Here is a 56,876-nt window from a genome sequence, read left to right as displayed (position 1 = left end):
TTAGTAGTAGTACTAAATATAATAATAATAATAATAATAATAATAATAATATTAGTAGTAGTACTAAATATAATAATAATAATAATAATAATAGTAGTAGTAGTAGTAGTAGTAGTAGTAGTAGTAGTAATAATAATAATAATAATAATAGCGATAGTAACTAGTAAAAATGGTAAAATAGTAACTAGTAATAATAATAATAATAGTAGTAGTAGTAGTAGCGCGGTAATAATAATAATAATAATAATAATAATAATAATAATAATAATAATAATAATAATAATATTAATAATAATAATAATAATAATAATAATAATAATAATAATAATAATAACGAATAGTTCTGTATAATGTTAATTTCATTCCTTTAATGAAGTATCAATCAGTGGCAGAGTCAACCCTTTTCAAGGTGACTAGAAATGTACACTGTGTAGATAGGTAGTAAATTTTATTATGTATGTGTGCTATATGTCCTCTCTCTCCTCTCATCTCTCATTTTCTCTCTCCTCTCATAAGTAACGGTAAGTTACCTCCTCCCCCCCCCAACCCCCACCCCACCCACCCCCCCAACCAGGCCACCCCAACCGGCGACCACCACCACTGTTTTCCGCCGCGTATCTCTCTTTCTCTCTCTCTCCTTCTCTCTTTTCTCTCCTTCTTCCTTTCTTGTTTTTTTTTCTCTCTCTCTCTCTTCTATACCGCGACCGCACCCGCAGGTTTTCGGGTAATTTCGCACCGGTCGGTGAACAAGTGATTCCTGGTCGGTGAACGATTTCCCTACAGAGAACAGTTGTTTTCGGCGGCAAACAGAGATTTCTCGATGGTGAACAGGTTTCACTTACTTGGAGTTGGTACCTCCAATAGCCCATTTCCTGTCATTTAGCCTTATAAATTTTGCCTTATAAATTTTGCCTGCTCTGCCTAATTGAATACCTATTTCTTTGCTTATAGACTATTACTAACTTGTGCTCTATTATTGATCCTTCGTTTGTCTTAGATTAACCTTTCACTAGTGTATATTTGCTTTACTGGCTTTGGTGAGGGATGGTAGACTAGGGTTGTCACACCCCAATTTCCGATAGGGCGTGATGGGCACCCGACCCTTACTTAGGGCCGAGCGAACCCGCTGACTCTCGTTATACTCATAATCATGCTGGGCCCTTAAATCATGACGGAATGCATAAGGAAAGCTTTTCGAAGAACAATATGCTTTTCATCTTTCTCAACTCAAATAAAATCTGTAACATATGAAACTTGTAACACAATGCATAATAATACATCGCTTACATAGCCGCTTACAAACTCGACATCTTATATACACGACATCGTCCGCAAAGTCTCTAACATAACTCCGGATACCATAACAAAAGCACTCGACTCGGCAAAGACTCCGAGAGGAAATGGAGCTCGCCAATCCAACCGGAACATCTTCTACTCATCCGTATATACCGCGTGGCATGAAACAACCTCCGATGAAGGGGGGTCAAGACGGAATATGTACCGAGTATGTAAAGCATGAAATACAAAAGAAATGTAACCATACCGAAGTAAGGAGTACAGAAAATTAGTACCGTAAACGTAAAACCATAAAACTTGTCTTTGAAACATAAATCATGCGTGTCAATGACATTATGAGACTCAATGACATAAGAAAATAGTCATCATGTACATGTACATATAACGTGTCCCGGCCCTCTAATGAGGGACTCGGTAAGTAAAATCATGTCATCATGTCATCATATATATATACATAGCGTGTCCCGGCCCTCTAGTGAGGGACTCGGTGAATAAAATCATCATATGCCATCCCGGCCACCATCCCCATATCATCACATCATCATATACATATATATAGCGTGTCCCGGCCCTCTAGTGAGGGACTCGGTGAATAATGCAGGGGGATGTGCACGAATGCGTGTCCTGGCCCGGGACTCAGTGAAAGACATATTGAGCTTTGCACTAGCAGAGTAGTGAGAAACCATATGCACATAAATCATCATTACAGACTCAATGGATAAGTAAGTAGTCGACGCTCGAGAGTAAAAACGGTAATCATGTTAAGTTCTTTCAAAAGTCGTTAAGACTAAACAAAGGAAAATCTCGGGGACCACGGATGTGCATCAAGCCAATCCAGGCCCGTCCATGAAAGTTAAAGTCATTATACGTTATAGAATCATTTACGAGCATATCAAAGCAATCCGGTTCTGTCTATGAAAGTTAGGGACATTTTCAACATAAAACCCTTTTAGAGCAAAACTCTTTATACCACATTTGAATTCAATCATACAAAAGACATAAAGACCGTAGTTCTACCACATTAAGAATGCCAACATTAAGAGGTGGATATGAATCGTAACCATGCTCGAATCATAAGAGTAGAGTTACCCCGAGAATCGTGTCATAGCTTACTTACACTAAGACATGCCAAAGAAAGAAGGTTGAGCTTTACATACCTCGTCCGCTTCCTAAGCTAATCCAAACTCAAGTATCGGGCTCCCCAAGATCTACAATACATCAATAAATACCAAACATTAGCTATAGGCACTTAGAAATTCAATCCTAAGTTAGCATTTGTCTACAGAAATTTGGGCAGCATTTCCCCTGTTTATATGCCTAGCCCAAATTCTCAATTCAGTAACCAACAACACCAACAACAATACCAATAGTATTAACATCATTTCCAATACCGACGTATGCCATAAAACAGCCCGCACACTGTTTTCTAAATTTCTCAACCAACCAAATTTGCGATATAACTATTTAATAATTTTATTTCCGTAAAGGAGTCGAAATTCATATGAACAACATCAATAACAACAGCCTTCACATTTTACAAGGTAAATACATTTATTTTCATCCAAAATTCTCTTCAAACCTCCTTCCATAATTCACAACACCAACAAACGAATTTATCAGACTATTCCCTCCGTGCTAATCCGTTAAAATTCTAAATAAACTCGTTAACAATGAAAAGGAACAGTATTCATACCTTAATCATGCAGCCCCCACGTTATCACTCTTCTCCTTGGTTGATTTTTAGCTCAAATTGAAAACAACGCAACAGACAACACTTTTCTCTTCATGGGCTTCGAATTCGGGGCTCGATTTTGGTCAAAATTGGTTTTTCTTCTCTCCAAGGCTCTTCTCTCTCTTTCCAGAATTTTCTGGTGTTCTTGGTCTGAAAAATGAGAGGAAAGGGCTGAAATTTCACTTAAATAGGCATGGGTCATGGGCCTAACCCGATTGGGTCTGGTTTGAGCCTAGCCCACTGACCTTTCCACTTTAAAACGTCTGTATCTCCTTATCCTGATGTCACCTGTGGGCCCACGACCTATGGTTTGAAAGCTAATACAATTATCTACAACTTCTATCTTTGGTATATTTCCAAATTCCAAACTTATAATACCGTTTCTGCCCCTCGAAGTCAGATCACCCAAAAACGTTACTTAAAAATATTTGCTTGGAGGATTTCCACTTTGATTTGGCTCAAGGGTTCTTCTTGAGTTATGTTTACCTTCACATATGTGATTCATATAAATTGTCGCATGTCCCAAAAAAAATCTCAATGTGTGGGCCCCACCTCAGCTTGCGAATAACCCGACGTACAAAAAATACGAAATATAATACTATCAACGTGAGTTTAAATTATGAAGCAACAACATGATTGTCAATTTTTAAGCACGTTAATTAGGACCTTCCAATTGGTTGGAACTGCTAGAAAAAAATATTTTTTGAATCAAGATTTGAGGGCTCAAATTCTCGGTTCCATGGCCGAATGGCCTCTCTTTATTTTTCTCCAAGTTTCTTGAATTTTCTAAGGTTTGAAAGTATGAAGAATGTGATTAATAAGTCATCCAATATACTCATATATAGTCATCCATGTGTCCCATGGCCCACACATGGCTTGGATGAATTAAAATTAGCCAAGCCATGGGTGGTGCCCCACTCACACCACACGGCCAACTTGGCCATTATTTCATGAAATGCCAATTTTCCTAAATTAACTATTAACCCCAAATTTTCCTTAATATTCCATGCCAATAAATTCATAAGCAACTTATGCCTTAACACAAAATCGAAGGTCAAAAGTCTCTACCTCATATCCCGGAATAGTCCTGTCCTTAACTTATCATGGTTAGCTTGGATTGTCCCAAGGTACAAAATACGGGATATAACAAGGGTCATGTTCTCGGTTGGGATCGGGGACTAGGGTTGGGGGGGCTAAGGGGGTTGAGGGAGCTTCTAGATTGAGAGTAGGGTCTTGGAATATTGGGACTTTATCAGGAAAGTCCATAGAGTTAGTTAAGAATCTTAAAAAGAGGAGGATTAATATAGCTTGTGTCCAAGAGACTAAATGGGTAAGACCTAAAGCTAAGGATGTGGACGGGTACAAGCTTTGGTTCTCGGGCAAGTCGAGGTATAGGAATGGGGTAGGGATCTTAGTAGATAGTAAGCTTAGAGATCAGGTGGTGGAGGTTAGGAGGATCAACGACAGGATGATGGCGATTAAGTTAGTCGTTGGAGGGTTCACCTTGAACATTAAGTTCCTACGCGCCACAAGTGGGTTTGGACGAGGAGGTAAAAAGGCGCTTTTGGGAGGACTTGGACGAAGTGGTGGTAAGTATACCGCCTACTGAGAAGTTATTCATAGGAGGAGATTTCAATGGGCACATTGGGTCTGTTTCGAGGGGTTATGACGAGGTGCATGGAGGATTTGGCTTCGGAGATAGGAATGTTGGAGGAGTCTCACTCCTGGATTTCGCAAAAGCTTTTGGATTTGTGGTAGCCAACTCGTGTTTTCCGAAGAAGGAGGAGCACTTGGTAACCTTTCGTAGCTCAAATGGTCGCGACGCAAATAGACTTCTTACTTCTTAGAAAAGATGATAAAGGCCTCTGTAAGGACTGCAAGGTCATACCGAGTGAGAATCTTACGACCCAACATAAGCTACTGGTGATGGATTTAGAGGTAAGAAGGAAGAAGAATAAGAAGGTTGTGGATGACCGACCGAGGATTAGGTGGGGGAGTTTGACTCCGTCTAGTGCCCTAGAGATGGGAGAGAAGTTGATGGTTATGGGAGCATGGGATAATAGGGGGATGCGAGCAAGATGTGGGATAGGACGGCCACCGCATTCATTCGGGAAGCAGCTAGAGAGGTATTGGGGGTCTCACGAGGCCGCCGTGGTGGGCGCCGAGGGGATTGGTGGTGGAATGGAGAAGTCCAAGGGAAGGTAGAAGCAAAAGAAATAGGCATATATGAAGCTGGTAGATAGCAAGGATGATGAAGAGAAGCGGACGAATAGGGAAAAGTATAAGATGGCGAGAAAGGAGGCGAAGTTGGCAGTTTCGGCAGCTAAAACGGCAGCCTTTGAACGCCTTTATGTAGAACTAGAGGACAGAGGTGGGGATAAGAAGCTATTTAAGCTAGCCAAGGTGAGAGAGAGGAAGGCACGCGACTTGGATCAAGTGAAGTGCATCAAGGACGAGGATGGCCAAGTGTTGTTGGCACAGAAGCCCGCATTAGACGAGAGATGGCGAACATACTTTCATGAACTCTTGAACGAAGGAGCGGACGAGACATTGTGTCGGGAGAGACTTGGAGCACTCGATAGGCGTCGCGACTTTGGTTATTGTAGGAATATAAAGGTTGAGGAGGTTAAGGGAGCTGTTCGTAGGATGCGCAGGGGAAGAGCGACCGGATCCGACGAGATTCCTGGAGAATTTTGGAAGAATGCAGGCAGGGTAGGCTTGGAGTGGCTGACTATATTGTTTAATGCCATTTTCAAGACAGTGAAGATGCCGGAAGAATGGAGATGGAGTACAATGATTCCCGTGTACAAGAACAAGGGAGACATTCGAAGCTGCAACAACTATAGAGGTATCAAACTGCTAAGTCACACTATGAAAGTGTGGGAAAGGGTGGTGGAAATGAGGGTGAGGAGAGGTATGTCTATTTAAGAGAACCAGTTTGGTTTTATGCCGGGGCGCTCGACTACAGAAGCTTCATATTGTAAGGAGATTGGTGGAGCAAAGATAGGGAGCGGAAGAGGGACTTGCACATGGTATTTATTGACCTAGAAAAGGCCTACGACAAGGTGCCAAGAGAGGTCCTATGGAGATGCTTGGAGGCTAAAGGTGTACCTGTGGTGTACATTAGAGCGATAAAGGACATGTATAATGGAGCTAAGACCAGGGTAAGGACGGTAGGAGAAGATTCAGAGCACTTCCTTGTTCTGATGGGGTTGCATAAGATATCAGCTCTTAGCCCGTTTCTATTCGCCTTGGTGATGGATGAATTGATGCGACAAATACAAGGTGAGGTGCCTTGGTGTATGTTGTTCGCAGATGACATAGTCCTGATTGACGAGACTCGCAACGGAGTTAACGATAAGCTGGAGGGCTGGAGACAGACGTTGGAGTCTAAAGGATTTAAATTGAGTAGGACCAAGACGAATACTTGGAGTGCGGGGTTCGGTGGCGTACCGCGTGAGGGGGATGAGGAAGTGAGGCTTGGTACCCGAGGAGCCATTCAAAAGAAAGGAAGTTTCGAAGTACCTTGGGTCTATTATACGGGAAGATGGGGATATCGACGACGATGTTTCACATCGTATTGGTGCGAGGTGGATGAAATGGAGACTCGCCTTCGAAAGGTCTTTGTGTGTAAGAAAGTGCCTCCAAAACTTAAAGGCAAGTTCTACAAAGTGGTGGTTAGACCGACTTTATTGTACGGAGCGGAGTGTTGGCCGGTCAAGAAATGCCACATTCGGGAAGGAAAGTCGCGAAATGCGAAATCGCGGCGGTGGATGTGTGGACACACTAGGAGAGATAGAATTAGGAATGAAGATATCCGAGACAAGGTGGGAGTGACATCGGTGGAGGACAAGATGCGGGAAAAGGCCGAGATGGTTTGGGCATGTGAAGAGAGAGACGAGAGATCCGCCCCCGGTACGGAGAGGTGTGAGAGGTTAGCGCTATGGATGGTTTTCGGTGCGAGGTAAAGGGAGGCCGAAGAAGTATTGGGAGAGGTGATTAGACGGGATATGGCACGGTTTCGACCACCGAGGACATGATCTTAGATAGGAGGTTGTGGAGGACTCAGATTAGGATAGAAGGCTAGGTGGCTTACCCTTTCACCATAGTAGTTGCAATTTCGCTCATTTGTTTATTACCTTTGGTTTACGCATCTGATTGCTGCTTATATTTGTTGGGCCGTTGGTACTGCGATTATTTTATTTATCTATAGTAGTTAATGCTCATTTATTCATCGTTCTCTACCATGACTTTCTCGCTTTTGGTATTCGTGTTATCATATTGTTTTCGATATGCTTGGCCACTATCGACCTTTTGTCTTGTTTTCTCTCTTCTCCTCTCTTGAGCCGAAGGTCTTTCGGAAAGCCGCCCTACCTTTCAAGGTGGGGGTTAGTCTGCGTACACTCTACCCTCCCCGGACCCCGCATGGTGGGATTATACTGGGCTTGTTGTTGTTGTTGTAATAATAATAATAATAATAATAATAATAATAATAATAATAATAATAATAATAATAATAATAATAATAATAATAATAATAATAATAATAATAATAATAATAATAATAATAATAATAATAATAATAATAATAATAGCGATAATAATAATAGCGATAGTAACTAGTAAAAATGGTAAAAGCTAAGATATTTGATTTATTACCAATTTAGAAGCTCAAAGAAATAAATTGGAAGAAAAGAGGGTCAAAATTGGGTGTCAACAATTATAACCTTAATCACCACATAGCAGATAAATGGACATTTCAATTATAACCGTAATTAACTCAAACAATTGTCAAAAAAATCACTAGTAGCCAATTTTGGAAATAATGGCAAGTATATCCAACTAAATCACAAAATCAAGATGCAATTGATTATCTTATTTAATTAACTAATTTTCTTGATTTACCGGAGTAAAATACTTGTCAATTAGATTTGTAATAATTTAAACAGTTAATTGAATAATTGTTTTGAACTATTTCGGATCAATTTTGACAAATGCCTCTAATATTTATGAAAAATATGCAAATTTATTTTAAATGACTTAGAATATATATTTGAAATTATTTTGCCAAATGAAATGGCAAAATATTATCAAAATAATTTTTGTAAAAATTATTTTGGTTTATAAAAATACATATATTACTCCGTTTGAAGTTCAAGAACTCTGAATAATTAAATAAAATTATTGGAGGGCCAAAATTAGGTGTCAACAATACTTTTGTAGAGCATTGCTCCAAACAGCTACAAAGGCAGCAGCGAATCCTTCTTCCTTCATCGGTGGATTTGAAGAAGGAAAGTGATCGAAAGAAAGGAAGAGGCTTGAGATAGAGAAAAACTAGGGAAGGGCGGCTGAGAGTAGATGAAAACCTGATATTATAGGGTTTGACTATTTTTTATACTCCCTGCAGCACAAGTTAAGTTTCTTATTTTCTTTTTTGGGTTGTCCCAAAAAAAGTGCCTATTTCTACATCTAGTAAGTTAAAAATTCAAACACCATACAAGACAAGTTTAAAACAGTATTTTTAGAGGCGTTTTTGGGACGAGCCTTGAGGAGAGGCACACCAACATTACAAAAAAATGGGTAATTTGTGGAGGTTGAAAGTTACAATTCACGGAGGTCTTAACCTCCACTATTTGCTAAAGCAGGCTAAAACCTCCGCGAATTGCAACTTTCATCCTCCGCAAATTACCTATTTTTTTTGTAAAGGCAAAAATGCCCTGAGGCGATGGTGGGGGGAAAAAATCTCAAAAGTCGTACGCGCCTAGGCGTGAGATGAGTTTTAATTTTTTGTTGGGCCGTAAGCCCATGAAAATAAAATTTGTTGAATAAGTCCTTAATATAACACCCAGATTTTCAAAACTCAATTTGTAATCACTCAAAAGTTTAAAAAAAGAATTCAAGCATTAAAATTATAAACATTAAAATTATAAAAGTCAAGACCTTTTTATTACTAGAAGCCTATTTATGTTCTTTCCCAATAGTTTCTCTTGCCTTCTACCACCTCAAAAAAATAACAATCACTTGCAAATACAAAAATAAAAAATAAATAAATAAATAAATAAATAAAAATAAATCTATTCTCCTCCAGCGCGACAATTTCATAGTTCAAATTACTAGTTATTCATCTTTTTTATTCTTCCATCCAGAATACTTTAAGCAACCTTGTGCTTGTAAGTGACGTATAATGAATTGTTTTTATTAGTTTTTTGTGGGGATGGAACACATCTATATATATTTTCACTTATTTATAGTTTTTAATAATTTTCAATGCAATTTTGCCTATTTAAACAATATTTATTGTAATTATACTAATTTATGAAATACAAAAAAATTAAGTACGCATGGGGCTTATCCGTGCCTCAGGACTTATGCCTCGCCGAGACATATTTAAAACACCTCATCTTAAGCTCCCGCCTTTTAAGACACTGGTTTAAAATCACAAAACTGAAAGGACATTTTAATACATTACGCACATCTTTAATTTAGTCAAACTCTGTGTCCAGTCAAACTACGGCATTAAAATTGGGACGGATGGAGTATTATTTTGTCTTTAAATAATAATCGGATAATATAAAATAAGTTGGGTCTAAATATGGTATTTTTAGACAAATTGACATAAATAGCCGCCCACCAAATAATAGCCAATAAATGTATATTTTTTGTAGTAATGTATAATATGCTTAAAATATACATTTTTGATACATAATAGTGTATATCTTTTGCATATTTGGTGGAAAAATAATTACATTCGCTATCCTTTAGAACGTTTATATACATCTTGGTCCAAAGCAATTCGCGCAATGAAGTTCATCTGCAGATCAGGTACATGATGCATGTCCGCTAAAACCAATATGCATCTGACATTAATCTTAATACAAATATCCCCAATCCCCACCATCTTTGAGTGCTTACTCATTCTTACGGTGCCGAAATCACCTGCTACATATCTACAAAAAAAAAATGTTGATGTGTCAACCATCTATTTCGACTTTGCACCTGCCAAGCGCATGCATTCCCCTTCCTCGTTTATGAAGAGAACAACATTATCATTGTTTTGCTCCTTGACATGGTGTTGTCATTATTCTTCTGGCCACTGCTTTTTACCTTTTTCCTTTTTAAATTTAGACAACCACTTTTGAAATGACCTGGTTGATCACAATTGTATGCAATTTCTGACTCTTGATTTGAATCGATTCTTAGACTTTTCATGAGCTCCAAATCTAGTTGCTCGAAACCCTTTAGAAACTTGTGCCTCTACTTTCTATGATGAGAGTTTGTTCATGATTTTCAAGCTTCTTTCTCATCTTCTCATTGAGTAAAAGAGCTGATGTGACGTCCTTCAGCTCAATGGAGTCGTTACATGCAAGATGATTGTTATCAAATCGTCGTAAGAAGATGTCAACGACTTCAGGATCACAATGGCTTTATCTTCCACCTCGATCTTTACTTCGAGCGTTGCTAGTTGTGTGATTAGTCCATTAAGATATTTAAATGTGACAAAAAATGGTATCATCACCTATATGAAGGGCGTACAATCGCTTCTTTAAGTACAATTTGTTTGTCAGCGTCTTGGACACGCATAGATTTGCTAACTTCTTCCAAATTCCACATGCATTGTCTTCACCAACGATGTTATTGACCACATCATCTGATAAGTGCAATCTGATTGCACAAGCCGCCTTTTAATCCATTTCTACCAAACCTTAAAGTTTTATGAATTCGGGCTTCTTGAATTTGCCGCCTAGTGCCTTGTCTAATAATTGTTGGATGATAATATCCCTCATCCTTATTTGTCATATTAAGAAACCGTTATCACCGTTAAATTTAATACATCGTACATTGCTCCATATATTTTTTCTTTCACCGAGTATAGTATGACCGACCGCAAAAATATTTTTGCGAATGATCAGAACCTATGCACCAATACCAGTTGTTGGGAGAAATATCACACATAAATAATATTCACATTATATCATAGCAATAGAATCGGAACACCGAGATACGATTAATCAACAAGAATAAAAGAGAATATAATGACACCATTACTTTTACATGAAAACCATTTTGAATAAGGAAAAACTCACGGGCCAAGAGGATAATTTTTATCACTATAGAAAGAAATTTTACACTTTATAGTCTTGAATAAAATATATAGCCCAAAAACCAGTAAACACTCAAAAGAAATAACTTTCTTTTGATTCTCCCACTTCACTGCAATATTACTGATCACACTCTCTAAACTTTTATGTGTCTATGATGCCTCACTCTTGTTTCTCTCTTTGTTTGGTGTATATAATTGACGAGAGTTGGCCCTTTTACGGGTGAAATTAAAGAGCCATGAGCTCCAAGTGTACTGCATTACTGCGGGGTCAAATTAATTCTCCTCCACAACTTACCAAACTTTGCCTAAGGAAACGAATACTAGCCAAGTAAAATTGGCCATGGGTATTTTTGCCACATGGGAATGGACCCCATATTCTGCATCAACTCTTTTGGCATAGACTTCCTACAGAAAGTAAGTGGCGCGGACAAAGTTATGCTGAGATTATAGTTCTGTGATTATAATCTTGGGACTAAATAATCTCTGGATTATTTAGTACTTGTTCTTTGTTTGGTTTATTGGATTAAAGGTGGGATATATCATATATAATCCAAAGCATGGTACAAATTTAACCCAAAAATTTAATACCGATATATCCTGCCTTATACCGTCTACCAAACGACCCCTAATTGTATCTGAATTGATTAGACAGGTAAATGAGTCCTAATGTACATGGTTAGTCATTCAAGATATAGAGGTGGAAAAAAAAAAGGCTTAATGCATATGCGGCCCCGTAAACTTGTCTTTTTTTCTATTTTTTTTTCATTTTCACCAGTAACCAAGTGTATTCCCATTGAACCCTGCAATTTGGCACCGAGTGTATGTATCAAACACAATCCGACTTACATAGCATATATAGTGAGTTTGATTTTTTTTTTTTTTAGCCTTGCACATGAATGTCAATCACATCCCACGTGAAAAATTCAACCAATTAAAACATCCCACCTATTTTAATTATACACATCATATAGGAAGAAGTGTGCTACTGTTTTATACAAGTGAAGAACCATCACTTAAACCAATCAAATAACAAAACTGGAAAATAAGAAATCAAAATTGGAAACTAAAACTGGAAATAAAAACTGAAAACTGAAAAATAAGAAATCAAAACTGAAAAGCAAAACTGGAAACTAAAGTTGAAAAATCAAAAGCTGAAAAATAAGAAACCAAAGCTGGAAACCAAACTGAAAACAAAATAACCAAAACTTAATATCTTATGTGTATAATTAAAATGGGTGGAGTGTTTTAGTTGGTTGAATTTTCCACGTAGGATGCGATCGACATTCACACGCAAGCCTAAAAATAATAATTGAAACTCACCATATATATTATGTAGGTCGGATTGTGTTTGATAGACACACTTGAGGCCAAGTTCAGGGGTTCAATAGGAACAACACTTAGTTGAGGTGTCAAAATGAAAAAAAGGGGACAAAGTTTAAGGGCGCATATGCATGTTAGCTAAAAAAAATTAAGATATAGACAATCGGCTTTAATTTCATACTTTTGGATTCTTATAATATAGTTGAGAAATTTAGACTTATTTGTCATACTTAGTCGGGCGATCTAGAATGTCTGGCGATCTAGAATTAACATGATTTGGAACTTTATTCAGATTTTATTTTGTCATCCATGTATGCTCCTATTTTTATTTCTTAACTACCACGTTATTTTTAGCCAACACAGGAAATCTTTGTGTAATTAGCAAGAAAAGAAAAATCTATGATCCTAGCTATTTTAGGCTTAATGCCAAATATTCTATGGGGCAAGTTTAATTTGTTGAATAAAATTGATGATGTTATCTGGAATTCTTGAGCCACATGATCTATGGCCCAATACATATTCTAATATATTAGTTAAATTATCAAATATTTGGCAACCCATACTTTGTTCTTCTCGACTCTTTCAGCACAGGAACTAGAGGGAATGAAAGAGAGCTGGCGTGAATTAGCAATTGCTCTTTAAGTTGGTTTTTATAGACTACTTATATTATATATGGTAGTGCTCGTAGTTTATCTATCATTTGCGATGGTAACTTTTTATTGTCAATGAAAGGGTCCTTCAACAACGGAAAATGAAGTTGGCCAAGGAGTAGGATGAGTCTGAAGACGACAAAGAAATAGTTTGAAGGCATTTACAATTTGTTAGTATTATGTGTATACACAGTGAAATTGTACTATGAAGTATTGAATATTTTATTTGTATTTGACCTTTTAGCAATAAAAAGATCCTTACAATTCTATACGATAATAGTTCGTCTTTTTTTAAGTTGTCCATTGCCTTTTAATGGGTAGATAAAATATCCACGTCTATTGATTTAAGAAATTAGATTAACACATCTATTACTTTGCCTCTGGAAAAAAATAAACTTTAGTAGCAACAGAACTTTGTCACAATAACAATTAGTATTGTGGCGGCCAATGTCGCAACTAATACTCAGGCTTTTGTGGCAACAGAAGTTGCTGGTGAAGGTATAGTAGTTGTTGTGGCGGCTAAAGTTATTCTTCAGTGGCAACCTACCTGAAAAAGTCTCATTGTAGTTATTTATTTACTATTTGTGGCGGCTAAAGTCATTACAAATGCGTAGCTTTTTAAGTGACTCCTGGTAGTTTACCCAAGAAATATTCAGTTTCGATAATGCTTACAACAACTCAGTAGTCGCCACTATAAACTTTTAGTGGCAACTTTCGTGGCTTTTGTAGCGATTTGGGTTGCTATCAAAATTCAAATTTCCCATAGTGGGTCACGTTTTTTCTCTACTTTTGGTGAGCACACTTTGAATCATGGGTGCACATCGAACGTTACATCTTCATTCTTTTATATATGTAGTCGGTTTAAGCTTGCAACTCTGCTCTTATTTATTCTGAAGTGTCATATATGCTCGACAGATAGAGTCGAGTGGTATTCGAGGTTACAGATACTCTTTTTTTATCCCTCCCTAAGAGCTTCCCACTTATTTTCTTATTGGCTCGAACCCGCAACCTTAGTGTTGGAGAAGGAGGGTGCTTACCACTTGAGCAACCCTCTTGTCAGTTACGATTACTCAGTTTATTGAACGACTCATTTGTGGTAGGGGGATGAGTAAGTTGCCATATTGATGAGGTTGCAAAAGTTTAATATGCACATTTTCTACATATGTCAGCTATTCAATACTATCTCTATTCCATTTTACTTGTTCAGTATATTAAAAATAAATTTTCTTTTTATCTAACTACTTTAGCAAATCAAGACAGAATTGATTATCTTTTTCAATTTTAAACTTATCATTAAGTAACTATTTTTCAAAATAATTGAAGTAGTAGTAGTGGTCAAATTTAAATTTTTTAGGTATCATTATAAGGATAATTTAGTTAAATATATACCTAATTAATGTTTTTTTAAGAGAAGTGCAAAATGCAGCGACTGGGGACCCCGTCTTCATTAGCAATTTATGGCTTGAGCTCTTTCATTTACAAGGGACACAATTTCACATGAGTACCGGAGAAGTAAAAGACGATAGAGGGAGTACGTCACCACTTCAATTAAGACGTCTAACTGAAATTTTTAATAAATTTAAAGCCTCATCGATGTATTTCGTCTGGAAAAATATATCTAGTTACGTAATATTCAATGCAAAGACAGGAAGCAACTACCATGCAAGACCTCATTGATAATCACGTTCACCGCAAAGAACATGAGTGAAGTACCATGGCCACTCATTCCAAAACAAACTCTACTATTTGAGTTCATTGATGCAAGACCTCATTGATAATCACGTTCACTGCAAAGAACATGAGTGAAGTACCATGGCCACTCATTCCAAAACAAACTCTACTATTTGACTTTGGAAGAAGTTTTTCATTTTAATTTTCATTTTAAATAATAACAAGTAATAGATCGACACCAGTATGGTATATACTGTAAAAATCAATTTGAGCTAGAAAACAAAAAGTTCCACTGCTTCATATCCGAACCGTTGGAAAAAGCTATTGGGTCGGATATATCCATAAGGAGTGTTAACAGGGGCGGAGCCAAGTAGGCCTAAGGGGGCCGAACCCCCTTCGGCGGAAAATTACACTGTTTATATATGGTTAAAATTATTTTTAAACCCCCTTAGTGAAAATCCTGGCTCCGCCACTGAGTGTTAATTGGCTCATTAGGTTTATCGTTCTCCTAAATCCTGCCTATCTATCTATCTCTCTATTCTATATTTATTTTAAAGCAAGAATATAAATGTTGGTTGACCAAAATATCCTTCAAATATTAAACGACTTTTATATCCTTAATAAACTCTAATCCTATTTCCCTAAAACCTAAAAGAAACGTGAGGAGTATTATCCTATTACCGCTAGGAACTTAACTCAAGTTCTAATCCTATTGCTATGTTATTTCTTTACGTTTTTCAAAATTACCAACTTTCATAATAATTCGAGTAATTGAATTCCTTTTCTTTTTCTATTTGGATTGTATGCCTAATTTTATTGATACGCAAGCCAAACAGTTCTATAAAAAATCCATTATTCCACATTCCCCGTCGTAAACTCTTTAAGGAATATTAATTTTTAGCTATGATAGCGCTTCAAAAAGAAAATAAAAAAAATTCAACAAACTTCTCGAAAGATATTAAATAACCATCATAAAGTTTATTGATTATTTTATGCAAGTTAGCAAATATACAATTTTATGTTGAAAATAAAATAGTTGAAATAGTTGTTTCATGTAAAAATTCCATTGTGAAAACTATCATGTCGTCACAACAATGATAGAGGACTTTTCAAAATAAATAATTATAGATTACTTTTATGATCAACTTAAATTTTTTAAATAAATAACTAAATATTCTCAAAACTACATTCTTATTAATTAATTTTGTTTAGGAACGATTTTCAACACATTTATATATTTATGTAAATGATAATAAACAAATGTTGGGTCACTTAATTCCTAATATTTAATATTGGATTTTCTTAGTTTCCATGTGGGGAAAAAGAAGAAAAAAAAAATATATACCAAGAACACCATTTTCAAAGAAAAAGATATAATTTTATCCAATAATACGTACCATTTTTGTACTTCATAAATAAATTTATGTAATTACAAATAATATTACCTAATATTTTTTTACGACGATCGAAATTGTCGGGGAATAACATACGGAGCACGTTCATAGAGAGTAATAACATATAAATATACCATCATGAGTGTTGGCAAAAACAAGTTTCTTCCACACGAATATGACGGCCAGAGTATTCAAAGAGAAAATTCTCTTCATCTTCCTAGAGAGGATTTTTCGGCTGTAGAAACAAAGAAATTCATCTATCTTGTGATGATTGTGGTTGACTGCTGACACAAATCATAGTTACCAAATTTTACCCCGCAAAGGAAAAACTCATAAATCTCCTAAATTACTACTATTAATAAGAGAGTGTAGAGGAGCTTCAGCTAGGGTCGGAGTTAGGATTTTCGTCGAGGGGGTTCAAAATATAAAAAAGTAAATATACGAAGAAGCCTAAAGGGGTTCAAAATCTACTATTTATACATAAAAAAATAATTTTAACATTGTAAAACAGTGTTTTTTTCCGCCGAGGGGATTCGGATGAACACCCTCGGCACAGTGTGGCTCTGCCACTGGCTTCAGGTCAGTGTGAATTGACCAAAAAGCCCTCACTCTCAATAGTATTTTCGAGATTACCTGTGTAAGCCAAAAGGCTGCACTTCAGCATTTTTACGCCACAATGCTTTTCACTTGTGGGTCCCAGACCATTCACATTTCAGATATTATGTTTTCTCTACATTTGCTTGGGTTTTCTGTTAAACTTATGGGTCCCATTCACAACCTTTAAAATGCATTGTTTCAAATTTTAATGATGTCTCAATATTTGACAGATTGGGTTTTAAAAGAACATATGTAAAGTTTTAACTCCCGCCTATTAGATAAAAAGAGCGTATTGAGTTACAGTATCTTATCAACTGGGTTCAATTGGGAATCAAGCAGAGCAGGGGCGGAGCTATAGCCACCGAAGGGTGGTGATGAACACCCTTCGTCGGAAAATTACATTGTGTATATAGGTCAAGTTCTGTTTAAAACAGATATATATGTGACGTTGAACAACCTCATTACAATCAAGTCTTTGATGCAATGGCTAAGGGTGTTCATTTTCCGCCGAATGGTTCCGAGTTCGAGACTCGCGCACTCTCCACAATGCTATTTTGTTTTATTTGACAGATTTGATTCGCATAAATCACAGGCTACACTGCTCAGCTGTGGATACATACATTAATGAATTACATATCAACTGCATTAGCATTCTTACAATTGTTTTAATTTATCTAAGATTCTTAAATATTTCTCAACTTTCTTGATATTACAATTTTTGTCAATAAAGAGTTATATATATGAATAACTTGTTTTATTTTTGAAACATGTTATTATATAGATATCAGTCGTATTAATTTTTTTTTATCCAACATAGGATGCACTCTCCACAATGCTATTTTGTTTTATTTGACAGATTTGATTCGCATAAATCACAGGCTACACTGCTCAGCTGTGGACACATACATTAATGAATTACATGTCAACTGCATTAGCATTCTTACAATTGTTTTAATTTATCTAAGATTCTTAAATATTTCTCAACTTTCTTGATATTACAATTTTTGTCAATAAAGAGTTATATATATGAATAACTTGTTTTATTTTTGAAACATGTTATTATATAGATATCAGTCGTATTAATTTTTTTTTATCCAACATAGGATGCACTTTCGACGGAAAAAAAAAAAAAAGAAAAAATTACACTGTATGTTAATTGGGTCAACAATTCTACCAAAATTGACTCTTTTTTTTTTTTTTTTAATTCTTACAAAAAATGATCCAAACTTTTCTCTCTCTCATTCTCTCTCTCTCTCTCTCTCTCTCTCTCTCTCTCTCCCTCTCTGCCTTTGTATATGTTTGTATATGTTGGTATAAGTGTTTGCATATGTTTGTATATGTCTGTATACGTTTGTATATTTTGGGCTATTTTTTGTAATGTAAGTTTTGGGCTATATTTTTGCAATGTAAGTGACCAACTTGTATATTTCTGAAATTTTCCCTAACAAAAAAAAAAAAAAAAAAAAACTAAGTCGATAAACAACTTTATACCCAAAACTGAAATCGAAATAAGTCTTACTCTTTTATTTTTTTTGGTTATCTCTTTCTCTTTGATTGTCTGGTCAGTGTTGAGTACAAATCTAGACCCGCTCATTTGTTCAACCAGTATTTCACTTTAAACAATAGTCCATATATTTCATTAATAAAAGTAATGCAATAGAAAAAAGAAAAAAAATCTCGATTAGAAATAAATGTTAGGATCGTTCATGGGAGAATCGCTTAGTTGAATAACATAACAAATAACCCACTTATCAACAAAATCAAGTTATTTACTCTTTCAAATCTTGAACACCCTTAAAAAAATGTACGCTTCGCCACTTTGAAGCGAGCGATCCAGGATTTGATACTGTGGGTTAAGTACCCAATTTCAAACTGAAAAAAATAAAGAGACAAAGCAAAGACCTATAGGTGACCAAGGGATTCGAACCCTTGACCAAAAGAAGCAAAGCTTTAAGAGTTCTTTGTTGCCACTGGACTAACAACACACTTTATTAATGGGTTCCCAAATAGTATTTTTTATATATTTGCTGAATTTTTCAATACAAATACAGGATCCGCACAAATACATGGGGGTTCCTGGGAACTCCCATATAATTAGCTAAATCCGCCCCTGGAATCAAGTAATAAGCAAGGTGGATGGTACAACTCTTTTATCAACTTAATTCCAGATTTGGCTAAGAAATCATGCCGAGCTAGTTCAAAAATGAATTGTTCCTTTCATGTACTGTTATGTTATTTGCACAAAAGAATTTTATGAAAATAAAGCTCTACATTTTAACATGAATTCAACGTAAAAAATTTAAAATATAATATTAAATTATATAAAAACTTTAAATAATAAACTATAAACAACTGAAATCACTACTATAAATTTTTAACTTTAGGATACATGCTGGAGAATACGAAAAAGTGAAAGAAACAAGATTTTCATTTTGTAATACAAAATGCTACTATTATGAAATACATGTAGTTAGATAGATGAGAGAAGTTTTTACACATTAGTGCAACTATCACATCAGCAAGAAATTATCATGACAGTTATGCATACTGTATAGATTAAGACATGAAGTTACATACACTGTTTTTAAAAGATGAGATTTAAAAATGCATAATTGAATTTTCTACCCGGTGTATATATTTTTTGATTTACGAGCTTATTATGAATATTAAAGTCAGAGTATATTGGTGAAAACTTCATACATTTAAGTTGCAAATAGAGAAATGAGAATGATTAATAATCACACGCGCTAATGAAATGTAATACTATAATTTAGGGGTTTTTCTCATTTTCTTTATATGAAAAGAAATTCAATATTTATAAATATTAAAATATATTATATTTTTAATTTTTTGAAACAAATTAAAGATAAATTATGACTTATAAATAGAAACAAAAGAATGCTTCACATGACTTACGAAAGAGTAAAAGCCAAAAAAATTTAAAAACAACAGTAAATGTAATTTTTGTGTTAGGGCCCGTGTGTTAGAATCACTAGTGCTCGTAATAGAAATAATTGTAACACATGACTCATGATATTGGAGCAGTCGCTATTTGTCACTAATAATTGTAACAAATGAATCACATGCCCTGTAGTACAGGTTTTCCATTTCCATAGATGCTGTTTGACCTACTTTCTTTTTCCTCATTAAGATTGTGCATTACTTGGTAGTTGGAATTTAAATCTCACTGTTTGTTTCTGAAAAAATGACAAAAATGGTACCTCTTAGACACGTATTGAAAAGTTTTGGTCCTTGACGTTGCCAAAAATTAATATTTTTTATTTTGGTCAAATGTTTAATAATTTATGCTCATTAGATTTTACAGAATTATTTAGAAAAAGCATAAATATCAAAAAAGTTTCATCAAATCCTAAAATATGCAATACAAAAAACTGCATAAAACACTAAAGAGATATAAAAACATAGCAGAAAATACACCTTATTAAAAAGTTACACCAGACTCTAGAAATAAATTAAAAATAGCAAAAATTACAAAAATTATACCTTTAAACTTGAGTTTCCGCTAATTTCTATTTTCCTTTATACTTTTCGTCAAATCTAACAGATAGAGTTCAGTAAATATTTAACGGAGACTACAAGAATTAAGTTTTGACAAACTTAAAGGATCAAAATTGTTCAGTGCATACTTAAAGGACCGTTCAGCTTGCCTACTTCGTGTGGCAGGTGTTAAAACTGCAGGGTAATAGGACTCGTGGCTAGAGACGGACAGTATATATCCAGTTTTTAAGCTCAATTAATTCCTTTTAGTGGTAACTAATTCTTTTCAGATTTCATTATTTTTAGACATGTTATTCATTTTTGGGGATGCCCCGCTAACCAGATATTCTCACTTAAATCTTTAGAGGCTCATGACTTGTTAAAGAATTTGACCTGATTAATAGACATGTTAACATTAGATTCTATATCCAGACTACGGACAGTATTAAATAAAGACTTTATTAGCTCTCATTTGTAGGCTAATCAGTAATAGCTTTAGCTAATTAAACTAGGATCCACTAAGCATACAGGTAAAAAATTGGGCGTCAATCACGTCAGCTAAAGTTTAAGACGTGATATAATAATTTTAATATACTGCAGAAAGATCTGAATGATACAAATCCATTGGTTTTGAAGGAAAAAAACGATAGAACTTTATTTGGAACTTTGATATGTGATGAAAAATCGAGATGGAAATGTAATGGTAAGAGGAAAAATATGCTATATTTCGGATAAGTTTAATCAAATGTTAGAAATTTGAATATGGAAATATCATTTAGTTCTTAAAGTTTGTTGAGAGAATATTGGTGCAAGCTCAAATATTAAACAGAGTTAAAACTCTTTTGTGAATGACGACAATAGTCCATTAATCACAATTAATATCAAGTATGTTTGAAAGCTCGGTATAATTATTAGATGAGAAAAATGATTAATATTATCTTATATTAATTGTACTAAACTTTAGCTTTTAGCTTATAGTGGAACCTGAGTTCAACCAAAATTGTATCCATTTCAAATTTTGGTAAATTCAAACTATTTATGGCATTCTTGTAAGTGTAAGGCACAAAGGAAGAAGTTATGAGTTGATCGAAATTGGGGTTAAATTATTTTATTTTAGAGTTTTATCCTATCATTGTTTATATTAAGGTATGTGTCTAGGATTTCTTCCTTTGTTGATATAGCTAAATATGATCATCATTAATCATTTTCAAAAACTTACGCTCTTTTTTTTATATTTTTATTTTATAACTCAAACACATTATTTAATAATATTTATTTAATTTTTAAAATATATACTCATTGATATAGGTATATGCGCGTAAATCAAGTACCTTGAAATAGTACTTTCATTATCTCTATAATATTTAAAATTTCGAAATCAATTAAATTTTATGTACTAAATCCTTCCTTACTTGAATTATGTAACAAAAAAAAATTGTAAAGAACCTAACAATAATACACTACTTTTTAGAAGATAAATGGATATTGCTAAAGAATTATAACTTCTAACCTAAGATTAGGAACCTTTCGATAACTTCGAACTTCGTTTAGGTTTAGAAGTCTTTTTTTATTTCTATATAATTTTAGCCGATTATTAATTCCTTAGAAATGTTATAATTTTACAAATTGCACTTTGTTGTTACTTTTTTCTAGTAGAAGGCAAATACACTGTTTGAATAATATTATATTAATTTTAAAAGCTTTTTCTCATTAGCACAAGAGACACGCACAACGCGCCTACATTAAAACTAGTACTCCTTTGTTCCAAATTATTTGTCCACTCACTACAAGAAAGAAGACATTTGCCAATAATTTTTGTTTTGTTGCAATAGTATTGACTATTGTTGCAAAAAGTACTTTTGGCAACAATATTTTTTTTGTTGTTGCATAAACTTTTCCCATCAGCTGTTATTGCAACAACGTGCAACAATTTTTTTATTGTTGCCAAAATTACTTTTTGCAACAATGGTTAATACTATAGCAACAAAATTAAATTATTTGGCAACAAAAAAAAAATTCATTTTCAAAAGTTTCATCATATATGCCAACAATAAAACTAAGTTGTTGCCCAATATTAAATTTTACTAACAATATTATTTTTGTTGCCAAAGAGTTGTTGTCATTTCTATAGTTTCTTGTAGTGACTTTCCCCTTTATACGCCCTTTAAGAATTCATAAATAAAAGTGTATTTTTACTACATTATCTTATCTCTCTCCAATTAATTGTCCTCTAATCAATACTGGTTACTTAAAAAAAATATTACGGGCAAAGTAGACTTAATTAATTCTATATTAATTTTGTAAGTGAACAAGTATTTTGGGACATATATTTATAGTAATGTCCACAACTAATATGGGACGGAGGGAGTATATATAATAATGTGGATATTTTTCGAATGTCGATGCCAAAACAGTATTATTTCGTGTACCGGAGAAATTCATGTCATCGTACAAAAATTCATTAATGAGGTGGGTCTTAGGTATTCACGATATTTTAAGTTTCTGTCGGCTAGTACTAAAATTACGATTTAACTGATCTTGTAATTATTTATATCAAGCAAGAAATCTCGACCAAATATAGGGTAAAATAATCATACATTTTATCCAGAATCGCTAAACAAAATTTCATAGCTAAACAATAAAATTTTCATGCTAACCCCATTTAGTTATGAATTAGCGATGAATTATAAGAAAATTCAATTAGCTAGGAGTTATTTAGCGACGAATTAGCTGGGAATTACCAATAAATTCCGTAGTTAATTCCATGTTTTCTAGTACTATTATTATTATTATTCTAATCCTTGACACCAAATGACTCCTTTAGTTATCAAATGGAGTATAATGTTTTATAGACATATCATGTAAAGAAATATCCATACAATCGTAGCATTTAAATATCAACTAGTATAATTAAAGTGCATACACTAAAAATGATTTGATAACCTAGAAAATATGATAGTAGTTCTCTTTAAGCAATTAAACTATATTAGTGTTGTAGTAAAATATTTACATTAACTACATAAAAATTCATACTACAAGAAAAGCGAGATTTAGATGAGGATTTTATTTCAAAATTTTTATCATAGGAAATTCCTAAGGGTTTAATGCGAAAATTAAAGAAAATCTTGAGTTCAAGAATATATACCTGCGGAAAAACTTTAATTTGATAGGAAGATGTAAGTAAGTTCAACTAAGTGTGAAACAATTACTTACAAAACTATCCGCAAGAAATATTTTCACATGTATATCATTAGGTATACAAACACAAAATTGAAAGAAATAATTATCTAGAGTGTCTGAGGGATCCTTTTTTCTAGGACTTTTTGCTACCTGGAGATTTATTTAACTGGGAAAATGCCTGGAATTTAATCAGGAAATATTTACCTAACATTTTATTGGTTACCTGAAATTTTTAATAAGGATTATTTTTTCTGGGTTCAGTTAGTCACTTAGTTGTAGATTTACATGGAAATAATTCCTAGGGATTTAGTTGTTCTTTGGCTTGGAAATTTACCTAGAATTTTATAGCTTTAGATTTGCTTAAGATTCTTTTTCTCCTAAATTTTTTGCAAGGGGTTTACCGTAAGTTTATATGGGAATATATTTCTGTAAATTTAGCTGGAAATTTTTTCTTGGAGACATATCTAGGAATTTTTCAAATGTATAAGCAATCTGTATCATTGTTTCTTACAATTAAATCTAGTTGTGATTTTTTATTATGATATATGCGCTTGTTTCAAATGTTATAAGTGACTTTTGTACTATGATATACAAAATCATTTTTATAGAAAATAAAGAAGTAAAACGGATAAGAATAAGTTAAATCTTTGATAAGAAGTCAAGTAATCAAAAATTATAGTATTATTATTTTTGTCTCAATTTATGTGATATATTTTTATTATTTAATTTTTTCAAAAAGAATAACACATTTTTATATTCAAAGAAATTTTATTTTTTATTTTGCTCCTAATGAGATAATTTATAATCATATACATATTTACAACTTATTTTAAATCATAAATTTTGATTTTTTAAAAATATTATGCCCAATAAAAATACATCACATAATCTAACCCTCAACAAATAAAATAGGACAATCATTCGAGAGAAAGAGAGAGTACATTTATCAGCCATAGAAAGAACCTCTCTCTCAAATAGTACTAGTAGTGTTTAATAAGGTTGGATAACTATAACTTTTATATTTATTCCAAATTTCCAAAAAAGCCCTTGCAAACCCTTATAAATAGGGCTGTATTTTACTTCAGAGCACCTCATCAGCCTAGCTCTAATCCTTTGGCTATTCTCTTGAGTATAGTTACAAGTTCAATGGAGTTGCATCACCATTTCTTATTCACACTTCTTTTTGTGAGTTGCTTTCTTATAAATTGAACTAATATTAAAGTATTAGGAAAACTAGGAAGCTGATGACTATTATTTGTTGTTATTTGTTGCTAAAAATCTTGCTTTTGTAGCAAGTCATGCAGCTAATTTATCTTTTGACCTGTTATCTGAGAAAAAGGGTCTAGAATATCAATAATAGTGTAACAGGAAGTAACATTTACTTTTGCTACTCAAACAATATCATCTGCAAAGCAAAGATGCAAAGTATTATGATAACTAAGAAGCTGATGAATATTATTTGTTGTTAAAGCTTGCTTTTGTAGCAAGTCATGCAGCTAATTTATCTCCTGAGGTCTATTGGCAAGTGAAACTGCCCAACACTCCCATGCCCAAACCCATTAAGGATGCCTTACAATATTCTGCAGGTAATTAATTAGTCTTCAACTCAACTAATTCTGAGGGGGTAAAGTGTGTGTGTATATACACAAATGACAAACTCTTGATAATTCCTCATGGTTAGCAACATCGTGCACTTTCAGAAGTAAAACTAATACTTTAATTTCATTGACCTATTTTATCAATATCGTCATCATCATTACTATTGTAGCTATAAAACTACTATCACAATGTTATTTTATGACAACAAGAATTTTAATTATTGTTATTATTATTGTTGTTATTATACAACCTTCTTCTTGTTGTTGTTGTTATTATTATTATTACTCCCTTTGTCCCATTTTATGTGGAATGATTCGGAATACGAAAAGCAAACTATCTAATGTTTCATTGATTTCGGACATACATTCTTGATGCTTTTTTGAAATAAAATTCATAGATCTAAAAATTACTATAAGTCACAATAACTAATTCAAAATATTTTAAAGACAGTTTAAAAAATTGTGGTGAAAGAAAAACCTTTTTGACTCTCCAAATAGTAATTGTGTCACATAAAGTGGACAAATGGAGTATTATTAAGCAACATAACTATGGATGCATAATGCATTACATCACATAGCTGGTGCATTAATTAATCATTTCTGTATGAATGTCTTTCATCATTCACATAGTCGAGGGCGAGCTTCACAAATTATGCCAACCATATGGAGTAGGTTCGGAGTGGGATCGACCAACGGTCGAGGGCAAGCTTCAGAAATTACGCCAACCATATGGCGTAGGTTCAGAGTGGCATCGACCAGCGGCCGAGGGCTAGCTTCAAAAATTACGCCAACAATATGGAGTAGGTTCGGAGTGGCATCGACCAGCGGCCGAGGGCGAACTTAAAAAATTACGCCAACCATATGGAGTAGGTTCGGAGTGGCATCGACCAGCGGCCAAGGGTGAGCTTCAGAAATTACGCCAACCAGAGGGTGAGCTTAAAAAATTACGCCAACCATATGGAGTAGGTTCGAAGTGGCATCGACCAGTGGCCGAGGGCGAGCTTAAAAAATTACGCCAACCATACGGAGTAGGTTCGGAGTGGCATCGACCCGGCCGCCGAGGCGAGCTTAAAAATTACGCCAACCATACGGAGTAGGTTCGGAGTGGCATCGACCAGCGGCCGAGGGCGAGCTTAAAAAATTACGCCAACCATATGGAGTAGGTTCGGAGTGGCATCGACCAGCGGCCGAGGGCGAGCTTAAAAAATTACGCCAATCATACGGAGTAGGTTCGGAGTGGCATCGACCAGCGGCCGAGGGCGAGCTCAAAAAATTACGCCAACCATATGGAGTAGGTTCGGAGTGGCATCGACCAGCGGCCGAGGGTGAGCTTCAGAAATTACGCCAACCATATGAAGTAGGTTCGGCGTGGCATCGACCAGCGGCTGAGGGCTAGCTTCAGAAATTATGCCAACCATATGGAGTAGGTTCAGAGTGGCATCGACCGGCGGCTAAGGCGAGCTTCTGAAATTACGTCGAAAGATATTAATGAAAACCTTCCGACACCCCTTATTTCTTTGAAACAAATTTACGGCAAGGGAAGAAAATGAATCTTCCGTCTCTCAAAAACTATAACTCGGCTCCTTTTTGCCTCGCAAAGTTGCAGAATCTATCCCCTTTTCATCGGATAAAATTGAAGAAATTCTTAATCACTTCTCCATTGATAAGGACTCGGAAGGTGCTAAAATGATCAACAAAACAATTAAAATGTGCGAGGACCCGACGGGTAATGGAGAGAAGAGATATTGCGCCACTTCTTTGGAATCAATGGTTGATTTCACCACATCTTTCCTTGGAACAAATAATATTTTAGCAATTTCAACCGAGTTAGAGAATGAAACTCTGGAGGTGCAAACATATACCATCAACAAAGTGAAAGAGAAAGAAAATGGAAAAGGGGTGTGTATACGGATAAAACCGAGGACACAGGCACGCTCGGTTTCCCGTCGTCATAGTTATGCTCGGTCACAATACGACCGTCTCACCGGGAATGAGGTCTCGAGCTCGGGCCAGGATAAGGCGATAAAGGAGGGGTGATTGACTGCCATAAACGGGAGACTGAAATATCCATCCTCACCCGGATATTTCGACGTCGATCTCGGCAATATAACTGTCACCAGATTTACTTGCTTTATTTAGAATTGTACTAGGGTTGAAACTCCTCTACTATATAAAAAGGAGGTCATCATTCATGAAAGGGGTTGGCAATAGCAAGGAAAGACATAGTTTACATCAACAATCATAAGAATCTTATCAAATCAGTTCCCATCTGTTCTTGAGTTTCATTTTATTTATACCTCGTGAGAGCTTGTAACAAAAAAGGTATCGACCTCGGTTTCTATACCCGAGGCCATACGTATCTAGCATTTGGTTAGATCTGATTCTTTGTTCACTTTCTTGACATATCTCGCTATTTAATCTTTAATTGAATTTAGCCACATATCTTTGGCATCCCGTATAAATTTAACTGTTCTACATTTTAAGGTTAAACAGTTTGCGCCCACCGTGGGGCCTTAGATAGTAGTGGCGGTTCAATATAACATTCTGGTCACACTAGATATTTTACACTTGTTCTTTAGGGTTTGATTTCAGGTATGTCGGAAATGTCGGATTCCTATTCTGTCAACTTCCAAGTGGAACCAAGCCATCATGAGCATGACGACGGGGACGTACCAAACAACAACGCGCCCCCCGTTAATCCTGCTCAAGTCGGGTCATCGGTGGGCAACGTACCGGTCGGTGAGAACAACGGGGCCATGCTGCAACAGCTCCAAAACCAGTTAGACATGGCCATGGCTCAGTTGCAGGCCCAGCAAGAGATCATAGTGCAATTGCAAAATCGAGAGTGGGCACCCGATGTTGCCCCATCGGATACGGAGGAAAGACATGCCTCACGGGGTAACGAGGGATACCCCGGACAAAGTACCGAATTGATAAGAATGCTCGAAGAATTGACCAAACGGGTCGAATCCGGTGAAAAGAAGATAGAGGCGAACGATAAGAAGGTGGAGAACTACAACTCGAGGGTCGATCAAATCCCGGGGGCTTCGCCAGCGTTGAAGGGACCGAATTTGAAAAAGTTTGTTCAAATATCGTTTCTGCCAAGTGCGGCACCGATGAAAATCCCCAAGAGATTTCGCATGCCCGATATCCTGAAGTACAATGGGACAACGGACCCAAATGAGCATGTGACTGCGTATACGTGCGCTATCAAGGGCAACGACCTCACCGATGACGAAAGCGAATCAGTGCTACTTAAGAAATTCGGGGAAACTCTGTCGAAGGGAGCTATGATTTGGTATCATAACTTGCCCGAGCACTCGATTGATTCATTTGCCATGCTCGCTGATGCTTTCGTTAAGGCCCATGCCGGGGCTATCAAGGTCGAAACCCGAAAGTCAAATTTATTCAACGTCAAGCAACGAGATGACGAGACCCTCCGCGAGTTTGTGGCTCGATTTCAAACGGAGCGCATGGACTTACCTCCAGTTACTGACGATTGGGCCGTTCAGGCTTTCACCTAAGGGCTTAACTCGAGAAGCTCGATCATATCTATGGAACTAAACAAAACTTGATAGAATACCCGGCAATCGCCTGGGCTGATGTGCATAACAGATATCAGTCGAAAATCAGGGTCGAAGACGATAAGATTTTGAGGGCCGCTTCAGTGTCATGGCACTCCGGTAAAGGAGGTGATCGCTCAAGGAAAATGATAGATCGAGATTCCAGATCGTCATGTGATAGATCGAGATTCCAGATCGTCATATGACAGATACCAGCCGTACCCCCTCGATCGAAGGGGGAATAGGCGTAACAGCGAATCGGGCAAGAATGATAGGAGAAACGATCGAAGGAATGATCGAGGTCAAAATAACCGTGGTTTGGTAAACAGAAATGTTGTCGATAGAGCTCCGGGAAACAGAGAAACTCCAAGGTTATCCGAGTACAACTTTTGCGTCGATGTAGCAACTTTAGCGGCGTACCGTTATCCAAAACAAAGAAACAAGGCATCCGAGGCCAATCCAATCTGACCCGGAGAAGCGGGACAAAAGTCTTATTTGTAAGTATCATCATACTCACGCCTATCGAACCGAGGATTGTCGACAGCTAAGGGAGGAGGTCGCCCATCTGTTCAATTTGGGGCATCTTCGAGAATTCCTAAGTAAACGAGCAAAAACTCATTTTAAAAACCTGGATTCCAACAAACAGGATAGGCCGGAATAGCCCCATCAGGTGATACACATGATCATGGGAGGAACTGACATTCCCATGGGATCGGTTATGAAGCGCACGAAAATTTCCATAACGAGAGAAAAGCGTATCTGAAACGATGACCCCGATTGCCCCATCACGTTCGATGACGAGGACATGGAAGGCATCGCCCAGCTGCATAATGATGCGCTGGTAATATATGTCCTTGTCAATAATTTTAGAATTAAACCTATGCTGATTGATCCAGGTAGCTCGGCTAATATCATCCGATGGAGAGTCATCAAATAGCTGGGACTACTAGATCAGATCGTGCCGACCATACGGGTCCTCAATGGATTCAATATGGCATGCGAAACGACTAAGGGTGAGATCACTATACCGATCGCATGGCGGAACTACGCGAACAGACGAAATTTTAAGTGACGAAGGAGATATGGATATAATGCATTCTTGGGCGGACCCGTGGATTCACCTCGTAAGAGCGGTTCCCTCGACTATGCATCAGGTATTGAAATTCCCGACTCCAGAAGGTATCAAAACCGTCTGTGGTGAACAGCAGGCCGCAAAAGAAATGTTCGCGGTTGAAGAATCTGTTAAGACTATAAAAGCGCCAAATTGGAGTGAAGGGAAGAATGACAAATAGCAATCACAGATCCCGATCCCAAAATCTTCAGAAGATCAGAACGGAGACACGCTAGACGAAGAGTTAAAATTCGGAATACCGAGAACCTTTGTGGTGCTCAATGATTCTGACGCCACCAAATCCACCGTTGAAGAACTCGAGCAAGTCACACTGTTCGTCCATCTACCAGAAAAGAAAGTATACCTGGGCACGGGGTTAACCCCCGAGCTCAGGAAAGAATTTATTGAGTTTCTTAAAATTAACTCAGACTGCTTTGCTTAGTCCCATTTACACATGATACGTATTCTACCAGACGTGACGACACACAAGTTGAGCTTGGATCCAAGTTTCCCCTGGTCAAACAAAAGCGAAGGCCACAACCTGAGGTAAAACATGTATTCGTCAAGGACGAGGTAACCAAGCTCCTTAATTTAGGGTCCATTCGAGAGGTAAAATACTCAGATTGGTTAGCTAACGTTGTAGTAGTGCCTAAAAAGGGGAATAAGTTTAGAATGTGCGTAGATTATAAAGATTTAAACAAAGCACGCCCAAAGGATTCCTTTCCTTTGCCCAAGACGATCGCGATCGACGCTCCGGCGGTCACGACACGGCGAGTTTTCTCGATGCATATTCCGGGTACAACCAAATACAAATGGACCCGGAGGATCGAGAAAAAACCTCTTTCATAACTAGGTTCGGCACATATTGTTATAATGTAATGCCTTTTGGCTTAAAAAATGCCGGTGCCACCTATCAGCGTCTAGTCAACCGAATGTTTGAACACCAAATAGAGAGATCCATGAAAGTTTATATAGATGACATGGTCGTTAAGTCCCTGCGAGCAGAGGACCATTTGAAATTTTTGCAGGAAACTTTCAGCATATTAAGAAAACACAACATGAAGCTGAACCCGAAAAAATGTGCCTTCGGAGTCGGATCGGGCAAGTTTCTCGGATTCATGGTGTCAAATCGGGGAATCGAAATCAATCCGGATAAGATAAAGGCAATTGAAGATATCATTGTGATAAACGACATTAAAGATGTACAGAGATTAACGGGACGGATAGCTGCCCTGAGCCGATTCATCTCCAGATCCTCGAATAAGAGTCACTGTTTCTTCTCGTTGCTCAAGAAAAAGATTGATTTTGCGTGGACCCCCGAATGTCAGGCGGCCTTGGCAGAACTCAAAAGATACTTATCAAGTCCACCTCTACTCCACACACCAAAGGTGAACGAGCAGTTGTATCTATACCTGGCGTTGTCCGAGATTGTGGTGAACGGTGTCCTGGTTCGAGAGGAGAATGGTACGCAGTATCCGACACTATGTAAGTAGAACTCTCGGTGACGCCGAAACCAGGTACCCGCATTTGAAAAAACTCGCTTTGGCTTTATTAAGTGCATCTAGAAAATTGAAACCCTTACTTTCGAGTTGTCATCCCATATGCGTCGTAACATCGTACCCCTAAGAACGTCATGCATAAACCCGAACTCTCGTGCCGACTAGCAAAGTGGGCTGTGGAGATTAGCGGGTATGATATTGAATACAAACCCCGAACTGCGATCAAATCCCAAATATTGGCGGATTTCGTGGCTGATTTCACACCGACCATGATCCCCGAGGTCGACAAAGAAATGCTTTTTGCCTCGGGGACTAGCACGGTAGTCTGGACCCTTCACACGGATGGTGCGTCTAATGTGAAGGGGTCTGGGTTAGGGATCGTTCTCAATCCCCCCTCAGATGACATAATAAGACAATATATTAGGTCTGCTGATTTAACTAACAACGAAGCCGAGTATGAGGCTATGATTGCAGGTTTAGAACTGGCTAAAAGCTTGGGAGCCGAGATCATAGAGGCCAAGTGCGATTCTCTCTTGGTGGTCAACCAAACGAACGGAACCTTCGAAATCAAAGATGACAGAATGCGGAGATACCAAGAGAAGTTGCAGGTTGTCCTTCGCCGCCCAAGGAGTGGACTTTGGAACACGTACCCCGGGATCAAAATAATGAAGCAGACGCCCTGGCAAACCTGGGATCTTCGATCGAATCGGAAGAATTCACCTCCGGAGCTGTGGTACAGTTGACAAAATCAGTCATAAAGACCGGCCACGCCGAGATAAACTCGACTAACCTCACTTGGGATTGGAGGAACAAATACTTAGCCTATCTCCAAACCGGGAAGCTACCATCTGATGCTAAGGAATCAAGAGCCCTCCGAACCAAGGCAGCTAAATTTTGTTTGGTCGATGGCCAGTTGTACCGAAGATCATTCCACGGCCCCTTGGCGAGATGCCTAAGACCAGGGGAAACCGACTACATTCTGAGGGAAGTTCACAAGGGCACTTGTGGAAACCATTTGGCAGCCGATTCATTGGTCCTCAAGTTGATCAGAGCAGGATACTACTGGAACGAAATGGAGGGGGATGTTAAAACCTTCGTTCAAAAATGTAACGAATGCCAAAGGCAAGCCCCGTCAATACATCAACCCGGGGAAGAGCTTCATCCGGTCATCTCCCCATGGCCATTCATGAAATGGGGCATAGATATAGTGGGACCTTTGCCATAGGCCCCAGGTAAGACGCAATTTATCTTACTTACGACTGATTATTTCTCTAAATGGGTCGAAGCACAGGCACTCGAGAAAGTCAGGAAAAAGGAGGTCATTGATTTGTCATGTCGCCTCTATGTTTGTTACGGCCTTTCTAATTTAGTATTTTTCATTTCTTGTAATTGAACTACGTTTGGCCTGACTTCTTTTTGGATACGTAGGCAGCCCCATCGGGTTCGGCCACTCCTTTTAAAACATGTCGGTGTCTTCATTTTGTATGTGTGAACTACGTGTGGCCTGATTTCCTTTTGGATACGTAGGCAACCCATATCGGGTTCGGCTTACCTTTTATTTAAATTAAAAAAAAAAAAAAAAAACTTAAAAAGTTCTTATTTTTATCCACGAACTACGTCTGGCCTGATTCCTTTGGGATATGTAGGCAACCCAAGGTGGGTTCGGCCCCTCTATTTAAAAATTTCAATGTCTTTGGTTTGTCCGACCATTTTAGTCCCTATGAGATACATAAGGATTTTTATGTAAAGTTTTGGTCTTCCCATTGTTGAAATTCATATGTCCTAGTATCTTGAAACTGGGACAAATTTTTGGAAATCGGTCAAATCGCTTCCAAAAATTTTCATTATAATTTCTCACTTTTCAACTGTCTAGAACCAAGCGCCTCCGGGACTAGAAACTGGGGCAATTTTTTTTAGAAGTAGCACAAAAGTGGTCTTAAATGTTCAACGATTTTAAAAAAAAGTCCGTTCATATCTTTCTAGAAATGTTGATAAGGTCGAATTCGAGTCTTCACAATCATTTTATCTATTAGAGCCACTGAGTATTTCCTTTCGAAGTCATCCAAATCTCATTACTCTTAATTTCAAAAGACGTTCTTTATTACTTATTACTGAAACTCCTTAGCAAAGCAAAATATCTGGTGGGGCCTCGAAGAATGTGGACGCGACCGAGACAAGAATCAATTCAAGGACCAAGTTCCCCGATATGCACAAATCAACCAATTTTCTTTTAAACTCATAATTTTTCTTTGATGAGACAGGTTTCAATTAACATGGATGTGGCGCATATTTGACTCTTCTTCAAATTTTAATTATGGACGTGATCAAAGATTTAGCTTTCTTCAAAAGGTAAATATTCTTCAATGTGGATGTAAATTTAGCTTGCGCTAAACGGTGGACTTTGTTCCACTCTTCATGAAATTTTGATCGTAACAGTGGACATGAATTTATCTTCTCAACTAAGGGCTGTGAGCGTAAATTCTTTCAAACCCAGCTATTTACATACTCTTATCACTAACAGTTGTTTTAGCTCGTGGCATTTCTCGATGGATCAAAGGCACATGATCGTGGATTTAACCTTCTTCAAAGTGGATACGGGCATGGTCACCTGTTATTGGTTTAAATTCCTCAATTTTGTCATCACTTTGTACGTATTTATTTATTTCAAGTTGCTAACAAGTTCTATTTAGAATGTGGTATTTAATGAGATGACAGGATCGAAATCTTGCATCATATGTCAAATCGGGGGGACAATTGTAGATTTAACTTCCGTCACAACGGGACATGGATTAGGATGTGGAATTATATCTCTTCACGAATGATTTTGTGGATGTGGACATAAACGTGGATATACATTACTACATTACAAATTGTGAGAGCGGACATGGATTTATATTTCAATATCGTGGATTGTGTGGACGTGGATTTATTTTCTGTGTTGTGGATATTGTGGACGTGGACGTAGATATATCTTTCTGCATTATAAGCATTGTGGACATGGACGTGTATTTATCTTTCTTGCATTATAAATTTTGTGAAAGTGGACATGGATTTATAATTTCACACTAATGACTTCTTGGATGTGGATGTAGATTTATATTTCTACATTATAAAGTTCGTGGAAGTGGACATGAATTTATGTTTTTGCATTGTGGATTTTGGGCATAGACGTGGACTTAAATTTCAGCACAGTGAATTTCATAGACGTGGATTTATTTTCTACATTATAGATCTTGTGGACGTGGAAGTAGATTTATCTCTTTGCACTTAAAGTTTGTGGAAGTGGATGTGGATTTATATTTTTGTACCGTGGAATGTGGACGTGGATGTGGATTTATATTTGTGCATAGTGGATTTTTGTGGATGTGGAAATGAATTCATTTTTCTACATTATGAGTTTTATGATGTGGGCATGGATTTCGTGGATAAGGACGTGGATTAATATTTACGCACAGTGGATTTTGTACATATGGGCTTGAATATGGTCATAAATTAGCTCCCCTTAAAAATGGGCGTCATCATGGTTTTAGCTTTCCTTAAAAACAGACGTGGATGTGGATTTAGCTTTCGTTAAAGTAAATGTGGATGTCGACTTAATTTCTTCTTCAAGTGGAAGCCATAAATTCAATTCATCTCCAAAGTATGATGTGGATTCAACTTCCGAAACATGAGTTACAAGTGTAAACTTCCTCAACCCTGTCTCATTTACATATATATATTTCTTTATTGCTAACTATTGTTTTTAGCTTGTGGCCTTTTGAAAATGGCAAGATTAAAATGGTATCACACATCAACTCGTGGATCATAACCTTAAGCAGTGAACTGGGGCAACTGCTGAAAGTTGAGTTAAGCTCATCAGCAAGAGGTTAAAGATCTACTCCCTCACTACATTTCTACAAATCCGTGGATATGTAGGTATTTCAAATTCTTTCAAGTTCGGTCATGTCCTTTTCTCTGAATTCTTAATCGCCTAACCCAGCCTCTCCATAATTCGACACTGGGACAATTTTTGAAATCGACAACGCCATATTTACCTGATCCTTATTGAACTCGAAATACGTAGACGATTTGAAAACTAAGTTTGGCCATAACTTTTTCCAACTTCCCTTTTTACCCTATAACATTCGCAGAACCTTCTATCACATAACCTTTCCAACTTCTGTGTCACTACAATCCTTCCAAGGCCGTATATGTTGGTCGGGACAAAATTGGCTATTACGTCAACTTCTTTGCCCGAAAACTCTTTCATCATTTCCGGTCAAAGAGGGACAAGCTGTTGACACCCAATTTTGTCTCGCTTTTCCTCTAAATAATTTCTTTAAGCTTCCTAGTCATTAATAATGTATTTTTACCTATTATGATTATTACTATTTTACTACTACTATTATATTGGTAGTAATATTATCATTACTCTTATTAATAATAAAATAATAGTATTACTATTAGTATAGTTACATTAATTATCGCTATCACTATATGTTAGTATTGTTTTTGGTATTATTAATACTATAATTGTCGTTATGCTAATTAATACCGTTATAATCAACTTTACTATCACTTCATTAATATTTTATATGATTTCTTTAGCTTATATTATATAGTGAATAATGTGTATGATAATTATGATATTTATATAATGAGGAAGCCCAAAAATGAAGGAGGAAAGGGGTATATTTCAGCCAAATTTTAGCCTCAAACATTCAGCCCATTTTAGCCTCAAACATTCAGCCCATTCGACAATTACATTGACCCAAATGAAGGCCCTCTTAAACAGCCTTTCTCTTCAGCCAAGAAAAGCTTAGAAACAAAGTAGGGTTCCAAATAATTTTGGCTTTTTCCAGCAACCACCACGTCTCTTTCTCCCTTTTATGAATAAAATTAGTCTCCTCTCTCCTAAATCAAAAACCTGTAGCTCCATTTTGGTGAAAGTTTTCAAAATCTTCCTCTCTCATCTCTATCACACGATTTGGTCAAGCAAAAAGCCAAAAAACTTTTGAAGAAGTCTGTATTTTCAGAGATTTGACTCTTTTCAAATGGCTCTTTGGAGCCAAAATCTCAGTCCGTGACCCTCTTTGTTTGTTCAAAGTTCAAATCCGAAAACCCTAATGTTTGCCTATAAATACCTCTTTGTGCTTCAGCCGAAGAATTTTTTTATTTTTTGGAGGGGGAACCATAAAAAAAATACTCTCTCATTTTAAGCTGTTGATATTTTTCTACTATCTCTCAAAGTAACTTTAGTGTTTTCCTCCCTCGATCTCTGTTCGTTTTGATTTCATTAGAAGGCGAATAGATCTAAGTCCTCAAAGCCCCATTCACTGCTCCCGTGGAAGGTAATAATCCGACATTGTTCTTATTCTTCTTCTGTTTAAACATTGCTTTCATTTAGGAAGTCATGTCATAGGTGTGGTCATTTTCTTTGTCCGTATACAAAATCTAATGCATATGTTAGGGTATTGTTTTTGTGGAGTTAGAGACCATATATTAGTTTTCACGTGTTTGGATCTGTTGACAAATGTTTAAATGGTAAAAGATTGTTAAAATTATAGTCTCTGTGTTTCAACATCAGGCCTGTAGACACTGCTTTTGGATTTTTGTATGTAACCAAACTGCTAAGATTTTCCTAACACTATTTGCCGTATCTTCTCTTTAATGTTAAGCTTAGACACATCTTATTAGATTCTTATGTTTAAACTTAGCTTATAAAATAAATCCACTGTTTAAATATAAAACTGTATACCAAAATTTATTAAGACCATGGAAGTTTCTAGTTGATATAGTAGCCTCTGTTTTAGGTGTTAATGTTTTTCACCATGTTCCCTGTAGATATTAATTCTTAGCTTCCGTTCAGAGTTATTCTTTGGGTTTGTTTAAATGTTAAATGACATGTGCTATAGATTATTGTTTTAGTTTGTTTCTTTTTTTTTTCGCTATCATTTGATGCTAACTGTTTTGTGCCTATATGTATCATCAATGTGCTAAGTCATGGAGTTTTGTTAGTGCAAGTATGTTAATATAAAGAAAGTTGTTTAATGATTGTGGAGTAAGCTGGAAATATCACCTACAAAACATAACTTGTCTCGTGATTATAAGATTTACATAAGTGTTCTTAGACTCCAAGCTATATGTTGGTCACTTGAAATTATTTATTTTTCATTCCTTTGGTATTGACAATGGCAGATTCTACTTGCTAATTCACGTTTCTTTTTATTCTTTCTTTGCCATGCATGAACGATGGAGCCGAAGAGTCTCGTTTCGAGACTCGACGTCGCTGTTAAACCGGAAGCTACATCTACTCTTCATTCGTTCCCCTAGCTCTCTCTCTTGAGATATTTCCGAATAGAGACTAAATGGGAGATGAGGAGACATGGCTTATGTCCCGTCATAGCTCTCTTTCATTTTATTGTTATGAATATTATGTTGGTTTTGATGCTGTCTGCTTCTTGTTTTAATTCGTTTTAATGATATTTACGTGATGTGCGGGTAGTAATCTTTACTTGACTGAAACCAGGCTAGTCTAGCTAAGTCCGAGGCCCCTTTTCAGTGTTAGGTAAAGCTGATTTTGAAATAGCAGGTCATTGGTAACTTTGGTGATTTTTTTTATTTTTATTTTTTCTAAGGAAAAAGGAAAACAAAAATCAATTTTCCACGGAAATGTTTGGCAATCAGATTTTACAAAGCAATGCAGGTTTAGATTTAGTCATAAAATGGAAAATCATTTTGAAATGGTTGAGTTCACTATTGTCAAATATTTAGTCCAAAATAACGTCATTATGCCCTTCCTTTCTTGATATTTAATCACTGCCATAAGTTAGATATTAATATGCTCATTTATATCAACTCTTACTTCCAGTTTAGTTTTATTTTAATAAATTTAAGTTCGGTCGGTTAACCGTTTTAATACGGATCTTAAAGGGTGCTTAACACCTTCCCTTTAGATTAATTGAACCCTTACCTAGAATTTTAGGTTAGTAGACTTTAAATGGAGTTAATATTAAGTAATCGATAGGTGTCCTAATTCACCTCTAAATTAATTAGGTGGCGATTCCTTAAATTAGCTAATTAATTTAGGAATCACCAATATGTTGTACTCTAATTTAACCCAGTTAAGGTGGAGTATAACATTTTGTTGAACTCGAACCATGAAGCAATGACCGTCAATTTGGATCTCGTGGACGAAAGAAGGGAAGCTGCTCATATCCGGATAGCCGCACAAAAACAGAGGATGCAAAGGTATTATAATCGGAGGACAAACCTCAGACATTTTCAAATTGGGGACTTGGTATTGAGGAAGGTCACACTTCATACGAAGAACCCTCACGAAGGGAAACTATTTGCCCCGAGTAATTTGGAATAACCGAAAAAGGTTCTTATCGGCTCGAACTATGAAGACGGACACGGGTGAAAAACAAAATCGGAATGTGGCACACCTAAAACGATATTATTGTTAAAGGTATGAATAACTTTCTTTTGCTTTTTCTCCCTCGATCTAACTATGAAGGGATGCAGCCCGAGGGACAACGAAACAGCACACCGGATACTCGGAAGTCATAAACTTAGGACTGAAAGCACGTGCTGCACTCTTTTTCCCTTCGACCGTTTTGTCCCGAAGTGGTTTTTCGGCAAGGTTTTTAATGAGCGACCGAACAGTGAGCTACGCATATAGAGCATAGATCAGAGACCGGAGACCAGGGACTGCATATTCCGATCTAATAGTACCCGAGCCCTCATACTTCGGACTCGAATACTAGGGGACTACTATACTATGAGTTAAGTGAAAACTATGTAAAAGCCAAGGCCTGAAAAATAGGATTAGATGTAAGGACCAAACGATCGATTGAATCGTGTCCACTTAGTTTGCTCTTACCGCGGCAACAATTACGAATGCATCTCTGGCCGATTTTTTCAATAAAAAACTTACTCCGATCAAAAGGATCCGATGTTGCCAAATACCAAAAAATGCTATGGCATAACAGTTAAAGACTACGGTCTAAAAAACAAATGCTATGGCATAACAGTTAAAGACTACGCTCTAAACTATGGCATAAACAGTTAAAGGCTACGGTCTAAAAAAGCAAGCTCGAAAGCTGCGATCTAGAACGGTTAAAGACCACGGTCTAAAAACGCAAAATTATCACGATCGGGTTTGTCTTGTAAATTATGAATAAAGCAACGACTAACGACAACATGAACTTGTCACGCCCCAAAACCCACCCTAGACGTGACCGGCATCCGATGTCATAAACAACATCGGAAGAACCTAAACAACATAATAATAATAATACTTGAACCCGCCAGGTTCAACATTCGCCTCCAACAGTTTATACATTAAATGTAACAAATCATGAATACATAAGCTAAATCAGCGGAAGTCTTTAATATCATAAAAGTTAATCAAACATAACAACGTGCCCAAGAGTTAATCAAAACTCAACAACTACCCACAAATGTATACTATGGAGCTTCTAAGATAAAGAGATAATAGTTTAACTCGTCGGGACGCCAACTAATAATAAATAAACAAATAACAGGGTGTCCCACGAACGAATGTGTGGGCTCACCAAATTATCCGCAACAGCAAGTCCTTCCTAAGCACCTGGAGTATCACGAACCTGCTCTTCCCCGTTACCTAACATACCATCAAAAACAACAATGGTATGCCTGAGTACTTCGTACTCAGTGAGTGCCTCGGGGACAATGAATAATACGAAAATAAAGTAAAATAATACATGAAGAAATCGGTCTTGAAAATCATATGAAATCAACGTAAGGGAAATTATTCAGTTTATGTATCTCAATAATAAGTATCAAAACCCATTATAAAGCCTCTTGTTAAGTTACAACTTCAAATATGCCCTTTTTAATCAATTAAGATAGTCATCAACAATTCCATAAGAGAATAAGAATGTCACACATGCCAATACGGCCCAAGAATCAAGCATATCGCGCATAGCGCACCACACCGGAACATATAATTCTCGGTGGCTATCCTTCCTCCCGAATAATAGCATAAATCACACCGACTATGTAGTACGCGGTGGCTATCCTTCCTCCCGAATAGCTAGGCATAAATCACACCGGACTATGTAGTACGCGGTGGCTATCCTTCCTCCCGAATAGCTAGGCATAAATCACATATGTAGTACGCGGTGGCTATCCTTCCTCCCGAATAGCTAGGCATACATCACACCCCGGGTAGCGAACCCGGCGGTGGCTATCCTTCCCCCGAATAGCTAGGCTTGAATCACACCCCGGGTACACACTCTTCCTCCCGAATGGCTAGGCAATTACCACACTAGGATCCATAGTGGCTACCCTTCCTCCCGAGTAGCTAGGCCAAACACAACAACCAAATTCATAGCATAGAAGCCGATTCACAATTTGTCTCAAAATAGTCACACCATCAAATAGCATTAAAGTTCATTATGCCATTACGAAAATCCATAATATCATAGATAATTACTTTATCATAGTTCCTTTGTAAAATCATCAATACCAAAAATTAACCATCATCACTGATCATCTCTTATAGAAGAAAATGATTCATAATATCACATACATATATAGGGTTTGTTACAATCTAGATTTAATGTGGGCTTGTCCCCTCACGCACATTAACCATTAATCAAAACATGTAATAAATTTCGAGAGTGTGAAACCAATTCATCATATCATTCAACACATGCTTTTATAAAGAATCAATCTTTCAAGAGAGTTTGCAAAAGAGACACATATCAATTACCTTTATATTCAAAAAGGATTTTATTTTTAAAGAGACATAGAAATCACCATAAGATTTTTAAAACATTCAAAATAAGGTTTTTAAAAGGAGACATACATTCAAAATAAGGTTTTTAAAAGTTCAAAATAAGGTTTTTAAAAGGGAGACATACCTTAATTTGTTAAACAAGGTTTAACAAATCACTTTTCTAATGAAGAACACCCAAACCCTAGCTTGAATCACTTTGGAAAGAATTATGTTGCAACCCTAGGTTTTGATCACAAAATCATGTTAAGAATCATGGGTTTGATGTTAGAAAGGGAATCGAGACTTGAATTCAACCTAGAATCATGATAACACTTACCTTTTAGGGTTCTTGAGGCTTGGGACTTGTTCTTATTGACTTTAGGGTAAATTTTCGTGAATGGGGTGCTGGGGAAATAAACCCCAACCTTAAATATAACTGAAAACGCGTAAACCCGACTTTTTGACCTAAATCCGACCCGTTACGCGATGGGTCCGCGATGCGGGACCATCGCGCAATGTTCTGCAGCTCAATACTCAGACTTGCGCGATTGGCCCGCGATGCGGGGCCATCGCACGCGCCTGAAAAGGCGGCGTGTGTCGGTTCTGCACAGTGTTCGGTAAAATGGACATAACTTCTTGTACGTAACTCCGTTTGGGCTGGGCGACCTACCGTTGGAAAGATATTTCAAATATCTACAACTTTCATTGAGGAAGTGTTTCCAAATTCACAACACATTTTCATGAAAATCGCCCAGAAGACAGACCTACCAAAACTTAGGCGAATTTAAGAGGCCTTAAGAACTTCACTAATTGGTTTGACTTCAAAACGACCATCCTCCACCCGAATTCACCAAGAATGGATTCATATAGATAAAATATCATCTTAATACTAGATTTTTACATATTCACACCTAGTTCAAGTTTACGGGGTGTTACATTATCCCCCCCTTAAGATCATTCGTCCTCGAATGAGGATAGTATTCTAGGAAGGTAATTTACCAACATGAATTTTAACCACACAATCACCTTGTGCACGAATAGTTCAAAACTTAACTCATACCTGAAATAGGGAACAAGTGAGGATATCTCTTCTTCATGTCCTCTTCCGCTTCCCAAGTAGCTTCCTCAGTATTATGATTTCGCCACAACACTTTGACCGACGCAACATCCTTTGTTCTCAACCTTCTAACTTGGCGATCCAAAATCTGAACTGGTTCTTCTTCATAAGATAAGGATTCATCAATTTCAACCTCTTCATGGTTCAACACATGAGAAGGGTCAGGTTTATACAACCTCAATATCGAAATGTGAAACCCGGATGAACCATGGACAGCTCAGCCGGTAATCTCAACTCATAAGCTACCTCCCCAACTCTTCTAGTAATCTCATAAGGACCAATGTAGCGAGGACTAAGCTTGCCCTTTCTGCCAAAACGCATTACCCCCTTCATAGGTGACACTTTCAAGAAAACCTTGTCACCAACAAAGAAATTCCAATTCCCTACGCCTTATGTCCGTATAAGACTTTTGTCTACTCGAGCGGTCTTTAGTCGCTGCACAATAAGATTTACCTTTTCAATTGCCTCATGAACTGAATCGGGACCCAACAACTCTACTTCCGTTGGTTCAAACCAACCAATTGGAGACCGACAACGCCTCCCATAAAGAGCCTCATAAGGAGCCATCTGAATACTAGCTTGATAGCTATTATTGTAAGCGAATTCCACCAAAGGTAGGTGTTCATCCCAACTTCCTCCAAAATCGATTGCACAAGCACGCAACATATCCTCCAAAGTTTGAATAGTTCTCTCTGCTTGCCCGTCAGTTTGAGGATGAAAGGCAGTGCTCAGTTTCACTCTAGTCCCCAAACCTTCTTGAAACGTACGCCGAAAATGAGCGAAATTGCGTACCTCTGTCAGATATGATAGATGTCGGAACACCATGCAACCTAACAATCTCCTTCAGATACAACTTGGCATACTCTGCAGCGGCATATGACGTCTTTACAGGAAGAAAATGGGCAGACTTCGTGAGTCTATCCACGATCACCCAAATTGAATCATACTTGGCCCTTGTGCGAGGTAAGCCTGCAACAAAGTCCATATTTATCACCTCCCACTTCCATTGAGGAATCTCAATGTTTTGAGCCAAGCCACCAGGCCTTTGATGTTCAGCCTTCACCTGTTGACAGTTCAAACACTTAGCCACAAAGTTAGAAATATCAACCTTCATGCTCTTCCACCAATAGTGTTGTTCAAATCCTTATACATCTTGGTGGATCCGGATGAACCGAATATTTAGAACTATGAGCTTCCATCATTAGTTCTTGTCGAAGACCATCAACATCGGGAACACACAATCGTCCTTGCAATCGCGAACACTATCGCCGGTACCAACGAAATGAAGTGTACTCACCCCTTTCTACTCCATCTCTCAGCTTTGCCAAAAGTTCATCATCATATTGCTTGAATTTAATCCTTTCTATAATATCAGACCGTGATGGCGTGATTCCCACTAACTCTCCATTTTCAGTCTCATCAAGTCTGACCCCAAGACTAGCAAGCCTTCGAATTTCCTTCCCCATGGGGATTTCATGTGCACGCAAATAAGCCAACGTGCCCATAGATTTTCTACTCAAAGCATCAGCAACCACATTAGCCTTACCGGATGATACAAAATATTCAAGTCATAATCTTTCAACAACTCCAACCACCTCCTCTCGTCCGAGGTTCAACTCTCGTTGTTTGAAGATATATTGCGTACTCTTGTGATCGGTAAAAACATCACAATGCTCACCATACGAGTAATGACGCCAAATTTTCAAAGCAAATACCACAGCGGCCAACTCTAAGTCATGAGTCGGATAGTTCTTCTCATGCTTCTTCAACTGACGCAAGGCATAAGCAATCACCTTACCGTTTTGCATCAACACACAACCCAAACCAATTCTAGAAGCATCGCAATACACCACATATCCACCAGACCCGAAGGTAACGTCAAAATAGGGCCGAAGTCAACCTTGTCTTAAGCTCTTGGAAACTCCTTTCACAAGCTTAAGACCACCGAAACTTAGCAACCGAACTTAGTCAATGGCGAGGCAATAGATGAAAAACCTTCCACGAATTTCCTGTAGTAATTTGCCAAACCCAAGAAACTACGAATTTCCGTTGCACTAGTGGGTCTAGGCCAATCCCTAACCGCTGAAATTTTCTGAGGGTCTACTTTAATGCCGTCCCCGGTCACCACATGGCCCAAGAAAGCCACAGAATCAAGCCAGAATTCACACTTAGAGAATTTTGCATAAAGCTTGTTCTCCTCCAGTGTTGTCAAGGTTATCCTCAAATGATTAGCATGATCTTCACGATTCTTAGAGTACACCAAAATGTCATCAATAAACACAATAATGAATCGGTCTAGATACGGCTTAAAAACACGGTTCATCAAATCCATGAATGCAGCAGGTGCATTAGTCAAGCCAAACGACATGACTAAAAACTCAAAGTGCCCATAACGAGTACGGAAAGCGATTTTCGGATATCCTCCTCTTTTATCTTCAATTGATGATATCCGGACCTCGGAGTCAATCTTCGAAAAGAACTTAGCACCACGAAGTTGGTCGAACAAATCATCTATCCTAGGCAAGGGATACTTATTCTTAATGGTCACTCTATTAAGCCGACGTAGTCAACACACATTCTCAGGGAACCATCCTTCTTCCTAACAAACAAGACTGGAGCACCCCAAGGTGAGGAACTTGGTCGGATGAAGCCCTTATCCAACAAGTCCTTCAATTGATCCTTCAATTCCCTTAGCTCCGCTGGAGCCATACGATAAGGTGGAATAGAAATAGGTTGGGTGTCGGGGATAACGTCAATCCCAAAATCAATAACCCTATCAGGAGGAATACCAGGAAGATCTTCAGGAAATACTTTGGGATAATCACTGACTATGGGAATAGATGCAAATTCGGGTACTACGGCTTTTGTATCATTCACAGCAATTAAATGGTAAATACACCCTTAGTAATCATCTTATGAGCCTTAAGATAGGAAATAAATCTACCTTTTGGCTTAGCAATTTCACCCTCCCACACATAACGAGGCCTCTGAAAGGCGAAACGAACTAACTCATGACGACAATCCACATTAGCATAACACGCGGACAACTAGTTCATCCCTATAATTACAACAAAATCCACCATCTCAAGTTCATACAAATCTTTCACGATCTCACGTCCTTTAATCACAACAACACAATTTCTATACACTCTAGAAGCAATAACAGGAACACCCGAAGGCGTATCAACAACAAAGGGTTCCAACAAAGGTTCGGGTTTCATACCCATATCAAGAGCAAAATAAGGAGTCACATAGGATAAATTTGAACCCGGATCAATCAATGAGTAAGCATCATGAGCAACGGATGGTAAGGATACTGTAACCACGGCGTCGAAGCCTCGGTCCCCTACGAGTTAGCCCATAAAGTCGGTCGTCCCTCCACATCCATATTAGCAACTTCCTTTCCTTTGCCGTTGTTACAAGCCCCATTACCACGAGCATTAGGGGTGTTGTTAGCATTAACATCAGATGGATTATTCCTTTGGCTTGAAGAGTTAGCCATTTCACGAAGCCACTTCCTACAATATTTCTTGATATGACCCCTAATCCCACAATGGTGACGGATCACGATCCTCCCATCTAAATGCGTGTGGGTTATTACGTTGCGAACATCTATTCCGATCATTGTTCCTCTGACCTTGTCTACCAGATGGAACGCCCATATTAGACTGAGAAACAAACTGTTGAGGTGCAGAATTTCCTTTCCGTTGCCCTCCATCATACGAACCAGTGAAACCACCCGCAGATCGGGCCTTCTTACTTTGTTTCCTGTCTAGCCTCTCTTCTCCTTTCCAATTCTCTTGCTCGGCAAACCCAACCAACGAATTACCGTTCTTGACCCCAAGATTTACGGTTGACCACGGCGGCTCGTCCGCCGTCCTCGATGATTTAGAAGCACATTTTTCCCTGATTACCACTCCTCGCAGGAGTTAAAGCCATTTCTGCAGGGCACGAATTAACGAGCGAATTAGAACGATCCTAGAAAGGACTTTAAGCTTTACAAAGACAATCTAGAATCAAGAAGAATAGGAAACACCTATAAATGTCCTGGTAGTCTTTCGATTATGCAGGTGATCAGGCTGCACAAGGAAGACTCCACTAGACACAGCTCACAGAGACACGACAACAACTCCTAGGACACATTTAAACCTAGGCTCTGATACCAAGCTTGTCACGCCCCAAAACCCACCCTAGACGTGACCGGCATCCGATGTCATAAACAACATCGGAAGAACCTAAACAACATAATAATAATACTTGAACCCGCCGGTTCAACATTCGCCTCCAACGGTTATATAAATTAAATGTAACAAATCATGAATACATAAGAATTAAATCGGCGGAAGTCTTTAATATCTAAAAGTTAATCAAACATAACAACGTGCCCAAGAGTTAATAAAACTCAATAACTACCCACAAATGTATACTAGGGAGCTTCTAAGATAAAGGATTAATAGTTTAACTCATCGGGACGCGGCCGGAAACTAATAACAAATGAACAAATCAATAGGGTGTCCCACGAACGAACGTGTGGGCTCGCCAAATTATCCGCAATAGCAAGTCCTTCCTAAGCGCACAGAAGTATCACGAACCTCGCTCTTCCCGTTACCTAACATACCATCAAAAACAACAATGGTATGCACCGAGTACTTCGTACTCGGTGAGTGCCTCGGGGACAATGAATAATACGAAAATAAAGTAAAATAATACATGAAGAAATCGGTCTTGAAAATCATATGAAATCAACGTAAGGGCGTTATTCGGTTTATGTATCTCAATAATAAGTATCAAAACCCACTTATAAAGCCTCTTGTTAAGTTACAACTTCAAATATGCCCTTTTTAATCAATTAAGATAGTCATCAACAATTCCATAAGAGAATAAGAATGTCACACATGCCAATACAGGCCCAAGAATCAAGCATATCGCGCATAGCGCACCACACCGGAACATATAATTCTCGGTGGCTATCCTTCCTCCCGAATAGCTAGGCATAAATCACACCGGACTATGTAGTACGCGGTGGCTATCCTTCCTCCCGAATAGCTAGGCATAAATCACACCGGACTATGTAGTACGCGGTGGCTATCCTTCCTCCCGAATAGCTAGGCATACATCACACCCCAGACTATGTAGCGAACCCCGCGGGCTATCCTTCCCCCGAATAGCTAGGCTTATCACATCGGACTATGTACGCGGTGGCTATCCTTCCTCCCGAATAGCTAGGCATACATCACACCCCGGTAGCGAACCCGGCGGTGGCTATCCTTCCCCCGAATAGCTAGGCTTGAATCACACCCCCGGTAGCGAACCCAGGTGGTGGCCACTCTTCCTCCCGAATGGCTAGGCAATTACCACACACTAGGATCCATAGTGGCTACCCTTCCTCCCGAGTAGCTAGGCCAAACACAACAACCAAATTCATAGCATAGAAGCCGATTCACAATTTGTCTCAAATAGTCACACCATCAAATAGCATTAAAGTTCATTATGCCATTACGAAAATCCATAATATCATAGATAATTACTTTATCATAGTTCCTTTGTAAAATCATCAATACCAAAAATTAACCATCATCACTGATCATCTCTTATAGAAGAAAATGATTCATAATATCACATACATATATAGGGTTTGTTACAATCTAGATTTAATGTGGGCTTGTCCCCTCACGCACATTAACCATTAATCAAAACATGTAATAAATTTCGAGAGTGTGAAACCAATTCATCATATCATTCAACACATGCTTTTATAAAGAATCAATCTTTCAAGAGAGTTTGCAAAGAGACACATAAATTACCTTTATATTCAAAAGGATTTTATTTTTTAAAGAGACATAGAAATCACCATAAGATTTTTAAAAGGGAGACATACATTCAAAATAAGGTTTTTAAAAGGGAGACATACATTCAAAATAAGGTTTTTAAAAGGGAGACATACATTCAAAATAAGGTTTTTAAAATAAGGTTTTTAAAAAGGGAGACATACCTTAATTTGTTAAACAAGAGTTTAACAAATCACTTTTCTAATGAAGAACACCCAAACCCTAGCTTGAATCACTTTGGAAAGAATTATGTTGCAACCCTAGGTTTTGATCACAAAATCATGTTAAGAATCATGGGTTTGATGTTAGAAAGGGAATCGAGACTTGAATTCAACCTAGAATCATGATAACACTTACCTTTTAGGGTTCTTGAGGCTTGGGACTTGTTCTTATTGACTTTAGGGTAAATTTTCGTGAATGGGGTCTTTGGGGAAATAAACCCCAACCTTAAATATAACTGAAAACGCGTAAACCCGACTTTTTGACCTAAATCCGACCCGTTACGCGATGGGTCCGCGATGCGGGACCATCGCGCGATGTTCTGAATCTCAATACTCAGACTTGCGCGATTGGCCCGCGATGCGGGGCCATCGCACGCGCCCCCACACGCCTGAAAAGTCGGCGTATGTCGGTTCTGCACAGTGTTCGGTAAAATGGACATAACTTCTTGTACGTAACTCCGTTTGGGCTGGGCGACCTACCGTTGGAAAGCTATTTCAAATATCTACAACTTTCATTGAGGAAGTGTTTCCAAATTCACAACACATTTTCATGAAAATCACCCAGAAAGACAGACTACCAAAACTTAGGCGAATTTAAGAGGCCTTAAGAACTTCACTAATTGGTTTGACTTCAAAACGACCATCCTCCACCCGAATTCACCAAGAATGGATTCATATAGATAAAATATCATCTTAATACTAGATTTTTACATATTCACACCTAGTTCAAGTTTACGGGGTGTTACCGGCAAATTATAATAAAGGCATAAACCGAGAAAACACTGAAACGTGGAAATACTTTGCAATTATCAAACACAAATTTCGATTTATTGATATATAAAGTAGATTTACAAAGGCTCGGACAGTGGCCTCAAAACAAAAATGCAAAAACAAAAGAGGGGGCGCGAGGCCCCGAACCTAATCTTCATCTGACCCTTCGGCCTCTTTATCGGCTGACTCGAGATCGATATCTGAATCCTCAGGGTCGTGCGCAGCCTTTGCTTCCGCTTCAAGCTCTTTTGCTTCCTCGATCAAATTTGATAAGTCCACACCAGTGGCTTGAACTTCTTCGAGGGTCTTCCTTCGGGACAAACACCGCTCATACTCAGCTCTAAGATTACTGGCCTTTTCGGCAGCAGTCACATCGGCCTTGTACTGCTCTAACATGTGGTCATAACCCGAGATCTGATCAAGAGCCTTTCCATGCTCAGCTTGCAGATCGGTGATGATCCGACTCAATCGATCCCTTTCCACTTCGACCGCAGCAAGTGATGCGCTAAGGCTGTTCATTTGTTCCTCCGACGACCGAAGCTACTCCCGGAGAACATCATGTTCGGCCACAAAGACCGACGGTTGTTTCGTGGAGGAATCAAACTCGGGTTTGATCCCACAAGCTCCTCGCGGAGTTGATCAATCTGGCTAACATAAGCTCGGGCCCGAGAGTAGGGCATTAGCATCGCTATTAAAGATTTATTGTAAACTTCGAAAGCCTTTACCTTCTCTCGCCAACCGGTCACGTTCCCTGGGCTTGGCTTTGCGCCTTCATTTCGAGCCGCTAAATCCGATTTAAGGATGGAAAGATCGTGGAGAGACGAGATATATTGCAACTTCTTTTTCATATAGAGTCATGAGCTCTCGTCCACCTCCCGAATCTTACTTTCGAGCTCCTCCGAGTCGACCCACTTCATGCCTAAGTCGGTGAAAGCTTGCATGGTGAAGCACGGAGGCCTATAAGGGAAAAAGGAACGGTTATTAAAATGAGGCATAAAATTAAAAGCTGAGTAAAAAGAATATAAGGACGAGACTTACCCAATTCAATACATGCTGAGCCTCGTTGAAAAGGCACGATTCGTCGGCTTCGGCCATTTTCTTACGGGCCCTTGGGGACACCGTGAGGATACAGATAGCTGGATACCCCAATAGGACCCGATAACATGTTCATATCGGCCGACACCTTAAAAGTAATTAGCCTCTTCCGACTCGGGTCGACACTAGGGGCAGGAAACGATTTCTCCAACCTGGGATCAGAATTAACCCCGAAACGCTCAGCTACAGAGGATGGGCAAATGCTTAAAACTCGATATGCCCGGAGCGGGTATTTTATAATCCCCATGACCGGCCACCCTTTTCTCGGTCACCTTGCCTTTGGCTTTTTCGTCATCGGTAGGAATATCCACCAATGGCGACGGAGAATCCTGTATGCAAATTATCGTTTCAGATGAGGCCATAGCTTGTATCGGAAGGACGGAGCCAATATTGTACAAAAGCGGGATAGTAGGTACCTTAGAGCCTGATACCGATGAAGTTGCCCTCGATCCAAAGAACGGCGGCCGGGCAATTTTTCGGACTTCGAGTAGAAGTGTGATCGGAGACCCCGACTTTCGACCCGACGATCCCTGCATCCGTCGACTTCGAGATATCACTCGAAATTCGGAACTTTCCACCAACGGAGTAATTGCAATGTAACCGCAAATCATGCTCGAGCGAGCTCGTCAATAAGACGATGCCCACCCAACACCCGATCATCATCGTCCGAACGGTCCAATAATTGACCAACGACCTCGCATCCAAAGCACGGCCGAGATATCTTTCGACGAGGCCTCTCGAGTGACGTCCTCGATCTTTTCTTTCGGGACGGAGCTCGAAACGATTCGAGGATTTTCTTTTCCTCCTTACAACTAGGTCTCCTTGATCGGGAGCTTCGATATCCTGCTCATCACCGAGGTCCTCGGCGGTCGGCCTCGACCTCCGGTGGCCTTTGACAAGCCTGTGAAGGAAAGGGAAGAACAGTCATTACCTAACTAATGTGGCGCACTACACAAGGTAGAAAGGATGACGCTCTAAGGAGAAGACTTACCATGGGTCCCAGCCTCCCAACAGGACCGGGATAAACGCCTCCAGGTGCTTTCGGCATAAGTAAATTGGGAACATATTTTCCCAATCCATTGGTCGAGGTTAGGAACCGCACCAAGGGTTCGGATCAGCGCTGTATACATACGAACAAATAAAAAGTTCAGTATCGGCGCAGGCATGCGGCCGAATCGCATCGATGTAAAATTACTTACATTTTGGGTTCCATTTCTCGGGAAACAGTAATTTGTCTGTAGGGATCAGATCCGCTATCCTGATTCAGACAAACCTGCCCTGCCAACCTCGATCCTTATCTTCATCTAAACCGGAGAAGGGCGCTTTTGCAGCTTGTTTTGAAAGTTTTATCATCTCGTTTTGAAAGTTTTATCATTCCCCCTCTGAAGACACGGGGGCTGTATAGGCGAAAAAGGTATTGCACCTTGAACGGAATGTTCGCGTTTGTAGTAAAATAACGGAAAAGCACAACGATTCTCCAAAATGAAGGGTGAATTTGGCCGAGGGTGATCTCGTACCGCTTGCAGAAATCGACCACCACAGAGTCGAGTATGGTGAAGGTGAAAGGGTAGGTATAAACACTCAAGTACCCGTCCACGTGGGTCGATATGGCTTCATCTTGGTCGGGAATAACGACCTCCTTCCCTTTCCACCCACAATCTTCCTTGACTTGTTCGAGTTTATTCAGGGGTATCGTGCGCGATAGGCGATATTTCGACACCTCGATCCCCCGTCGAGAAGGTTTCTCGACTTTGAAGTCCCGAATTATCGAACGAGTCTTGAGGAACGAAGTCGTTCAGCAGTGGCTCTAGTTTAGGAACCGAGGATGTCTCACCGGCCTTAGCCTTTGAAGATTTGCTCGTCATTTTGAAAGTATAAAGATAAGAAGGTCTGAAATGAAGGTTTGAAGATTAGAATGGAAATTAAGAAGAAGATATGAAGATATGGATGTTTGAAGGCTTGAAGATATCAAGATCAAAGTATTCAGAGCATACGAAAGTAAAAATTCCCTTTGGTAAAAGTCGAAAAGTGAAAAAAGAAGGGGAAAACTCGCTTTTGTAGAGTGGGATCGAGACGCTTGACCTTCTGCAACCGTTTTCAGAGCCAACGGGGCTTCGACACGTATCCGTGTCAGACGGATGTGATGGATGTGACCCTGATCCTATCTAATCATGGGAAGCGTACGAGAGAAGAAATCGGAAGGTTCGCTCAACCAACAGATCGTGCTTGAACAGATCGACCTTCCGAAGAGACCTAGATCGGAACCTCGTACGAATACCTCCATGATCGAGTAAAGCTTCAGAATATTTCACAAAGGGTGTTGTTTCGAACCGGTCATGGCCAAGCTTAATAACCGAATGCTCGATTATGGAATGAATGATTATGGATTATGGAATTCAAACCGGTAGCAAAACCTGTCGGGTTCTTTCGGATTATGGAATAAATGATTACTGATCGAATACAACAAAGGTATATGCGAAAGTTTGGGTACAAACATTATACGGGGGATGCTCAATAAAGTCCAATAACAACTAGTTTGCAAGATTCCATTAAAGATTTTTTCCATTTCGTAATATCCCAACTGTGCCGGATATATCGGTACATCAGAAAAAGCAGAAGAAACCCTACTCTACGACCACTAATTGGAAAACAAAAGTAAAACAGCCACACCCTTGCTCAAACTAACAAGTCGGAGGATGAGATCTCCGAGTATATCCACGGGATACGGCAATGACGGGTGATACCGATTAGCTGTCCCCATGACTTGCACCAGAGGTAGACGACCCGAGGATATCCAGTTCCGGCAAATCTTTCTCATCGAGCACAACCACTGGTGTGTTTTCACCCAAAGGCATCTCCCGACGAGTCCCCATAATATGGCGAGTTCGAACTCGAGATCCAACCCCCGAATGCACAATGGGAAAACTGCCGGCCTCCCTGCGTCTAGGTGGCCTCGATGGAGCAGGTGTTCTTCTTCCCCAAACTACGTCCTTGGTTATCGATTTCCCTTTGGGAGCCCTCCTCGGCCGAAATCCTGGAAACCAAAGATATTGAGTTAAGATATGATGCGTAGAGAAATAAGGATCGAAACGTTCGTATTGAAGTTACCATGGTCCTTGCCTTCCACCCTTCGGGTGCCATTTTTCTCCAAGAACGCCCTAAGCTACGAGAAGCCCGGAGAAGACAATCACCCACTCAAAAAATAAAGGCCGAGCGCGGGCTCAATCGGGTTCGGTGAAGGGTTCCACACTTCGGGAAAATCGACGGACGATGGACGGTGAAGTTGGTTCGTGCGTACCATCACGAACCGGTTAAGCCATCCTCGATCATAATCATCTTCAGGGTCGATGAGGCTTCAGCTTCCCCTAGGAATCAACTGAACAATTCCCCCTCGAATCACCCGAGGTATATATAATTGAAGCAAGTGATCGAGGGTAAAAGCGACTTCGGCCGCGTTGGCCAACTTCTCAATGCAGAACACGAGCCTCCAAATTTGCGGGGCGATCTGCCCAATACATACTCGATATCGACAGCAGAAGTCCTCGATTATTCTATGAACGGGGAGGGCGAACCCTATGGCAAAGGGATACGTGTATGACAACGAGTAACCGGGAACGTGATGATTTATTTTCACACCCTCCCCAACGGGGAGAAGGTCAACGTCCGCGCCTAGATGGCAATCTTCCCTGACCATGGTAATGGCGCTATCGTCGACATAAGACTCGAAATCTTCCACCGGGTCAAGATGGTGAAGGACTTTGCAGTCATTCGTGTAAATAAAACCCGACGGGACAATACCCGCAAAGAATAGATTCTAACTCCCTATAAGAACCGAATGCTCTGGCCGATGGCACATGAATGAGTTGCCCATCTTCACCCCGAGTCGAAGAACGGTACGTAGGCCATGATCGTGGAAGGTTCTCCTTAACAAAGGGTATCCTCACCCTGGAACAAGAAGATTGAAGATCCGAAGAGTATTATGGGATCAATGCAGGAATATCAGTCGGTTTAGAGGTGGAACAAACTAAGATTTGGAGAAGTGAGGATGCATGGGAAAGAAAGAAGACGTGGGCTTTATATAGAAAGAGATTTAAGAGATCCCGTAGCGTATCAAGAGTTCTGATACAAGGAGGATTCCCCAAAAAGACTTGGCGGCTGGGTAATAATGACCCAACATCGGGCTGAGTGAGATTTGACTTAAAGGTTCCGTCCTGGGTAATTAGAGGCGGCTGCTCAGTTTATTCAGGGTCCATTCCCCGCCGTCAGTAACTGCACCTCGGGAAATGGGGGGACTATCTGTATACGGGTAAAATCGAGGACACAGGCACGCTCGGTTTTCCGTCGTCATGGTTATGCTCGGTCACAATACCACCGTCTCACCGGGAACGAGGTCTCGAGCTCGAGCCAGGATAAGGCGATAAAGGAGGGGCGATTGACTGCCATTAACGGGAGACCGAAATATCCATCCTCACCCGGATATTTCGGCGTCGATCTCGGCAATACAGCTGTCACCAGATTTACTTGCTTTATTTAGAATTGTACTAGGGTTGAAACTCCTCTACTATATAAAGAGGAGGTCATCATTCATGAAAGGGGTTGGTAGTAGCAAGGAAAGAAATAGTTTACATCAACAATCATAAGAATCTTATCAAATCAGTTCCCATCTGTTCTTGAGTTTCATTTTATTTGTACCTCGTGAGAGCTTGTAACAAAAAGGGTATCGACCTCGGTTTCTATACCCGAGGCCATACGTATCTAGCATTTGGTTAGATCTGATTCTTTGTCCACTTTCTTGACATATCTCGCTATTTAATCTTTAATTGAATTTAGCCACATATCTTTGGCATCCCGTATAAATTTAACTGTTCTACGTTTTAAGGTTAAACAGGGTGATATGCCACAAAGTGGGTTACCCATATGCAGTGCACTATTGCCACGAAGAAGGCAGCAGTACTAGGACTTTTCAAGTCTCAATGGTGGGTGCTGATGGAACTAAAGTTAATGCAGTATCAGTCTGCCATGAGGATACTGCATCCATGAACCCTGAGGCATTGCCCTTTCAATTGCTCAATGTTAAGCCAGGAGAAAAGCCCATTTGCCATTTCATTTTGGACGATCAGATTGCCTTGGTTCCTTCTCAAGTGGCTGAAAATTAATTAACATGCATGGATGAAGCACTTCAGTCATCACTATGCAATATATAGTGCAGTGTTTTATGTAATAATGTATGACGTGATGCAAGTACTTTCTTAATCACGATTAATCAATAATGATGTATGTATGCATGAATCTGTATGTGTTAATGAAAATAATTATAAGTATTTTAATAATATGTGGTTAATGTATGTATATGTTGATGAAAATTACTGGCTTTTTACTATTGTACAAGCTTATCTTACAGTGGTGTAAGAAAATTGACCCAATTAAGCATCCTCTTTGGCCTCGTGGAACCCTAAGCATGTTGCTTGATAAGTTTGTCGTTAGATAATAGTGTTTGTTCGTCTAATGGTCCTTTCGTCTTATATAAATCATAATCCATGTAAATTTTGATCTTTATTACTATCTTTTGTTTAAAAAAGTTGTATTGTATGTATCTTTGGAACTCTAGAAGGGGGCTTAGCTTGACATCAGGTTACAACACTGGTTAATGTGAAGACAATCTATACGAATAATTGAGGAAGGAGATAATTCATGTAAACAAAAATACAGACTGCCAATCGTCTCACCTCCTGTACAAAAAAATATTCAACTTAAAAAGAAGTTAGAATATGCTGTCCTGTATAAGAATGTTACAAAACTATGGCGTAATTAAGAGAAAAAAGTGAAGTAGAATGCAATGTCCACTACTTACTTCTAATTGATTAATACTTGCTTAGATATAAAATCTTTGTGACGAGCATGATGCAGATCGAAAGGTACTCAGATGCCAAGCTTAATATGGTAAATGGGATTTCATTGGATGTTTAGATGTCAAAACTCTTTTCAATTTCATAAATCTTCGTCCAATAATGTTCTGTGTAGTGTGAGTGTCTGACTAAAGGTCTCAGATGTTCTTTGAGCTATTTTAACTAAGGAAAAGGGTCAGCCCTTAACGTTTTAGAAATGGCTCAAAAATATCCTTTTTCACCCATTAAATCAAATTTGTCCCTCCTTCCACCTATTTGGATAAAAAAAATATTGTTAATGTTAAATTTAAATCTGAACTTGCCTCTCTTTTTAACAAAAACTTATGTGGAAATATATGAAATTTTAAATTAAATTTGTGACATATTTTTATTGGTTCACGTGTAATTAGTCCTATGTTGGATGAAGAGGAAGAAGTGTTGGGTCTTTTAAAATCGGTTGGATTTAGGTCTAATTACATGTGGACCAATAAAAATTAATGTCACATATTCAATTAAAAAAATTCATATATTCCACGCCAGCTTTTGTTAAAAGGAGAGACAATTTTAAAATTAAATTTAAACGTTAAGGGTATTTTTTATCCAAATAGGTGGCAGAAGAAGCAGATTTGATCCAATAGGTGGAAAAAGACATTTTTGAGCCACTTCTAATACGTTAAGGCCGTTTTTTACCCTTTTTCCGTTTAAACTATGTTTACTTTTTGATGTGAGCTCCATAAACTTCTAACGATGTCGTTCCAGTTGAATATTATTATTAACAAAGAATCTGTACATCATTAAGGTTTTTGTATTATGTGATTGTGTACAAAATAAGTTTATTGATGAAACTGTGTAATTTCCTTTGGTAACCAAAAGGGTTGTAAGACAAAAATTTGCTGCAGTGCTAATTTTGTTCAGATGAGTTTGTTCATGTTTCTCTCATTATGTTGGTTGGAATAAGTTTAACATCACTGGGCACACAGAATTTTCATCAGAAACCAAAGTAG

At 38.2% G+C, this 56,876-nt stretch overlaps 1 pseudogene; it reads left to right on the top strand.

Annotated features, from left to right (window-relative positions):
- The first annotated feature begins 24,585 nt into the window (after positions 1-24,585).
- On the top strand, positions 24,586-55,143 carry LOC132029835 (uncharacterized; annotated as a pseudogene).
- The last annotated feature ends 1,733 nt before the right edge of the window (positions 55,144-56,876 follow it).

Source organism: Lycium ferocissimum, chromosome 9, assembly GCF_029784015.1.
Source record: "Lycium ferocissimum isolate CSIRO_LF1 chromosome 9, AGI_CSIRO_Lferr_CH_V1, whole genome shotgun sequence".
NCBI lineage: Eukaryota > Viridiplantae > Streptophyta > Magnoliopsida > Solanales > Solanaceae > Lycium > Lycium ferocissimum.
The sequence above is the reverse complement of the archived record's forward strand: the minus strand, read 5'-3'. Positions and strand labels throughout refer to the sequence as shown.